The following is a 72,089-nucleotide window of genomic DNA, read 5'->3' as shown; positions in this document are numbered from 1 at the left end:
TGACTCGAATATAATAACAATAAAAAGGGATTCCCATATGAAGGATATAAAAGAGATTAATGTAAAAATACCTCATGTCACTCAGATTCATTATTTGGTAGGTAAATGAATCTTGGCCTCATTTCAGCTATACATCTAGATACTTCATTTATAGCACGGAAACATGATGCTAGTTTGATTGAAATCACCAATTATTTGTTGATGACTTCCTAAAGCGAAAAAGAAAAAAAAAAAAAAAACGTAAGGCAATACACAATTTCTTTTCAGTAGTTACTGTACTGTTTCGTAAAATATTGGTGCTTAATTTCTCCTTCTCAAAGATAAAATGCATTCAGCAGAATTATGGGGAAGTTTGTACTTCGAAATAAAATCATATTCATCTAACAAATCCAAATCAGAAACTCTGTCAGTGTAAATTGTTCATCTTTTATCTGATATCAACTGCAATAGTTTCATAAATCATCCATGTTTGTTTGAAAACTAACGTAACAGTTGTCCTTCTTGAGAACTGTGCATGCGGAAAACCGTTGATCAAATTTGATCATCGGAAGTTCGTGAATCAAAAAATGGGGCAAAACGGGGGGAAACCGACAATAAGTTTGGTCTGGTGAATACCGATTTGACTGCTGATCAGCGTTTAATCATCAGCTGATGTTTAACTACTGTTGGTGAATACGGCCGTTAGAATGTTAAATAAATCCGCCTGCTAACGTATAAGTATATTCTGGTTTCTTTGCAAATGCCACTCCAGTATTTCACTTGAGTTTTTAGCGGTATGATGCGTGAAGGATAGAACCTGAGACCTTGTGGTTTGTAGGTCCAGTAACATAACCAGGATACAAAAGCATATGTTCGTGTAGCGTAGTTGTTAACTGGCTTATATGCTATTCACCACAAGTTTATCAATATTCAGAAATATGTAAACTCAACACTAACAATTTGAGTAATATCAGTTGAGATAAAATAAATATATGTATGTTTGCCAAAAGGAATTTTAGTTAATTAATAAAAAGGAATAATTTCATAAATTATTATTTTAAACGTTACTCATTATTATTATTTTTAAAAAAATATTATATGCCAATCTCTTTTCTCTTAGTGTGGGCCGTGGAATTGGGTTTAGCTTAATTACGTTAACATCCCGTTATTTAAAGCAACACCAGGGCTATTTTGTTGCAGACGTAATTTTAAACAGCAGTCAGATGACGACACCTGATCTGGCACATATACCTTTCCAAACCTCCGCACCATGCCAGCGTTGCATCGGATTTAGTATGAGCCAGACCTGCTTACACGGTCTGCCTCACTGTTAGTGGTTCTTTCGTCGAATAGGGAACATGGAATCATGTATCCGTGAAGCCGCAACCAAACCTCCAGACCACCGTGACCCTGCAGTGGACTGGGTAAAAACCGTTTGATTTGAAGACATCCACTTGATTGCGCAAAAGTAATTCAATTTTATAAAGATATCAGCAATAAAATTATTTTTGTGTTAGTAATTTTGAATTTAGAATAAAAAAATGTGCATATTAAATTATTTTTTTATATGTCTTCTTTCTAAAAAAGTTTTCAATGAACAGATTTTATTTTCAAAGTATAATGCAAATATACTTTTCACAGCTGTACAATGAATATAATACTTTAATTTCTTTCTTGATCTTTTAGATAATTGTTTTGGATTATATATTGTTCAAAATGGTAAAATTATCGGAAAATTCCTGATATAATCTTAATGTGTCAACGAGGTAATTTAAATAACTTTTTGTTTATGTTTGTTTGTTTGTTTTGTAAGATATGTTTTAGAAACATACATTTTTTTTATTGCTCCTATCAATTTTTGTGAATATTACTCTTCCGTTGAAACAAGAACAAACAAAAAAAAAGAGAGAGAGAGAAGGATATTAGAATATTTCACGATAATAAATGCTGGCCAATGAAAGACCATTAAAGCACTGGCATTGAGAAGATAACAGGAATCCAGAATCTAATACAATTTTTTCACCCTCGATAGTTCAGTAAATATAAAGAGAGCTCGGGTTATGGCATTATCTTTTCACCTCTTTATGATATTTCATTTTCATAAATGATATAAATACATTAATGTTTTGCCCCGATGGCGCCCGAGCACCTATGCTCCCTTTCGCTACGTCACTGGATTGTAGCTGTCATGTTTGTGCAGTTGATTTCATTAATTCTGAGTTGGTAATAACGAGAGTAAGCTGAATTATTTTTGAAAAAGGTGATTTTTTTTTAAATCATAAAATTAGTTGTGTTGACATCCCATTTAAGGGCAGCACACAATTTTAGAGCGCTATGAAATCTAATTTGGAATGGACCACGTAATTTTAATCCGTAGTCATGTAACGAAGACGAAATTTGAACTGGCACTCTTTCCTGAAATATCTACTGTACACGAGTGAGAAAATGCTTAATTACTGGTAGTTTTAGTATACATAGCAAAATTTGGTATTCATTTTAGAAAGGTCACTTGTAACAGATTCTAAACAGAGCTTTAATCTAACTCTTATCACCAAAAAATTATTTCAACATCTCGATAACATATAAACATGAACACTTAAAAACTACACGTACAGCAATAAGAATGAAGAAATTGTGAGGTTTGAGATTCGAACTCACAACGTTAGGGTTCATAGCCGAGTAACAAAGCCACTAGACAAAAGTGTACACTCCTTTCCGGCGGTTGTTATCTGGCTTATGAAGCTACCACCACAATAATTCCCCACCAGTTAGTCGGTGGAGTTTATCGCGCCAGTTATGGCGAGCGACGAACGTGATTATCGCGTCAAGCGTTATGGTGGGCGGCGGCGAGCGTGTGTGAGTGGTTGCTGCCGGTAGATGGAGCCACGACAGCTGAACGAAGGATGAGGTTGCTCAGAACCAGGGTCACCAATGTGCAAGTTTGAGGTGCTAACTCGCAACGTTAGAGTTCATAGCCGAGTAACAAAGCCACTAGACAAAAATGTACACTCCTTTCAGGAGGTTGTTATCTGGCTTATGAAGGTACCACCACAAACTGCTTTCATAAAGCATTGGCAAAGTTCTATAAGGAAAGTTTAAGCAAGTAAGATAACTCCTATGAATGCATTTTAAGAAAAAAAAAGTAATAGGATGATTACACAGGGTATATTTAACGAGCCTTTTTCTCAGATCATCTGAAAATGGATGGGATTTGTCCAGTGGCGGAATTAAGTATTTTATGGCCTTAGGCAGTGCATATTATGAGGCATCCTTTTTAATAATATGGTTAATTTAGTTTCATATTACAGCACAATTTTTACATGTTAATGCTTCGATTCAAAATTTTATTATTTTATTAATACTGAATATAAATTTACTTTTATTTATCTATTAGTTTCTACTCGGCATTTACATTTGTTCACAATATTATTGAAGCAGATGTTCATTTTTATAAATATTCTAATTATTAAGTGAATGTAATGAAGCAATAGGAATCTGACCAATTATATTTGATAAACTGTTAATATCACTTTAACATTTTATCATTTATATAATTTGTGTGTCTTTTTTTCAAATATATTTATTTGGTAACTAGGAAAATAAATTTTCTAATCGACCTGCTTGAAATGCTCTCTCAGATTAGACGACCTACAGAGGTGAGACAGAGATTCTCCAACAGGGGGCAACAGCAAGCACATTTTCTTTAATTTGGCTGCAAAATAACTCATAATAATTAATCTTACATTAAATTAAAGAAAATTATTAGTTGGCTTTTTTCATTCAGGTGCTAACCTTTGTTCTCATTGTTAAAAATTTTCAAAAAAAAAAAAAAAATGTTTTGAAAGTTTTTTTTTTTTTCCTCCTTCTTTTTCTTCTTTTTCCCTTCTTATTTTTTGTTGACCATCAAAAGATTATTTGAGTCTATTTTTATAAGATTTTTGAGATTTAATTGCACTGAAACCTAATTCTAGAAAAATTATGGTTATATTCCATACTAGATTGAGTATATAGGTAGAAACACTGGTTTCAATACTAAATTTCTTAAATTTGTTGTAGCATGTCCATGGAAATATTTAACCGAAGTTCAATGAAGAATACGTTTATAATTACTTAGAATTTTGTTTGAATTTTGTACAGTTCTTAATATTCTATATCTTCTTATACAGTTATTAATCTTATACAATTCTTAATCAGACGCGACTACAGTATTTATAAATGCCTAATATTGGATAATGATAACGTAAGCAAAATAATTCTTTAAATAATGAAATAACTAAATCTAAAAATTCATAAAATGTTTTCTTGGTTAGTTAATTTTCTTGAGAGTGAACAATGGTTCTTTAATATATAATTATATGAAATTAATTATGTATTATAGAATTGTACTTAATGTACAAGACACTATCGACGCAAGAGAAAACAAGGAAAAATAATAAATTATATGTTTATTCTCATATACCCCTTCCAATTCAGAAAGAAAGAAAAAAATCATTTATCTTTTATAGCGGTACCGTGAAGAATTTTAGAGCACCCTTCGTTTCAAGATAGAACTTTTGATGAAATAATTTTCCATTTATTCTTCCTTTTCTTCACTCCCATTTCTAAGACGGAAGCTACCTGATTTTTCTGGACTAATTCGGGATGCTTCATACCTGTGTGTCTCTTAACAAAATAAGTGTCAAAGCACTCTTGGGGCAAAAAAGCCACCTTCGATACAATCAATTTTGTATCGATTGCGCCAGAACGATCTGTTATCTAAATGAACAAATACATGCTCTTATAGTGGAGGCTATAAAAAATAAATTTAGAAATATTCAAAAGGTTTTACAAAAGAAACTTTATAGAAATCCAAAAATTTAATTAAAAAATATTCGATGTTTTCGCCAAAAATAGATTTTTTTAGCGTAATCACCTACTAAAAAATATTTTTAAATAAAAATTGCAGTAATGAGCAAGAATTTAGATGTGTTTCGAGTCCGAGGTGAATAAGCTCGCGTGCCCGAGGCGAAATTTACTATAATTTGGACACAAACAATATAAAATGCGGAAGGCTGGTGAAAATATCTTGCTTGCTTAAACTTATGCACAAACTTAGTTTTTATGCATTTTATTCAAAAACAGTTAAATCTTGAACTCCTCTATCTTGACTTTTTGACACATGTTCTTATCGTTAAATACTTTTCCCCCTCGAAAGTATTTAACATTTGCAAGTTAATATTCCTCCCCCCCCCTGTTACTTTTACAATTAAAAAATGATTATCTTCACCTTAGTTGCATGCACTGTTTTTCCTTAACCCTTTCGCATACAATGACGAGTCAGACTCGCACATCGAATTACTAAATTTTTAATTTTAAATCTGGAAATTAAGTGAAAATATTAAATAATTTAAAATATAAAAATCACTTGAAAACGCTACAATATCTCAATTACCCTTATATTATTCAAGGAATTAAAAATATAATGTTCCAAATAGGAAAAGTTACCTAATTAGGAAGTTAAGTAAATTCGTATGTCAAGGAGCTAAGGTTATAAATAAATATTCTATGAATAACTATTTTAATCATCGCTTTGTCAGGCACGTTAATCCAAAGACTGTAAAAAATTTAAAAGCACTTGAAATTATATAGTTTTTGTCGTGAAGAATAATTGAAAAAAGAAATAAGAAATGAAAAAAAAAAATGATAGCTGATTGCATAGTTATAATATTGACGGTAGAATTTGAAAATTTGAGATGCTAATTTATTTAACAAGTTTGATGCATAATTGATAAGCTCATTTAGGGTTACTACAAGGTACCATATCACTCGTATTTATATTTTGTACAATCAGTAATATTGTGCTATTGCAATCAGTAATATTGTGCTATTGCAATCAGTAATATTGTGCTATTGCAATCAGTAATATTTCATTAGTGAAATAATTGTAGCCTAATAAGTAAGATTGCAAAACACAGATATTTTACTGTTAAATAAACTAAATTTTTAATTATACAATTTACTAACTCCTTTGACTTATAGTGAATTCACATAATTTTATTACATCAAAGTAAATCTTCTTAGCATGCATATAACATAAGAGAGTTTTATTAAAATTAGTTTAACCATTAACTAGGTGTTAGTCAGAGAATTCTCATAGTGAAACATGTGAAATGAACTTACAAATTCATCACTAAGAATGTAACAATTGGATGAATAAAATGTCTATTCTTTTCCGAATTTTTCATCGCTCTTTTCATGTATAATATAATAGTTTCAATTTCCCTAATAATTTCACCGAAAAGTGATCAAAATGGTGGATGCAAAAAAAAAAAAAAAAATCCATTCTAAGATGCCATCTTAGCCGAAAAACAAAGAACAGTGGACAAGAATGCGACATCATATTCACTTACCAGTTTATTGATTATTCTGCTAAATATAGTGGAAATTATAAGATGAATGAATGACATTTGACTCAGATGTCTGAACTCTGGGAATTTAACGGTGCCAACATCCATCTCATTGAGTTCTTAGTCGTCAAAATGCGATATCTTATTCACCAGCCACTTTGTCGGTTACATTGCCAAAAGAAGTGCAAATTATAAGCTGGATGAACTATATTTGAATCAGAGGTCTGAAAGTCTGTGGACATAACGTCGTCGACATTTGACCAAAAATTATCGGCAAAATGCAACATTACATCTTATTGACTTGCCATCGATTGTTTTGCCAAATGTAGTCAAACCGCTTAAACCGTTATTTGGATATTTCGATTGTTTACAGTATATTAAATTTCAGATAATTTTTAAATTATCCTATTCTTTAATGGCGATAACCGTCCTGAAGTGGTGAAAACTTTTGCCGACAACACTCTCAACTTCTCGTCGACAGGGGGCAATTGCCCTTCTTACCTCCCCCCCTCTGCTAACGCCGCCTCGTCTCTGAACCGACTGTTCGCTCACTTCCATGAGAGTAACTTAAGAATAAGCCAAATTGTAATCGCTGAACCTTCTGTAAACACTTCATGGAAGGATGCAGGGAATTCAGAAAATGACTTTTATATTCTACAATTAGGCCGACATTATAATTACGTGCAGTATAAATGGTCAGCATATCCAAACGTTTCTTGTTACTGAACATGATATTCTTTTAGAAAGCACACAAGTGCAAGCAAAAACTTTTATTGCTTAGCATTTGAATGATTCTTTGAGATATCATGTAAGTGTTTATACAATTATTTTATCAGTCCATGGACTCCACGAATGCAGAATAGATGGCAGTTATTACGTTGAAATATTCTCTATACTGTCCCTTCTGAAATAATGCTTTCTGAATTGAATGTTTATATACTAGGATGAGGGTAACTTGAAAAATAAGCCGAAATGTTAATTCCTGCATCACTTGGAGAACGTCTGATCCTCTTCGGAAAAATAAAGATCCTACTAGTTTGCAATCGCTAAACCGTTCTTTAAACACACTTTCTACAATTACTCTGAAATTATGATTACAGACAGCTCAAATCTTTAGCATATGCAATCGTTTTCCTTATTAAAATTATTTTCTCACGTTTTACAAAAACATATGCAAGTATATAATTTTATCTCTTATTCGACATTTCAGTACTTCTCGGAAATATATTACTCCAATTTCTTTTCCTTCTTTACTTCTTTATAAAGTCGATGTTGCAACTGTCGATCAATCAAAGTGAGCAGTATTATGCGTGCTTTGCAAATTTTTTATAATCATGATGATTGGATGTTGTACTACTAGACAAATACTTACATAAGATAGCTATTCAGTGTTGAATGAATTACATTTCTGAAATAAATATTTTCATATAAATTTGTGATTAGTCCCTCTAAATTGAAAAATAAGCATATTTCTGCAAATTTTGTAGATAGAAATATGAAACTTTGTGCAGCTAAGATGAATTTATGAGAAACATTTTACTAACTGACATATTTACATTATGGAGAACGTTAAAAAATGTGTTTTTTAAAAAATTATTATTATCAACCTTCGCAGAAGCCAAAGTGTTTGCATTTAACTTCCCACTTATTTCATGAAACATTGCAGTTTCAAGGACATGTCTGGGCACCGCATTTAGGAAAATAAAAGCTTGTTCCACTTTTTTGGGACACCCTGTATATAATATGCTATTACGCACAAGAGTTTTCTTGAAATATTTGAAATTTATTCTTAATCATAAATAAATCAAATAAGATTGTAGAAACCATCATTTGAGTTCATTCCAAAGTACTGAGATTTCACCAGTTTAAAATTTAATAAAAAAATGTTCATACCGACCTTACTTCAAAAGTTTTTAAAACAATTACTAAAAAAGGGGGAGGAAATGCCAATTTGGATTGTTCAGTTGATTTTAGATTTAAAGGCATTATAAAAATTTTGTGCGTTAAGTTAAAAAACACATTTTTTTATATCCTTTTGCACATATCTCATTACAAGCAATAACATTGACATTTGATATTATTTCCTCCTACAACTTTTTTACACTCAAACAAGGATAATAATTTTATATTTTCCATTTTTCTTTTAACTCAGCTTACCAATAATATAGCTGTAGAATAATATATATGCAATTTACGAATGTCACATATTTGCCTTTTATGTAAACTTAACTGGATGAAGTTTTACCTATTGAATAAAAAGTCGGACTTGATACATATCATTTAGGCAAAGCAGGTATATAACAAGTGTTAATGATTAGTTGCATCTAATGAAAGTTAGCATCAAAGAAGCAAATTAAAAAAAAGAATAAAAAATTAAAAGCAATTGATAATGGCAAATCTGAATATCTGCACACTATGATCGAGCAGAAGAAAAAAGTGATTGAAGCTATGATGTACTGGCAGTTAAAAAGTATAAGTAATTACCAGATAAAATATGGATGATTGATAGAAGTAGTAACAGTTTTTAAAGCTAAATATTGAAAAAATTCTTTTTTTCAGGCTTTGAAAGCAGTTCTGTTTTGAGTACGGATATGTCAAGACATTCTATCAGTCAAAAAGAAAACAAAGTAACGAGTTTGCAATAAAATTTGGCTTTGAATAAAAAGGCAAGCGACATTTTCTTGATACATATCTACTATTAAGACGTTTGATATCATTAGTAAACAAGAAAAAAAAATAATGTGTGCAATTAGTTTTCGCTTTAGAATAAAGAAATAACAATAATGGACAATATTAATTTATTATGCATCTATTAGCTTGAATGTATAAACACCTGCTGAGAAAGTATATGTCATTATAAATTCAAGTGAAAGATAAGAGTGACATTTAAAAAGAAGTCAGAATAAAGTGTAATTTTATTTATTGCACAGAGTTGTAATCTCCTCTATAAGTCATTATAAAAAATAGACGAGAGGTTTTAAGACAGGTTTTTTAAGACGTTTTAAGACACAGACGAGACGTTGTATTTTTAATTCTCTTTAATATCCATCTCGGGAAAGCAATTTATTTACAAGCAGACGCAGTGCGGCACAAAAGCAGAAGTAAGAAAAAAGCGCGAAACAAATGATCACTAGTCTTATATAACACAGGATTTCGGGGCCACGCCCCAATTCAATACACGTGGTGACCTTTGATACCTTTTCAAGGGTACCGAAGGGATCATTTTCATTTGAGACGTAGTATTGATGACGCATTAGTGTTACAGAGAATTAATTAAACCGAAAGTGGAATTGGATCACGAAATAAGAGAAGATTTTAGAATGAAGTAACTATGGGCTAAATTAAGAAAAAAATCTTGGAAATGAATTAAATTGAAATTAGAATTAAAATATCACACACACACACACACACACACACACACACACACACACACACACACACACACACACACACACACACACACACACACACATGTATAGTATTTATATATAGCATGTATATTTATTTATATATATAGTATTCCCTTTATTTTTTTAACTTGATATTTTGTAATATTATCTTCACAATTTGGTTTTTAAATAAAGAAAACACTTTCTTATCCTTTGACTTATTTCATTTCCATTTTTAAAAATAAACATTACAATTTTTCTTATGCTTCTGCAGCTACAAATAACTACCTTAAACTTGTTAATTGAAAATTTATGAAATTAGCAGAGTTAAAATTCTATAGTGAAGAATTCCTCTTTTTTAATTTCTTGTATACAAAGAGAAAAATTGTAATGATTAAAAAAAAGTTCATCTTTGAGATTTCATATAAGATAATAAGAACATTCCTAAGTGTGGGAACGCTTCACCCACAAAGGTTTCAAATACGATTTATAAAGAGGCTAGCCCTTCCTCTAATTCTCTAATGAATAATGTTAGCATTTCTGATGAAGGTATTTATCGTGTTAATGATGATCCTGGCTCTAAAGGCGTTCCTTTCATAAAGGAAGCTGAAGTTTTGGAAACAGATGATGGAATGAGTACTTCGAGTGCTCTGGAAGACATTTTGGTATACAACATTAACGAGGAATTAGAGGAGACATCAGATGTTAATATACCTGCTCTCCCTCCTCCTAAAGCAAGAAAACAAAAGCTTAAATATATCATTCCAACAAAGTACAAAAATGTATAATTTTTGCTTGTCTATGCTTGCCACATTTTCCCTTTTATTGTAACAAACTACTTATAATATTCGAAATATAAATTTCTTTGTCTTCTTTGATAATTTTAGTCTTTATATTTTAATTCTGGGGAAAAAATTAACACTGGTTTTAAAATTTTCGTCATATTTGATTGTACAATTTTATTCGCAGAGATTCTGAATTTTACTTTTGTGTAATCAGTTTTTTAAAAACTTTTTAATCCATGTTTTTATATCCATTGCCGAAACTTTAAAATACTTTACATTTAAATTTCAAGTTTTCCATAATACCATATGCTTTGCGCAGAATGGTCAACTTTGGCTTTTGCGCCAAAAAACCTTAACTGCCAACCAACAATCTACGAATTAAAGTGCAGTTCTTCCTTTTGAAACGATTTGTAAGACGAACGCAAAATTTGGACCTTTATATCTATTCTCAAAAGTTAAAGTTGCATAATTTTTTGCTTTCGCGTAAAGTAAATTTCAATGTATTCTTACAATTTTTAACTCTTGTTTATTATTTTTATTATTCCATTTAATATTTTGAGTTGATAAAGCGTTATTTTGTTTCTTTGTCAGTTTAACTGAATTTCTTTTTTGTCTTTAATCAAAAATAAATTTTCGATTATTCTTCTGGTTACTTCTTTCAAACGCCTTGTGAAATATTTATCTTTACATTTACATCTATTATAATTTTTCCTATAGTTTTATGTAACAGTATGCCCACCAAAGTCCCTTGCCACCCTCTTAATTTCGGATCGGCTGCTGCTATATTCATAAAAGTGGTGACCAGGTACAGTAGACAAGAGTTCCTGAATGATCTGTCTGTGGCGCCACTTGGTGGAAAACTGCGGAGATAGCATTCCTGTCTCGAGAACAGAAAGACATAGGGAGGGGGAAAGTGATTTACAAACATGTAGAGCATCATCGATTTATTACGAAGACACCTTGGGGACATTAATGCGAAGAAAAGAACTTTTAAAACGCGCATTTGTATTTTGTGATTTCCTACACTGTGAAGGGACAAAACAATTTATGAAAGAAAAAACATATAGTAATAAAAATATACCTTTGTTTGAGATGTTCAACCTTTTCACCGGCAGCTACAAAGCATATTTGGATCCTCGTTTGAATTTTAGATTGCACCCGTTGGAAAACAGAGCATGACAGGAGACACAAACATCCGTAATGCGTCGTTTAATATCTTACAATGTTTGTGGAGGAGTCGCATATATTTACTATTTTAGGTATCCTCACAGGAAAAAATCCAGTCGAGTCAGATCAAGAATACATGAGGTTAAACTTCGAATTCACCATACCATTCGGCTCCCGAAATCCTTGAAGAGATAGATACTGGTTCACTGGAAAGTGAGAAGGAGCGGCGTCATGCTGAAACCACAGATTCATTGGTGTTGTTTCTTATTGCATTTGCCATGGACAAGCCCGTTGTTACGAAGACAGCGATTTTAAGCCGGAGAGACAGCGACTCTTGTTTTTATAGTAGCGCCAACTAGGGTCAAGATGACGACTTAGCTACACACACGTCACAACCCTTTTTACGGTGCGGACTTCATTCACACATCCACAGATCGTAATTTAGACCTGAATCAGAGAACGAACACCCCTGATCCAGTACCCCCAGTGGTATTACTCTCGACATGGAGGACTTTGTGACCACGACAGATTTATACGCGCGTCAGCCACCAATCTTCGGCCGGCGGGGTTCGACCTCTCAACCTAAGGGACGCGAATCCAACGCTCTACCGACCAGGCTATCCCGGCCTGCTACAGATTCGTAATTTTAAATAACGGTAAGTTTTCCACAAAATCGAGTATTGCTTTCTGTAGCAATTGTAAATATCGTGCACCCGTTAATATTCCATCGTAAAATACTAAACCGATCAGCCTGCTATTCTAAATTGTTAATAGCAACCTACATTTGATGTCAAACGTCGGTAAAGTATCTAGGATTTTCCAGCTCCCAGTAATTGGTGTTCTGCCTATTGTACATACCATTCCGTGAAAAGCATGCCTCATCCGTCCACACTATATCTGCCAAGAATGTTGGCTGTACCTAAATCTGATTAATGACGAAATTGTATCATCCATAGTTTCGCGCGGCATCCCTGTACAGCAGAACTTGTTGAGGCGTTGGTCAGTATAGATAAGCGCCTATTTCGCTTAGGACTTTCCAAACCGGATTTTTTGAGAGGCTACAGTGTTCACTGATCTCCCTTGTGCTGCATTTCGGATATGTGAGGGCGTATGCTAATATCTCATCCGGCTGAATTTGCCGTCTTGCCTTACCTGGTCTGTAAGATCGATCTCGACTAGTCACGCAGCCTATTTCCCTTAAACGTTTTACAGCAGTTAGAGTGGTTTGATGAGAAGAATTCGGGTCTGCTGGGAAACGTTGCCGGTACAACGTTGTTACTGATGCGCCTTAAATTCATATTTACCGTACAGTAAATCTCACAGTACTCAGTTTTGGAAAATCGCTCCATGACCATGACAATCAACTTAAGACAACTCCCAGATGTCTTTTTTATGAGTGTCTCAGGTGAATAGGCGTGACGTTTTTTATGTATTTGCATACTGCAAAAATTTCGAACACCAAGCACAAGTTGCACTCAGTTCAGTAGAAAATATTTTGCACGAACTACATATTGACCATTCTGCTTATAAAGACAATCAGTACAAGAATGCACCTCTCTGAGTGTCGTGTTTTGCCAGAACGATAATCATTTCTCCTTCCATTCAAGTTTCGTGACGTCATCGTATAGGAAATTGCGGAAAAACAAATGCGCGTTTTAATCGTTCTGTTTTTCGCATTAATGTCCACAAGGTGTCTTTTCGTACGAAATAGATGATGTCTACATCTTTGTTAATCTCTTTTTTTTCTCTATTTCTTTCTGTTTCCGAGATAGGAATGCTGTATCCGCAGTATCCCATCGTATCCCATCCGGTGTCGCCCGAGACAGTTCATTCAATAGTTCTTGTCTACTGTACTTTAACTGTACAGTAATTATAACTACTGTGTCGACTTTAATGAATATAGCAACAGCCGTTCCGAAGCTAAGAGGTTGGCAAGGGAGTTTAGTGGGCATTTAGTGGGCATGCAACTGAGACGATAAAATTCCTTTTTTGGGAAAAATATTAGCTTGCAATAGCTTTGAGGGAAAAAAGTATTTAACTACAAGACCATGTGCCTAAAAATGAAGATAGGGGAGTTCATATTCAAGATCTAATTGTTTTTTAATGTATTGATTTTTACTTTCTCGTATACTTAGTACAGAGAAAATACAGTAATCGGTAAAAAATTTGAACTCGAGATTTTGACAAGTCTCCACATTTTAGACTCCTTAAGTTCGAAAAGCACATTTCTGGAAAATGTCCATCTGTCTGTGACAAAGATAACCCAAAAATGAATACATCCGAATTCCTGCCCGTTGTTGCAATTTTTACAAAAATTATTTTAGGTAGTTAACTATTTTGACGTTCAGTAAAAGAAACTGAAAACATTTAAAAAAAATATCTTTGTAAATTTTTAACAATGAAAGAAAGGGTCAGTATCTGAATAAAAAAGAAGCTAAATAATATTTAATTTCCTTTAATTAAATATATAAATTAATTATTATGAATTATTTAGAGGGCAATTAGAGAAATTGTGCTTCTCTCCCCCCCCCCCCGTCGGATTTATCTTGCCCTCTTGTCAGCAAATCTCTGGCTCCGTCCCTATTTGCTGTGAACCCAAATTGGTGGGGGATTGAGATTCTGGCCTGAGGGAAAATTATTTTTTTGCAAAGTCTCGGGAGTAGGTCGGGAGTAGTGAAATCGGTCTATAATTTATTGGGGGAGCCTGATCTTTTCTTGGTTTTAAAATCCGTAAAGTTCGGGCTGGTTTCCAGCATATGGGAAAGTATTTAAGTTCTAGAGTTTTATTTAATATATCCGTAATTTTAAGGGTAATATTAGAAGGCAGATTTGTAATCATTTTATAAGTAATAGAATCTGATGCTGGTGTTTTGTTTATTGTTATATTTTTAATATATTCTACAACTTCAGAGGGCTCGACTTCGAGGAAACTCATGTTGTGGATTTTAGGCCAATATATATTTTTTTATTTTTCTACTATTTTTCAATATTTACATCTGAGAGGTCGCTTCGCTTAAATTGTTCTTCGAAATGGTCTGCAATTAGTGCCGCCTTTTCCGCATCCGTGTGCGCTGGAAGTTTGGTGATTGGATCTCTGAGTTGCGGTATGGGGGTTCTTTTTTGTTTTATTCTTTTTGTGGTTTTCCATAGCGAGTTATCATGAGGATTTAGGAGTTCATTTTGCAGGGAATAGACACTGCGGTTATACTCTAGTACAGCAATTTTGAATCTTTCTTGAGCTTTATTATATTAATTTTTTGAAATAGGGTCTCTGAATCTTTGGCATTGTTTTTTGAGTCTTGTTTCTATTACTTTTAGTTTGCTAACATAAGGGGGCAGATACAGTTCCTCATGAGATTTTAGAGGTCCTGAGCTGCAGAAATATATCCATCATTAATTTAAAAACTTCATTTTCCAGATTATTTTATTCTTAATTTTTGGAATTCATAGGTGAACATTCGAATTTTGAAATTCTTTGTATGTTTGCCAGTCAGTGGTTACTTTTTGTCTTTTGATTACCAGGGGAGAGATAATAAAATCAAATTTTAATTCTACAGAGTTGTTGTCTGAAGAGAGGTCTGGTATGGAAGTAATTTGATGTTTATAAAAGATATTTTTTGTTAAAGCTGGGTCAATTGTTGTAGCCGAGATAAGACCAAATCTGATGGGTATAATATTTCTAAATTTGTATTACTCGCTGATTTTACCAATATCTTTCCAGAGTGGGTGTTTCTTTTGCATTGCCAATTAACATGTGGGGCGTTCTTATCACAATCAATTACACTATCACATTGGCTTAAGACTTTTTCTAAATCATTTGTAAAAAATTTATTTGGATGTATGGAATGCAGATAGATGCTATTACAACAAGAGGCTTATTTTTAAACTTTAATTTGATTACAGTATTTTCTATATATTTTAGATTAGGAATATATATATTTCTTCATCTTTTAAATCCTTTTTGATTAAAAAAATACCAGTGCCACTACAAAGGGAATTTTGAGGACCATCTTGCCTATAAAATAAATAATTAGGTAAACAATTTGTTTTTATTTTTGTTTCCGGTAGTAGAATCGGATCAGGTTTTCTCTCGTCAGCAAAGATGCGGAAGTCGAATGTTTAGGTTTGAACCCTTTGGCATTCAAAAAAAAAAAAAAAAAAAACTTACGTAACTTAAACTTATTATTATTTTATATTATTATTAAACTTTATATTATCATTATTATTAAACTTATTATTATTAACTTAAACGTAAACTTATTTTAACTGAACAAAAGCACTTCCTGCACTTGAAGCTGCTGTTCTGCTGTTATCAAATGTAAGAATGGTTGCTGTTAGCGCCATCTAATCACTAGAAAAATCGTCAAAAAGCTGCATTCATAGTGAAATGTATTTCCAGATTAAACTACTGCAAAATTTATGATTTTTTCCCCTTATCAGAAGAATTAATTGCTTTTAAAAAGAAAGAATGCAATAAAAATTTTTAAATAACATTTACTTGTTTTTTTTAAGCCTAAATTCGTGCCCTATTCTACCATTGCTCTTTTTCAATAATGTAAATACATAATCGAGCCATTCGCATATGTGTGAGTTTGTTTTAATATCTGTGATTTCATAATAGATTTCAGTATATAATATTTCTTGACATTAACGTCAGTACGTAATAAGATTTATTTCTCTTTACTTGCAGCATTTTCTGATTCGAAACCTTTTGATTTCATTAACTCCAGTGCATTAAGCCTGAGGTTATATCTGCTTATAGCCTGACGTTATTCGGATACCATGGATACCGTAGAGAGAGAAGCATTTGCGAGGTCTGCTCTCTCTAAAATTAAATCCCTCCTACTTCTTGTGGACAGATGAAGCTCAATTCTCGCCCCATGTTGACATTAGTACACATAATAAATCCACGAGTGTACACAGAGAAACCACTGCATTTCCTCAGAATCACAGTATGGTGTGGGTTCACAGGTTCCTTCATAATAGGACCCCTCTTCTTTGAAACACAGTTTCCAGTAAATGGGTGGAAAATGGTGACAGTAAATGCTTAGAGTTATTTAACGCTACTGCGCGAAAAGGTTGTTCCATGTTTGAGTGAAAAAGATGCGCTTTCTACTGTTACGTTTGTGCAAGATAAAGCAACAAGTCACACTGCTTTTCCAGTCAAAGAATTCTTGATACAGACATTCGGGGAAGAGAGAATCATTAGCAGATGTTGCAAGCTTCCATGGCTTCCAGATCTGACACCAGCAGACTTTTGGCTATAGGCAAATTTAAAATAACGGATGTATCGATCCCACCCATCTAATTTGTCGGAATTGAAAGGTGCAATTCGCTGAGAGCTGTTATGTATATGCAAGCTGCCCTCTGCCGTTGCTAGATTTGAGACAGGCCTGCAATGTGTTTATCACCTGTGGTGATGAACATGTGGAACACATATTGCTATAATAAATGATTTGGAAACATTATTTTTGTTATTTGCGCGTCTTTTTTCCACTTATGCACGAAACGCCACCTATCGGCAGTTTTTTTAAAATTATTTTCTCTTTCTTTTCTTAAAAAAATCCCATGACTCATTGATGCTAAATGTGAAACCCGTTTTTATTTTGTTTAATTTTCCGGGTTTTATTAATTTTTAAAGTTTTTACAGACTTTTTGTCCACCTTGTATATGAATAAAAGATCACATAATTTTCGCTGCTCAATATCATAAGCACATAACTATATCTTAAATTTCTCGAGGGGAGAATAGAGAAGATAATATTATTACAAGCGGAAATATAAGGGGGTAATATAATCACAAATGTGCATCCACACAAATATATTTCAGAATATATAATCTTTTTTTAGTGTTTGTGTTATTCATCTGTCTGAGGAATAATTTTTTCTTTAAGTTTAAAATATTTCCTCTATTGAAACTCAAAAAGTAAAACGTCGAAGAAAAATTGTTTTAATATTTGAAATAAGTGTACCAAATAGAGTCATAATCAGATAAATAATTTCTGACTTAAAAAAAAGAAGCTTATTCTTAATTATCTGATTTCAAACTGTGTTAATTGAAGAAAAAAACGTAACACGTTTCTTATTCTACTGCATTCAGATCAACACCATGCTGTTGTTAAAATTTTGCCAATTCGCTAGTTTTAAAAGAATCAAACGATTTTTTTATGCTATAATAAGTAGAAATGTATATATTTGATACAACAGTTTTCGTCTTGAAAACAAAAATTTATGAATTATGGAATATCAATTGTAGATAGAGAGAGATAGAGAGACTAAAAACAGCATAGTCGGCGGCACTCGAGGGAATATCAATCTATACGAGATATATATCTTTAGTAGTTGCTTTACAATGATTAAGAAATTATTTCACTGAATCACGTCCCAACATGTAAAAATAAATAAATAAATAAATAATAATAAGTCATCATTTTAACATAATTATTTAATAACCAGGGTTGGATTATTAAATAGGCAGTTGACTAAGGGAATCACTACTTTAGTCTTCGGGGCTTTTTTGTGGCATTTTGAAACATTTAATTTCGTGCTTTCATTTAATTTTAAAGGCCTAGCAAAAGAAATTATTCCAATAAAAATCAAGCATTGTTTAAATTAATTTTGGAACATTAATCTAGTAACATTTAATTACCATTTGCAAACTTTATGTTAGTTTATAATTAAAACATACACAAAAACAAAAAACATCCGACAATATTATTAAATACCACTTAAACTGTGTTAAGAAATGTTGCCATGTTATGCATGATATACAGAGATGAACTTTTTAGAAACTGATCTGTAATCGTTTTGCCATTTCATTTTATGAAAATTTGCTATTTTGAACTACTTATATAAATATTAAATTAAAATCCATAAAAAAAATGGTTTTGAATGTTTGTAGAGGAAAATGGTTTCCGATATTTATATAACGGAAACGCCCTGTAAATCTTAATCCAGCCTTGTTAATAACTGTAATGATTGTGGGTACAAGGGCTTGGAATGATACCTTGTGAGTAATAATAATAATAATAATAATAGTAAGATTAATACTTCCATTCAAATTCAGCTCCAATCTAAAATAGCTTTGAGTTACTGTATTACATTAGTAATTAAAATCATACGAAAAATTAAGGAACCTGACTTTATACATTGGCTAAACTAGATAAAAATGCTATTAACAGATTTTAAATTACATTGCTGCTTTATAACTCTCTTTGAAATATCACATGCTATCCGACCCTTTTTACCCAGGAAGGAAAAATTACGCCTATCCTTTCTGAAAGAACAAAACAGCTAAATAAATAAATTTAAAAAAATTATAACAAGATTTCTAATCAGGAAGTCATCGCACTACAGGCAAATGTGATACATTCATTCTAGTATTTAAATGAAGATCAAGCTTATTAAATGAATGTCGAAATTGTTCTTTAAACAGTTGATCAATAAAATCTGGTAATAAAGGCGCCTTAAATCATATTTAAAATCTCCTTTTTTTTTATTAAAGTAGCTAACACAATAAACATCAATCATGAAATGATTGATTTATAAAATAAAACTAGTGTCAATTTTATTAAAGTCAGGACTTCTGAATGAATTACAAACAAATAGCAGAAAGGAATTTCATAGTCTTGAAAACATTCACAAAACAACCCACATTGTTGAATAATATACCTTTTTTTAAAGCATAGCAAGTGCATTTTTTTTTTTTTTTTGCAATTGAAAAGTATTTTAAAGAAAAAGCTTTTCTAGAAAATTATACATGATTAGATACTAATTTCAATTGTATAAAAGAAGAAAAGTCATCTTGTTCCTTTTCAAAGGTTAAATTAAGAAGGTGATTTTAAAAATGTTCACAAAATAACCAGACACCAAAAATAATTAAAAAAAAAAATAATAAAATAAAAACTTTAAAAATATTTGCTATAATCTGTCTTTTCAATTCAGACTAGCAGAATAGGATTGAATTTGCTGGTTCCTCTAGCAACTAGACTGATATAACATTCGTTATTCTGATATATTTGTTACAACACTGCTCTATGTTTAGTAAATTGTTATAAAGCCAATAATAGAACAAAATAAAATTTGAAATTATCATAAAATAAACAGTCTATAACCAATTTGATAAAAACTTTTATATTATAAAATAAATCTTATTAAACAAATATGTACAAAATTTCAAATACTCCAGAAAAATAAAAAGCTGTTCTGCATATTATATAAGGCAAATCAATACCATCAACTAGAGGAGAAACCAGATATTCTTTCAGCAGAAGTTACCAAGTCTTTTAACTCCTTGAAACTTTTTAAATCTGACACTTGCAAGCCTAATTTAAGAATCTGCAAAGAAAAGTGAATTTTAAAATATCATGTTTCCCTTCTCTGAATATTCTGGTAAATAAAATACAATTAACATTTCAACAGAATTTTCATCTTTAATAAATTAATCTTGAAATATATCCAGCAGTTTCATACTTTGTTAGAATATACAGAGCAAGTTTGATCAATTCTGACAAAGAAAAGATGATAGAAGAGTCCAGGAGAATCATAAAACACTACAGCAACCCTGTATTGCTCCCTACCCTGTATTAAAATTTCAGAAGTTTTTTCTGTTCGGCCACGCAATTGTTAAAATATGTTTACATAGATGTAATGATATTTCTCATTCTAATTTAAATCCTTAGTTTCCTTTTCTCCATTTTGTTAGCCCATGTTATTTTACAATTTTTTCTTACTTTCTGATCCAAATCCCAATTTTATTTAATTATTTCTTACATGCGCTCTTAAAATTTGATGGCCATGCAGTTCTCATGCTGCAAGCGACTGGACAAAAATCCCTAACACCCACGGCATTCCTTCCAAAGATACCTAAGACACACTGCAAATTGATTCTGAATTGACACACTGCAAAGAAATCCCTCTAGGGGAAAAGGCTTTAACACTTTTTCGCCTGTGTTCATGTGTGGAAAGATGTGTTCCAACTGGTCCTCTTGTATAAATCATGGCCTCTCATGTAAAAATAAACTGAAGTTAAATTCCAAATTTGTGTTCTTGTCAGTCCCTGACATATGCAAAAATATGTTACACACAGAGGGGGGAATAGAACACTGCTATACAATAAAACTCAAGGATAAGGAATAGGATCAAAGTAGTATTGTTGGAATGAGATCTATTAATAGATTCTCAGACAGAAAGAGGCAGACTTAATTTAAAACTTTCACGAATTATATAATGCATAAATCGACAAATCTCACCCAGCTATTTTCTTAAGGAAATATTTGGTTAATAAAATATATAATTAGCAGACTTCAGTATGTTGTCTCTCTCTATATAAACAAAATACGGAAAACTTAATACGTCATAAAAATGGCAATATAAGAAATGAAACAAGAAATTGAAGTTTTAATAAGCTCTATAACGAACTAGAAGCATAGTTTAGCCAACTGATAGAAAATAATAGTAATTCATCCGAATGGCGATATAGTAACAATTTGCAGCTTAAAATACTGATTCAGAATTTTGGTTTTAAGAATTTAATAGATAAACTATTTCTCCTTTCACTTCAGAGGTGTGACAGCTGTAGTCTTGAAGTGGTGTCCAATATCAATAAAATGACTACAGTGGTATACAACATACCATTTACAATCGTATCTAGCAATAAAGTCTCAAATTAGCATTTTTTTTTATCTCGATGCAAAAAGATACAGAAAAAAAAAGCCAATATCAAAGTTACAGAATGTAATTGGTTTCATAAGAAACACATCCTATGAACATCATCTAGATTAAAACATATAAAAAGTGCATTTATTTGGCAGCAGTTTTAAAAACAGTAATGTCACGAAACACTTAAAAGATGAGAACTCACTTATTTACATGCCCATTTATACTTTTTACTGAAAGTGTTTTCTCGTCAATCTCAATATTATCATAAACTTTCTAAGAATGCAGAAATGGCCGGATATATTTCTTAAGAGCTCTATAAAATCAGATATTCTATCATGCAGAAATTCCCAGTAATATGTTCCTATTAACGGGAATTGTGATATATAGCCTGTTATAGTAAACTCTATTATTTACTTAAATCGACCATCCTACTTGATATCAAACTTCATATCCAGAATTTCCAAGCACCCAGTTATGTATTCTGCCAGTCGTACATGCAATTAGATGAAAAACATATACCTCATGTCAATTTTAGGACTACAAGGAACATCTGCTAGTCTTCTAAAGAGTTTTAAATTAAATTTATGCATGAGATAATGTTCCTCCGCATCCCTTGCTAGTAAAGCCTGCAAAGGTATTGGTGAATGCATATTTCAAAGATTTGAATATCATGACACAACAAATAGACATTTTATGCATTTTCTTCAAAGCATTTATGCCTGTAAGGTATACCTTTGCACTAAATTGATGATGCTCAATAACTTTGTAAATTGCATCATTCCTACATATGACATTGCTTTCGATGTCAGACTACGAATTCTGCATTTTAAATGATGACCTTGATAGCTTAGCCATTTTACTTAGACACTATACTTAGCCATTTACTTAGACACCATATTACTTGTGATAATTATATCTGTAAATGTTCTGTTCTGAATCGGGGTCGGTGATGTAAGGTGGGACAGCTAAAGGGAGCTTTCTGCCAGTGAATTAAAAAGAAAAGGATATATTTGATTAAATATACAAGGCAGATTTACTGGTATACAAATTAACAACAGCACAACAATTCAATTGCAAGAATAAATAAAGGTGTAGGGAGTATTGTTTACAATGGAAAATCTTTTGATCATTTACAATAAGGATTCCAAGGATTTGCTGTAGTTTGCTGTTCCTATGTCCTACTTACCATTATTGCAACTGTCAATCTACACATGACTTGTAATGTTATTCATACAACTGGGTTGTTGTACTATAGTTTATTTGTTTGCCATTAAATCTTTTTGCCATATCCTTTTCTTTTACTTAATCCCTTAACAAAGATTTCATGTTCTATCGGGGGGGGGGGATGGAATAGAAGCCAGACCTATTCTTAAAGTTTGTAAATAAAAAACATTGTATGATAAAATTTGATATAAAGTTCAAATACTAACCAGCTCTTCAAAATATGTTACATCTATTGCAAGCTGACGGCGAATCTTGTCATCATCAGTCACAGCTCCAGAAGAAATCTGTCCAGTGTTATGTGCTGGTTTATCTCTAGCTCTTTTTAATATTTTTAAACTATCCTCCATTTTTTTGATGGAAGTAAGGACATCTTGCATTAAGATAACACACTGCTTCATAATTTCATCTGTAACCTGGAGTTCACAATATTTACACCACTTGGTAGGTAATACTGATTTTGTTCCCACAGAAAATTCGGTTAAGGGAGTCAGCACTAATGAGACATATGGCGATGGTTTTGATGGAATCTAAGAAAATTGATGAAACAATAATTTTAAAAATTACACATTATTTTACTATAAGGAAAATTTTGCAAAGATATAATACCTAAGCTTGATTTTTTAATGGGATTTACATTAGTTTAATAACATTTAAACCACTTTTTTCTTTGCATACTAAGAATTAAAACTTCATACATTCATCATAAAAACATAATATATGTTATATAAGAAAGTAAAAGAAAGATTCATAAAATCAGATGTCATCAAAATAATTACAATGAAATAAAATCTACATTCTTTAGCTTGGATTTTAGAAACCTCAAATAAAACTAGAGAAATTATTTGAGAACATTGGGACATCATGTAACATTTTCTTTCTTCACGATGGAAATTAATAGTTTAAAATTTAAAATGCCACTAAAGTTTAATTTTAAAATAAATTCTTCAATTTAAAAATTTCTCCAGTCATACTTCGATAATTTACGAATATGGTAACAAAATATAGATATTTTTATAAATGTGAATTAAAGTAGTATTTGATTCAAAATCATGCTTGTTATATCACAGCCATAAAAGCAAAATTAGAACACATGAAATTTTAAAAATCACACATACAAATGATGAAAAACATATCCACGTTTACAAATGTATTCAAAATATAGCTAAAAAAAGAAAAAAAAAATCCCGAAATAGTTATCAATTAATGAATCTAACCAGAAATTATATTAATATGACATTAGAGTATTACTTCTTAACTATCTTATCCTAAATAACATTTTCTGAAATTTACACTAAAAATAATAACTATACATTGTAAACATACTTCACGGTTAGTTTTCCTAAAGCGTTGTGGAATGCTGGTGATTAATTTTAGATGAGATGTACATTTCTCAACTAATATTCTGACAATAACTTTTGAAGCAGCAGTAGGGATTTCATTTAATAATACCATTATTTCTTCCACGGCAGCTGAAATAATACAAGTAAGCCTTATATAATCATTGAAGTAAAGGACCTAGGCTATAATGTAATAATAAATGTGACTATATTTAAATACTATGAGTCACATTCGTAATGTATTTTCAATCAAAAAATTACCTTTAACAATATCATTAAGAGATTCACAATCCAACTTCTTCTGGATAATTTCATAGAAAAACTTTTTCAACTGCATAACATAGGAGAAAGGAAAGAAAAAAAAAGTAAATCATTTTCAGAAACACCTAAAAAAAGTATGCTTGTGAAAAAAAAAAAAAATACTTACTGCAGGAACAAGTGATTCAACATCTTTAATTAAAAGAGCCAGTTCAAACGTTTCTTCCTTCTGAAAGTTAAGGTTCTATTAGAGTAAATGAAAATATAATGAATTTGAAAAAAAAAAAAAAAATGAAATTTTAAAAGAATTAATTACAAGCATATTACAAAGAAATACATAGTTTCTTTGGATACTCACAATATTTTTAAGACAACAATGAATATATTTGTTATAACGAAAAAGCAGCTGAATAGTTAGTCTCCAAAAATCTCTTTTCAAGAAAGGAAGGTATATAGAATCAGACCAACAAAGATTGATACAGGACCAAAGAGATACCGTGGCTTTCAAATTGTATGTCAAATTTGTATCTAAAATAAATTTATCAATAAATAAATAAATAAATTTATGCTTCTTAAATACTGAATGAAAATTTAAATCAAATTAGAAAAATCAACAAAATTTATACTATTTGCTTCTTTTATGAGCCTTTCCTCAAATAAATTACGTTCAAAACTTCCAGCAATTTCTTGAAATCTGAAAAAAAAAATAAAAATATTTTGATGAAAATGGGAACAAAATTTTCAAAATGTAATATTTCAATTGAAATTTTATTAAGTTTTTCTCAATATGGAAAAACAAGTATCTTTTAAAATAAGAAAAAGACGTAATTGGAAAATACTGTTTTCTTTTCATCAGATGTATAACAATGGGGTGGTACAGAAACCTTGGGCGTCTGTCTAGAGGGATGCCATAAAAACAAGTTGCGTTATTTCAAGTTTTTAGAGGAATAAACAACAGTTCCAGGCACCATTTAACTGTGAAGTTTTAAAGGCATAAACATCAATTTCAGGCACCATTTACTGTCATTATGCCACTATTTTTAAATTAGTATAGAGGATTTCATTTCTTACACAAACCTAATAATTAAGAATTTATTCTAAAAATAATTTGGAATGGATTTACTTAATTAATACTTCAGTGCTGAATCCATTTTTTTTATTATTAAAGAAAAGCAGATGTTAAATAGAATTAAAATGATGTGTAAATTTTCATGATAATTATATTTCGAATATAGTTATTTCACTGATGCAACATGCCTAACTTAAAAATCTGCAAGGAAATAAATAAAAAAAAATAATAAAAATAGTACTACTTTACCTTATTTGAAAATAAACATCAAGGTTAAATTTTTGAATAAATTCTTTGTAAGTCGCTTGCCCTCGTAATTTTACAACACTACTCTGCACCCCACAAATATGTTCAAATTCATCAAGAAACTTCATGAATGCACAGTAATTCTGATGGAACTGTTGAGGATCACCAAGTGAATAGAGGTATACTGGAGCTATATACTGAAAAGCTTCAATGATTTCGGGCCAAACTGCATTTACTAAAAAGTCATACCCGGGTACAATTTCTGAATCCCTATAAAGGAACAAAATTCAATTTCACACTCTTGAATAAAAATATTAAAAAAATCAGTGAAATGTTTGAACACTTTTCAGTAATATATATATACTTTTGGAAATGAAATAAATGTCCTCCATTTTTTCATTTTGCAGCCTTTTGAAATTCTACAATAAAGTAAGGCATTGTCTATAAAAATCTGATTTGGATATAAAACTAACACATCTGTGTTCCAAGTGTAACTATACATCTCATTTTACGTAGGTGACAATAAATTAATCATCATTATCAATTGAAAGGTTTATGGATATAGAAAAGAGAATATTTTCAGTTCATCCCCTACTTCGAGATAATGTATATTTCTTATATATTGTAGAACTACTAGTAGATATATCACAATATTAAAATAATATTATAAAATAACTGAAAAAAAAACTATTAATTTGGTTCATAATAATATAGTTCAACCACTCATTTATCACGTATTAGTCAAACTTTAAATAAGTAAATGATCTTTTATGATATTTAAGAAATTTTTTTCAGTGGATGTCATTTTATTTAAAAGATAGTATTTGTTTGAACAGATAATGAAAGATGGCAGAATAAATCCAAATGGTTTGTTTTCTCCTTTTGCAACTGCACATATCTAGCTTTAATTAAACATCCAGCAGTTACAAAGATAAAAATCCATATGTAAAAATTCTCTTAATTTTGAATATTAGTCTATTAATGTACATACAATTTATTCATAATTAAAGTTCTCTATGTAGAGCTGTCTACATTTGTTACCATTCTTAGAATAAATATGGTTGCTCTATATCTGTAATCGTTCTTTGAAAAAAAAAAAAAAGTGGCGTTCTACATCCATAACCATTCTTTAAAAAATAAATAAATAAAGTGGAGATGCTTATGGATGACCTAATAAAATTGTGAAAAAAAAAATTAAGCTAATAAATTAAAAGAAAAAAAAAGTATCACATATGACTTCAGAGAACCCGTAACTATTAAAACCCACAGTGCACCCACATATTCTCTTTGACATGGTGCAATAGCTATTATAAAACTAATGAAAATTCACAAAGAACTTGTTGAAAACACTGTTGCTAACATAAAAGTTTCAGGTTTCATCTTCCTCTACTTGAACAGTTACTTCTCTATTACATCTAGAGTAACATGTTTTCTTTCTCTTCTAGATGGAAAAACAATGATCTTGTTACTCAAACTTCACTAACATTTTTCGATGTAATTTCCCCGAGACAAGACCTAAATGAATCCCTCCCAAGCCTAAAATTTTCACTGAGCAATTAATAAGGAATCTGCATTTGGATAAAAACAATTTAGCTAACAAAGCGTTACCTCATGAACTGAAAATTATTGTGAATGGTAAGCACACTGTAAGACTAGTTCTCGGCAAATATGAGAAACATGCATACATGGCTAAGATTACAGGTAACTCTGAGCAGGGGAACTCTTATTATAAATACTTTGTATTAACTGACCTAAAACTATTCACTGAAGCTATCAGCTAAAAAAATATATTTAACAATAAATTATTGTAAAAGTTACAAGCAGGTTTTGTCTTTTATACTATTATAATATTTAAGAAACAGAAAGGAATTCTTTTAATTTTAAAACAATAAATGTAAGGATAAAAGAAAAATATACTTGTTTGTCCTCCTGGTCATTTTCAAAACATCATTACAGGTGTTTGGTATAAAATTTAAGATGTCATTTAATACTTTTTCCAAACCCAATTTTGTAATGTTATTCTGAGTGATAAGCTGAAAAGAAAAGAAATACTAGCTTTAATACATCAATTTATTAAATTTGCATTAAAAATTTCTTAAGGAGTTTACAATCAAAAACAATAAAATGCAACTAACATACAGTTATATTTTACAACTTTATTTAAAAAAATGAAGACGAAAATTTTCAAACAAACTTTTAATAAGTCACCAATTAAAATAAAATTGGTGCCAGAACTTAAAAAAAAAAGAAAGAAAGAAAAGTTATATAAATTTTATTGATATTTATTAAAATACAGCAAATTATTTAAAAATTATTAACTAGGAAATACTTACATTTTTCATGACAGGTCTAACAACTGATGCTCGAAAAATACTCTCAACTTTATTTTCTTCACTAATATAAGAATAGATACGGAGTATTTTATGTAAATCTTGTTTGTGCATATCATCTGAAAGACTTTGAAGGAATACAGCCTGAAGTTGTTGTTCTAAATTTTTTGCGACATTAGCTATAACCTAAATAAGTAAAAAAAAATTTTTATTTTAAAAAAGAAGAAATTAATAGAAAAGAAAAAATACATATGGATAAAATTATAAATACAAAGGACCCATAGCTAATGAGTCTTTTTAAAAAGTGATGTTATGTTATCAGTCTCCATTTACACAGGATTATCATTTCTTTCAAGTGCCTTTAATAACATTACAAGCTATTTTATAAAATCTATTTTTTTACAGAGAATATTAACTTCCTTAAGCAATTCATTTACAAATTTAGGTGTTTTCTTATAAATGAAAAGACTGTGAAAGGATAGTAATTTTATTAATTTTACAAACATGCATAACTTTAAATGGATTGTTTTATATAATTTTCTTATAACCAAGAATGCACAATGCCAGCTTGATTTTCTTTAAAAAATGGCCGAGGAAAATTTAAAAAACGATCTCCGATCACACTTAACAGGTTTGTGCCAAAAGGTGAAAGTTGGTGTACTTAGCTTCCTATTCCCAACAGGATAATTCTCTCAAATAGTTAATTAAATTTTTTAAGCAGCAATACAGTTCACATGTTCCCAAATATATATACTACATATATATACATGTACTAAAAAATTATATATACAAAAAAATATGTTTACTTCTTCCTTGACAGAATAATTCTTGCAGTCAATAATTTTATGCAAGTGGAACTGAACATTGTTGAAAGCAATTGCTATTCTTTCTAATATTTCGATATCTTGAAAGCTAAAAAACAAGAATTATTCTTAAAAACATCCTGCTGTAGTTTTATGAATAAAAACAAGGCACATAAATGAAATAAAAGCATTGTATGTACTTATGATTATCTTCTGCATTCAAGAGATGTATTTTTTCCAGACCTTCTTCAATAATTAGAAGATGATATATCAAAATCTAAAAAAAGATTAAGGCTACTAATTATGAAACCAACAAATTGCACTCTTAAGATATAATTTGAAAAAGCAAAGAAAAATAAATTTTATACTGAAAAAAGAAATAATATTAATTTTCCCATTCAAGCATTTTGTATTCTATTTGCAGAACTTTAAAACCAGTTTCAAAAATATTTATCAATAAACCCTCTTACATCCAGATTATTTACTTCATCCCTATTTACTTTAATTTTGTGTGTTTTTCAAAAATTATTATTAAAATTTTTCTTAGAAGTAAGGTTGAGAAATGGCACATATTTTGCATATTATGAAATATTTTCCCATCTCAACAAGTAATACTATTACTATCTTCATGACATTTTGGCAGGACTGGATTAAGGTCTACAGTAGCCCTTAGGAAACAGAAGAATCAGGAGCCCATTTCCCCACTCAAGCTTTCAAAACCATGTTTTTTTTTTTTATTATTGATTTTAAATTAGTTTTTATGCAAGAAGAGTTTATGTAATACAATGTCAAACTGAAATAACAAAGCATTTAATTGAGGGTGCCTTTCTTAGTATTTTGCATAGAAAGAAATTTTTTTAAAAAATAAATTTTTTAAAGGCAAATTGGAACAATTTTGAAACTTTTTTAGCCAACAGATCATTTTTTTGAGAATTTATCATTTCAAAAATTAAAGAGCCAGAATGCAGATTTTAGCTTCCTCTTTTTATGTTCAACAATTACCATTGATTTGTATAATTTGGAGCTCAATTTGTCAATGATCATAATTAAGAGGAATCATCCAAAGATTTTAAAAATGACTTGAAGACTTTAATAAAAGGAGTTTTGTTATTTCACCATGATTGCAAGTCCTTTAAGATGCCAACATTCTAATAACTGAGTCTTCAAATTAACACAAATTCATAAAAATATAGGCAAGCCATTCCTTACAATCGAAAATGAGTCCGTTTACTATCATTAAACTTTGCTGTAAAAATTATTACAAATTAAACATTTTAAATTCTAAGAAAACCTGTACTTCTGATTTTCTTGCACTTTTAGGATGCATGCTTTAGCTTACAAAAAGTTGAACTTTGAAACTCACCAAAAGATTTAATTTATCTTCCTTTATTGCTATTTTCTTTTAAGCCCACTTTAAAAACAAAACTAATCTATCCAAGAAATAACACAAACATATCATCTGATTCAGGTGCCATAAAAATCTATTTGCTACAAACATTTTTCGTGGAACACTATTTGTTTATGGCAGAATGAAAAATAATTCTGCCATAAACAAATTCTGATAATAAGTTAATTCAAGTCACCTACCAAAACTTTTAAATGGTATAAAAATAAACATTTACTTTTGAGCAGTGAATTGAAGCTCTTTCAGAGAACATTTTCGTAACAGACAGGAGGGTTTTATCTAAATTTGTCTTTGTTTCCTAAAATATGCAAAAATATTTTTATTTTAACAATAATAACAAACTATTTACTCAATAAACAGTTAAAATGAATATAAAACAAATTTAGTTTTTGAAAATCAACAAAATTTCTTACATTTATTTCATTTTTTAAGCTCTGTAATGGCAAACTGAGGCTTTTAATTGATTTGTCCAAACCAGCCTAAAATCATAATTAATCATTTAAAGAATTTATAATTACATTAATTTATTTTAATACAGTGTTTTTACAATAATATTAAATAAATAATTACCAAATTGCTTGACAGATTCACAAAATCAGCATAATCTTTATTCAGCAACTCAATCATGGCAGTACATAATATTTTATGAAAAATATTGAGGTCATCACGCATTGTATCCAAAGATGCATACTTCCTACACTCACTGACAAATTTATCCACACTGAATTCATTCTGAAAAAGAATAAGAACTAACCTCCATTAAGATATAATTGCAAGATATTTTTAACATATTTCTTACCAGATGTCATAAATTGCATCTACGCTTCAACTACATGCCAATTAGCATAATTAAATTTGAATAAACCATCATAAAATTAAATTTTCAATCTTAATTAAAGTAATTATAAATAAATCATTTCTTCAAAGTGCAGTTAATGTTAATTTATGTGCTATGAATGGATTTTTTTAAAAAGCAGATTTAGTTTGAGTTTCACATATATGCCCTATGATTCTATTTATAATATTTCAATATATGTGAAATTCTATGAAGAAGAAATCTAGAATTTCAATAAACTTTCTATTGTTATTTTGCAAAAAAAAAAAAAAAAAAAAGTTGATAAATTTAAACATTATAATGTTTTTACATTTAAACCTACATCCATGACCTTACATTAAATCAGTAGTAGTCATATTCCCTTCATGACACAACAAGAAATAAAAACCACCAAGAATCATCCTTCACTATAAAAGATATGTGGAAATCTCACACATAACAATGCTATAAAAGCAGGTCTGAATCAGCAAGATCAGTTGTAACTGTTCGAAAAATACTGATTTGAATGTAGTTGAACTATCTATAACGGCATTTTGCAAAAGTATTTATTACAAATTCATATGCACATAAAAAATCATTAGTATTGGAATAAATAATGGTGATATTAAAAATCAAAACAGTCTGATAAAGGTATCATATTTATCTAAAACCTGAGTATTTCTTTGATGATGTTTATAAAAAATTGTTTTAAAAGTAATAAAACAAAAACTATATATCTGCAAAAAAATCAATAAAAATAATAAATTATGTCAAAGAATAATGGATAATAAAACTGATGAGATACATTACAGAGATCAGTTATTAATAGAATCATCTGTTGAGAGATAATTTTGGAGTAAGCTGCAGTAAGGAAGAATGTAACAGATTTAGTTTTGAAGAATAAACTATCTAATATGCATTTAGAAGAAACTGACACATAATAATATATTATAATGAAGAAATAGTTAAATTGGAAATAAACGATTGCAATTTTTATAAATGCTACAACAGTACTTTATTATCAGTTTAACTATAATTAATATTTTACTAAATTCTAGTGGGTAAGACTTAAAATAATGATGAGGACTTTCTCTAAAAATCTTCTATCTCAGATGGACATAGGAAATCAAAATAATCATGTTTAATAAGAAATTACAAAAAACGAAAAAAAAAAAAAAACCTTTAGTGAAACTGCACAATAATCTTCAATTTAACCAGTCTCATGTCCCAACAATTTTGTTCATAGATAGAACTGGAAATTATTCCATTAGGGAGAAAAATTATTTCATTTAGGGAATTACTAATATTTATTTAATTAGAATAAAAACCAGCTAAAACTGAGAAATTTTATATTCTTTCTTTTTTTTTTTTTTTTTTTTTTTCTGATTTAAAAGACTTTCAACGGCATATTACATTTCAAGTAAGATGGTTCTCTGCTGGCAGTGGATGAATAGATCTGAAAATATTGGTTGCTCAGAGACAATAGAGCTTACTCATACTTCAAATGATATAATTTAATTTTTTTTAAAATAAAGAATAGATAAAATTTTGAAAGGTACATGAATTGAAATTATCTTGTATATCAGTATTATTCACATAAAAATATTATAAATGCATCTAAAAAATACATTTATTTTGAATTAGTATTTTATGAAGTGCTATTACTTCATATATTTTTACATTCTCTCAAATGATGCTTACATCACATACCCAATAACAGATGGTTTAATGTGATAACTGTAGATTTTTTCATGCTATAAGTTCTTAAACTTTTACTTACTGTATAGAATAAGAAAAACATATTATGATAATTACATAGTTAATATTTTATTAATAAAAAGCATACAAATAGTTTCACTCCAAATAAAATAAACTGCATCAACTGGTAAGTAATAAAAAATAAGCATCATTAAATTAAAGTTCTATTCCTAATATAAAAACATTTTATGTGCATTACTAATTACATTATACACCTATAATATATATATTATCAGAAATATAATATAAAGTATAAGCATGTTGACAACTGAAGTTACAAATTTTTTGGTAATCGTACTGCATATTATGGTTTTGAGAATTTTTAATCAAACTCTATATGAATTTCTTTAATACCTTTACAGAATATTTCTTAACAAATATTAACAATACAAAAATATAGAAGTGTATTTTATGCAGTTCACTACATAAAGGATTTCAAACAACAATCAACTTTACAATGTTCTATTATAACATAACATACAAACCAAAAGCTAATTGCATAATAAAGACAAAATAACAGAATATGAAGAATGAGAATCAGATATACAACTGACAGTACATCATAAATTTAAAAAAAGTTTTTTTATACACTTGTAATATTTTTTATTTAAAAAAAAATTTCATGACAAAGTTTTTATTTTAATATTTTCAAATGATCCAGGTTTTTAAAAAATTCATGGAAACAGAAAATTCTGAGTGGAAGAACAAAAGCAAGCACAGTTGTTGGTGTCAAAGAGAAAATTCTCAAATATAATTAGAACTATTAACTAAATCAAATCCAAATAAATATGAAGAAACTCTTTTACCACATATAAGAATCATTAAATGTTTATTAGTTATTTATTGGTTATTATAATCATTGAGCATACAATCCTCTAAACAAATGGGAAGAATATATCTAAAATTCATTATATTTCCGATGAATATGATGTTTAGAAATCTTTTAGACATGAGAAGAAAAGGTTGGAATTTATGATTCTTGACCATATTTGGGGACAGTCTCATCAAAATGATCTATCAGTTTATTCCTTAAGTTTTCAAAATTTATTTCAATATAATTGAGACTCAGAAGACTTGATTGAAAACTTTATATATGATGCCTACATTTAACACAAATTTGGATTTTATAGTAACACGTTTTAATATTTGTGTAGAAGTCAAACTATCTGTGAAGATTTTTGTTTTGTCATCGTTCACCGAAATTCATTCTGTTGCAGTACTAATTTCATATGGTACTGCAAAACTTTTGTGTCAATTACTGGAAACTACTACTTTACATAACTACTGGAAAACTTTTGAGCCAATTTACACATCATGGGAAGGACAAATAGTACTACAAGTACAAGTAGGACTACAAGTTGGCCAGTCCATTCCTGCCTGCTTCCATGGTGTTGTTAAGTATATGCATTCAAAAGTTAATAGTGCAATAAATGTATGTACAAAATTTTCAAAATGAATGGGTAGTCCATAGAACCCTCACTGCATCTTGAATTGGAAACTTTTAGATAAAAAAAATGACTTTCAAATTCATTCTACTATCAAATGAAGCACTTTAAATTAGCAATAAATATTACTGAAGATTTGAATTACAAAACGGAAACTTTTATTTACAATAGAGAATGCAGAAAGTATGTACAAACCGAAACGAAATCATCTTTATTAAAACAGAGAGATGGAATACATTTCACTTTCAGGTGTCTGTCGATACTATTCACGGACATATTTGATGATTGAAAAATGAAGGGCATATACCATAAATTGAAAATAGTTTCAGAAGATAAACATCTCTGTTATAATAAAAAAAATTAGAATTATAGGAATCCTCCTAGCCAACTAGGCAAGAATGTAAACAAACAGACAGCAGGAACCGGAAAATGACGTTGCTTCTAGAATGGTAATAAATAATTTATAAGTCTTGAAGAATTTTTAATCCTGCATAGATGTTTTAGTTTTTAAAATTATGTGGGAAGCTTCTTTGCTAATTTGAACCTGATCATACTCCTTGATCTTGTGTGAAGAAATCATATTGGAGCTCTAGTGTGACATTTTCCCAATATTATGGGAAATGCTTTTAGATATTTTGCGAATTCTTAAATTCATAAGAAGCTAAGAATAATAATAAAATATGAATATTTATATTTTTTAATTAAACCTCCTACCAAATGCTTACTGTGAAGCTATAGTATGACTTCATTCAATGACCGTGGTGTTCTTCCAATTAATTTCTTTAGTATGTTGTACATTGTGGAAACGGCGGCAATTTAATTCTGCTTTCTGTTTGTTGTGTTGTCTGCAGAATCGAAGGTAAACATTTGACAAAATCTTTTCTTGGCCTTTTGGCTAAGTAAGATCACAGTGTTGTGCAGTTGATGATATTTTTGATTTTCGTGAATATGTAAGTTACCTTTGCATTATCTATAGCTTTTGTTTCGTAATATGCTTTATTTATTATTAAATTCATGGACATTTAAAATAAATTTTTTTATTTTGCACATTTCAGAAATCTTATGTAAAAGTTATAAATAAAAAAAGTTGATATGTAAATGCTTAAGATGAGAGCTTTGGTGAAACAATATTAATCCTAAAAGGCCAAATGAATTATTTTATTCAAATTAATTTCCTTACAAAAATTTACAATCGTAAATATGTATGAGCAGTTAGATTAGATGGAATATAGACTATGCGATAGAATTGTTAGTAATCATCCTTGAACTAATTTCATTCGAACTTTCACCCCCCCCCCCACACACACACCTATCATATGTTTAAGTATTAAGCAAGCAATGGTGGTATAGTCTAATGTTCACCTATACAAAATTGGGACCTAATGCAAAGTTGATTTGAGGGATCTTGAAACAATTTTTGTTCAGCAAAATAGTAATTAACTATGCTTTGCTGTTTCTACATTGCACAAATTTGTGTAGTAAGGATTTTAGGAATGAATGAAATTAACAAATTATAAAATTCCTTTTTTTTAAAATTAATATTTCAGCTACTCAGAAAAATTGTTAATAAATCAAATAAAACATAAATTTATAAAATACAATTTAATATGTGAATCACTTGAATACATTTACATTATCCAATTTTCATTTAATTTTTTCTGTTTTAAAGTAAATTTTTTGATTGATTTATTGGATCAGATAAATAAAATTTTTTAGAAGGTAAATCTTTCTGATTAGTACTGAATCTTGGGTAATTTTCTGTTATTTTTAATCTTGAGAAAGATTTTTTGCAGATCCGACAGTAATTGCTAAGGCTGATGTAATTTCCAGAATAGTAACAAAACTTGAAGAAATTTTTAAAAATAAATATCTTAATATTTGTAATGTTTTGATAAAACTCAATTGTGTATCTTGATCTCATTAAATAATTATATGCAGTCAGTACAATTTTACAAATTTGGATGTAAGTCTTTACAATATTTGTGAAGATCATCTTCAATCACTTTCATTCTGTGAATATTATCTAAATTATGTATATATGAAAAGTCAATTTGATGCCTCATGTTCATGATAAATTTGAAATGCTTTCAGGAAAGAAATAATGTACACTTTTGATTATGATGAGAACTGTGTCATCAGTATCTATTGTCCCATGTGTCATCATCTCAATCCATTGTAATGAGACTCAAAACATTTAACTTTACCTTGGATTGGTAGATATAAAATACGTACAAATCTTATAACAAAATATAAAATTAGTAATCTGAGCTAAATTTTCAGAAATGAGGGGCTTGTACATCTTCATTTTTTGCACCCCTTCCTATAGGTGAGCCCTAGTATTGTTTCCCTTTTTGTGACAGAGGTTTGCTTTGTTTTGCTTATGCATGATCCAAATTTCATCAAGGTATTTCAGACATACATTTCTTTAGTCTTGTATCAAGAGCTTGCAATCCTATTCTATTGAATAGCTCCTCTGTATGTGGGCCAGTGTAAATTGAATTTGTCATTCTGGTTATGTTGATATTGGCATTTGCAAGCAAATGAAAACTACTTTTGATTGGAAAAATCTAAAATATACTTAAACTAAATCGCATATATTAATAGTTATAGCATAGTAGTAAATTTTATAAAGTGAATTTAGCTGACTCCAGGACATTAAATGCTAATAATTTTTTTTTAGCTTTTGTAATTAGGAGTAAGTGGAGGTTAAAGCTTATTTTTATTTACTGAAAATACATTTTCCATTGCTATGGAAAAGCCTATATTAATGCATATTATTCTTAATTAGAATTTTAATATATATATACATACATATATTATAATAAAATGTATGTCATATAGAAATCTTATGTATTCTAATACAATTACTTGCTCCTGCAATGTTAGAAAATGTTAAATGACTTATCCCCAGCATTTGAGCAGCAAAGAAGTTGCATTTCCTGGGTGAGAGTTTGGGGACATCACTAAGACCATAATAATATTACATTTATTTTATTTTCAAATACGATACTATGCTGAATAAAAGATTATCCTTGCAAAATTGTAGATTTTCCCCCCCTTCTTCTTCTTTTAGTTTGATGGAATCAAAAGTCAATGTTTGAGAAATAATAATGGTGGTGTTTTGTATTCTTGTGAACATATGTTACTATTTTATTTTCTACGAATTTGCTAAATGATGTATTTCATGTATAAATAAATTTTTGAACATTAGAAAAATATTTTTATACTGTTTACAAATATTTAGAAATCATTAAAGAAATTGAAAAGTAAATGTTTAAATATGATATGTGTGAGATTTTATGAAATTGCTGTTCTAAAATGTTTTAAAATAATTTATTTGATGAAAGTGAATTTTTATAAAAAATCTAGATTGTATATGCGCTTGTAAATATATGTTTTTTAAACTGTTGATCAGAAATGGAATAATATAAAGATTATGAAAATTCAGATTAGGTGAATTCCTTTTAAATTCTTGGAAAAAATATTAAGAAAATAATTTTGTCTAAAGAAATTCATTAAATTTTATTAAATAACTTGTTTAAACTTTATTTCCTCTCATTTATTATGTAGTATTGCTTTTTCAGATAGCTCTGTACAGTATCTTCATAATATTGTACAACATTTGGATTATCAAACAACATTGAAAAAAATTTACATTTTTGTGGTAAAAGGGCAGTGTTTGTATTTAGTTAAATTCGAAAAAAAAAGTATAAGTTTTTCTTTTAGAAGATGCATTTTAACTTTTATTATTTCAAATATCTTTTATTATATTCAGTATTAAATTTTCTGATTTTAGAAGAAATGAATGTTTTGAGGATCTAGCTTAATTTAATGAGCTATATTTAAGTTACCATTAACCATTAATATTTTATTTCTATTTTAACTGAGACAGTAAAAGTTCTCACAAAGATATGTTTATTTTAGTCTGAAAATAATAACTTATCTGCATTTGTTTATTTTAAAACAAATAAATAAAATAATGGGCATTAATCTAAAAATGCCTGCAATTTGCTAATATTAAAGTAGCATGATTTTTTAAAAGCTCAGAAAAACAGCTTGGGGGTGGAATGCAGAAAGAGTCTATAAACTGTCAGTTTTTAATCCACTTTCTTCTTTTTATAATGCAGTCTATAGAGTTAAAAATATGACTTTCTTCTGGTCATTTTAAAATGTAATGTTACAGCTGAATTTGCTTGTATTTGAAAAATGCATTGAGCTGATGTTCATGCATAGTTTATTTTTATGTCCCTTTCGTTCTTGAGTTTAGATGGGATCATATTGAATTTTGACTTTGATAAATGAGTTATTTATTCAGCATTTGCATTAAATTGTTTAACACTCTGAAAATTGGGAAATGGTGTCAAAAATTACTTTATGAAATGATAACTAAATGTTCTGTAGATCTGCATCTCTTAGCATTAACTACCCCTGGTTATTTAGCCATTGGTTTATTTCACATAAGCACATTATATTTATATTGTGGCCTTGAAAAAGTTTGCAAATGATACTTTGCATCTTATTTGATATTTGTAACCTTTAAGCTAGAGTTATTGTAAACTGCATTTATGTGCCAACATGATGCTAGCTTTAGAATCTGAGACTTTTGGGTTCAAGATCCAATTAAACAGGAAATCAGTCTTATAATCAAGTCTAGTTCATATTTACTAGCTTTGCAATTAAAGGAGAAATGACTTTAATTTCTATATGAGAATGGGATATTTTCCTAATTGATTGACCATAGCTGAAAACTAAAAGATTTTTCTTCAGTACCTCTGATATAATTTCAGAATCTTAGCTGTTAATCCACTGAATCACGTTACAATCGCAACTACTGCATTTTGCTTTCTATTTGTTTCACTTTTCCTTTTGCAAGATGTTAAGTAGATTTAAATAATTAAGTCAGCTTGGGCCATTTGACATATATCATAAGTAAGCATTGATTTGTTTCTGGATAAGAATATTATTATGGTCTTCAAGATACCTTCTACCAGAAAAAAAGGTTTTATGAATATATATATATATATATATATATATGGGAATCAAATGCTACCAGGGGCTGTTTGCAAGTTATTTAGCAAAACAAAAGGATTAATTGAATAAAGTGTACAAGACAGATTTAATGGAATATGAATTCATAATAACATAATGCCATAGTTGCATGAATAACAATATTACAAGTCATCAGCAGCATGGTGTGTACAGTGGCAAATAGGATACAGTATTAGCAACAAAATTTTGGAGTACTTAAATTAAGTATTCGAAAGACTTGCTGTCCAAAGCTATATGTACGTTGCATGCAATTTTGTTATTATATGTTTACGAATTTCTATTTCATTAAACATGTGTTGCTCATTTATAGTATTCCTCTTTTTTATTTGATTGAAAAGTTGATTTTTTCAGTTGATTTTTATTTTTGCAATGCCATGTATTGTAAAAATGACTTGTATGCCTTCTTTAAACTTTCTCTATGAATTTTTGAAATACCATTACATTTATATTAAATACATGCTTACATAAATATATATGATAAGCCATTTTTTGCCAGGCATATATAACATATTCTTTTCTACTTAATTTGATGTCTGCTATTACATTTGTATTTTATAAAATTTAATCAGGTTTCACTTTCATAAGAATCAACATCTTTTTGAATTCGTTTGCATAAACCAAGCACCATATATCGATCTGCTTTTAAGAAGAAATCTTTCAATTATTATAATTCAAAAACTATAATTGGCATATTTTTAAGGGGCCTACAGAGAAAGAGAGACTCAACATTTTGATTACAGATTTGAAATTTGATTCCACAGGAGGAATTTTTGTATGTAAGAGCTTTGCACACATTTAATTTGCTGAGTCTCAAACATCTGCCTGCTGGTGTACTGCAGAAGTTTTAACAGGAGATACTGATTTGGGTACCATGCTAGCCATCTGACCATCTTATCTTAAATTTTCTAAATCCACAAAATTTTAAAGTACTCCCTTATCTTAGGAGTCCCTAACTATAGCTTCCTTGTGATATCCAAATCCATGGCAGTAGATGATTCTATAAGAATTATGTTTTGCAATATATAATGTACTAAGCAATAATTGACTCAAAAGTTTTTCATGTTCACTCATGAAAATAACTTTATTTATATTTTTTATTTTTAAAAAAAAATCATAACATAACATTATTAGGCTGGTGTTTATTTTTCCTGATATTTTATGGTTGTTGTTTGGGTTATTATTGTATCTTAATGATTCATTTATTAATGATTCTTTTGTGTAAATATTGTTTCAAAAATTTCATTTTTACTTAATTCTGTAATCAATTATTTTGACATGCATTTTCCATTTACTTTGAATATTTGCCATATTGTGTCCAAATCTGGTTCTTGTGCCTTCATATTGAACTAAGATAAACCGAACATTAAAGATATTTTCATTATTTATATTCATATCACATTTTAAAAAAAGTTTTGAATTTTTTTGCAATATAAAAAAGTAAATGAAGGGGACAATTGCTAGGGTTTCTATAGTTATAGGTGCAGGGCAATGTCTCTAAATTTTTCAGGGGAATTTATGAGGGTCGTACTTAAACCTATTCAAATAAAATCAAATATCTTTTAAATTCTAAAAAATTATTCTAATAACTTTCCTATATGTATATACAGTTCTGAAACTGTCTGATCACATAATTAAATAAATTCAGATTATGTAAAAAAAAAAAAGAAGTTATCTTTTTTTCTTTTACTGTTTTGTTTAAAATTACTTCTTAATTTAAATTTTGAATTTTTTTGCAGATGAGATACGTAAACCATCTTTCTCGAAAATAACCCAGGATTAAATATTTTCTTATTTTAGTCTATTAAAATTTACTATATAGAACTGTGTATGTATAGGTTGAAATTAAAATCAATAAAAGTTATCTGGTTTTGGAAGTTGAAGAGGGGAAGAAGGGATCCTATAACTTGTACTGCCTAAGGACCCCAAGAATGTTTAATTCCACTCTGGGTCATTGTATCTTAAAAATGCAAAGATGAGAAATTCTTACTTTGATACTATTTAGAGCTCATGATTGTGGAATGCTAATTTAAGTGTTGAATTTTGAATTATTGTTAAATTGTACTAAAACGCAGAAAATTGTAATGAACTATTATCTAATTTCAAACTAAGACTTTGATTTAATATAATTAACATTTATTGTCATATTATGAAAAATTTAAAATAAAAATTGTATGAAGCTAAATTTTATTTATATTTTGATGTTTTTAAGTGTGTTTCTCATTTATTTTATTGTAAGTCACTAATGAAATGAATAATTAATAGTGTCATGTAGGAGAAGTGGAAACATTTATTGTCATTCATCACTCTAAACCTAAAACATATGCAGTTGATGGTTGCAATTTTTTAAAACATGATTATTTAAAAATATAGCTAGATAAATTTTTGATGGATTTCATATTTGCAAGTTTGATTTGTATAGTTTTATACCAATGCATTTGCATTTATGTATATACATATTGCTTTGAATTTTCATGTTAGTATTGTTGCATACAACATCAGTTATGTGCTCTAATTATAATAATTCTTGAAGTATGTACTTATCATATACATATTGGATAGTGATTTCTAAGAGGTTGCCTTATAAAACATAAAATGTAGGGAATAGATTATTCTTTTATGTAATTTGTTGCGCAAAATATAAATTAATATTTGACTTTTCTTTGAAGAGCATGGAGTTGAGCTTATTACTGCTAGCAGTTACAGGATTGCTTATAACTGATAAAGCAAAAAACTCAGAAGGTCAGCTGATTCCAATACACCCTGTTGAAGGTAATTTAATTTTTATTTAATTTGCTCAATTTTTTCTGAACATTTGATATTATGTCATAATCATTAATCAAGATAGTTCATATAATGTTTTAGTAAGCTTGAAAAGGTTTTCTAATAAATTGTCTGTTTAACCAATAATTATTTTAAAAACTGTATAGTAGTTTGAATAATAGGATTTCAAGATCTTATATTATAAATTTATCTATGGATACCACATTTCAGCTTTAAGTCATATTAATATGTTTAAAGAAAGCTCAGAATTTTTTTTCTGGCTATTTATTATTTAAATAAAAATCTTTATATTGATAATGATACACACTATTCATTAAAAGTATGATTTGTAGTAGAATTTAATTATCATTTTATTCATTTATCTATAAAGGTAGTTTGAGACATTTTTCTGAATAACTAGGTATTTCCTGCAAAATAACTTGTTACATTAACTTATTGAAATAAAAGTCATCTTAGTAAGTGCTGGATCATGCTTAGTCCTCATTAGCTGACGGAATTACTACAACATCAGGCTTCCATCAAATAAACTTAGTCTGGCTTCAAACAGAACAGTAATTTAATCAGCACATTAGACAATAAACTCTAGATTTCAAGATATATAAATATATAATAAATTGTCTTAATTGTGTAAGAAATTGTTTCACATATAATATATACTATTACCAAATAAAAAATATTTCAAACAAATTTTATTTGAAAAGACTTAAAATGAAGTACGGTCATGCTTATTGAAATTGTGTGTATTTCCTCTTCATAGCTTAATGAGGAGTATCAGTAACAGAGAAGAATATTTAATTTCTTCAATGTAAAACATTCAATTAATTTATTTATTCTATTTATTATTCAATTTATTTATTCAATTATTATTATTTATTCTAATTCTTTCTATCTTTTGATATCATAAAAGGTGTAAGTCGAGACTTTAAATTCCAACACACTTATAGTATTTTAAATTCCTTTTTTTTAAAAAGAAAACAGCTGAAATCTGCTTAATGGAAGGGAATTATTGAATAGTATTTTATAATATTTGATGCTAAAGCTCAAAACTATATTGAAATATTTCGTAAGTTAAAAAATTCTTTTGAAATTAGAAGTCAAAGGCCCCAATCATTTATAAGAATGTATTGACCTTTAGTAGAGAAGGATTTGATCATCGATACTGAAGAACTTTCAAACTAGTTTTATCAAAATATAGGACTTACCAAACGCTGATTATTATATAAACTTGACTGAAAATACACGAAGCTCATAAATTTATTACAACAAATGAATAAGCAATTTGAAATTTTTAAGAATTTCCCTAGAAATATTATATTTTCTATTCTATTTTGCATTTAACTGTATAATGTAAACTATAGGCGTCATGCAAAATCTATTTAGTCAAAAGCTATAATTAAATGTTGGAAAGGCTATTATGACAGGATTGCCACGCCGCCGTGGAAACATAGGGTATTTAAAATTCGTCTAAAAAAACGGAGAAAATGCAGGGGAATTTGAAAATTTTCATAAAAACCGGGAAAATACAGGAAATCAAGTTCTTTAGTTATTTTTTTCCCTTCTAAAAAATGTCGATTTTTAAAGATAGGAAGAATAAAAGATCGTAATCATAGCTTCTAAAAATGAAACAATACTATTCTCGTTTTTATAATCCGAAAACTCGCTACTTCTCTACTCTCTCCCCCCCCCTTTTTTTTTCTGTATAGATCAGCCCAGTTTCGATTTGCAAGACAGTTGTTCTTTTTCCATGAGATTGCCGCTGATGAGCATGGGCGAGACTTCTGTAACTGCGTGAAAGAATCGAATGCAATTCTCTGGCGGGAATCGCAACATTCAATCTATATTCAATCAACCATACTTGAATTTATTGAATGGTTTGTTTATTATTTGAGAAACTGTGAGCTTTTTCAAAGTAGATTAGAAATTTTTTTAAACAATGAGATGCTCAAAATCTATATTTAATACGAATTGATGGATTTAAAAAAAATCAATCCAGATTTTGCTGAATAGTGCAAGAAGTTCCGCAAAATCTGTTTGTTGCGTACTACTTTCTTTGTGAAAAATAATAAGATTAAGTAATATGGAAAACAGGCACTTACTAATCATGCCAAAATAGAAAATCATATAAGACTACGTGCCAGTTCAAACGAGTCATCATGGATATTAGATTTAGTATCTAAAAGGAATATAGGAAAAAATGACACATCAAATCCGAAAACGTCAAATTTAATGTCCCGAAATAAACCGAATTCTGACTTTTTAGTTCAAGAACAATCATTTTAAGTTGAGTTTTTGTGGGAATAAAACTTGGTGCGTCACATTCGTCCTATAATTCCTTTAATGATAGATCGCAAATGTTTTCGCATGTTCATTGAAAGTGAAATAGCTAAAAAATGTATACATTAGGCCGTACTAAAATGTCGTACCTTATTTGTTACGGATTAGCCCCGTTACCTCCATGAAATTGATGGCTGAAAAAATCTGCAGAAATTGATGCTCAAATTTATGAATTGTCAAAAATGAGTAAATGAAAAAAAGTAATCTTGCTTTGTAACATTTTTTGTTAAGTAATCATTAAATGATTTATATCATGATAGCAAAAATGTTTATTGTTTTATCTCACCCAAGTCTTTAATTTTGTGAGAATTATAATTAAAGAGCATGATAGGTAATATACCCCCCCCCCCCTTTAATATATAAATTTTGTCTTGCTAATTCTATATAATAAATATAGAGAAATTGTTTTTTTTTTTTCATCTTCTTCTTTATAAATCTTTTTTTTAATATGCTATTATTTCAAATAGTAATAAATTGTTGCTACTTTTCCTTGCTTTTCCCACTCCTTAAAACCGTATTGCATTATAATTAGCACATGAGTGCTGTTCGCGCATTTTCTCGTATCTTGAATATATGTATAAAGAACACACAGGGATTTTTTTTCCAGATTTGAGTGAAAATTCTTTTCTGGTGAATTTTAATTAAATTATTCTCAATGGGGAGATGAAGTAACTTGAGATTTTTATAAACTGGTCATATTTCCCTGTATTTACAAAGATTATATCCATTCTTTAGATTATTTTTAAGGTACTAGAGCTATTATTTTGCATGTTCATGCATGTATTGCCACTATATCGGCATTAATTACTATTTATGAACATTTCAAAAAACATTAGATTATGTTTATTTTTTACCATGATTTTCATTTAACAAGGATGGGTAACTATTAAGCAAAATTATATTAACACAGTTAGTGGCAAGGTGTAGTTATATTATTCACAGATATTATTGCGAAAACATATTCAAAGTCTATGTTTCTATTTTTTTATATGCTAAATGTTATCTTATCTAATTTTTTATATGATGTGTACATATAAGTAAGTAAGTAAGTAATAAGTAAATACTAAATATGATATGTACAAATAAATAAATGTCATGCAAAAAATTTTATTCTAGTGTAATAGAATGAAATAGAGCGTTATTTACAAAGGCAAAAATGCATGATTATATTGATGCATATAGAGCCTGCTCTTTCATTATATTTATATATTCTTGTTAAAAGTACATTTGCCAACAGAGTTTTGAAAATGTGTGATTCAGAATTGCTTTTTGTTGATTAAATCTCTTATAACGATTTAATTATAACCTCTATAAGATATGTGATTGTAAAATGCCAAACATAGAGACAGACACTAGACAATCATAGTATCTGTTATTCATAATTTAGCTAATGTTTTTTTAAGATATTTATTTTTATTTAGCTAATAATTTTCATTTCTTTTCTTATAGATGAGCCAGATTTGGTTAATGATGAGACCGTTGATAAAAAACATACATCATTTACATCTCAAGAACTTAAGGATATTCATGATCTTGCAAAAAATATTTCTCATTCGAAAGGACATATAACTCAGGTTTGGAATTATTTTATAAGCATGTTTCTGTAAGTCATTGAAAGATTTTTACATTAGTCCTGTATATCTGAATCTGAAACAGCGGTTTTGGGCGCTTCTTCCCCCACAAATTATTGAAATTCCGAAATATTTGTCTCGGTTCCAATAATGGAGAGCCAGGGGCTGGTTGTAATAATTTTTGGAAAAAAGTTTATATTTTTAGACATAATTACGATTTTTTGTTCACGATTGCTTTATTTTTCATTGTTTAAGTGGTCATTCATAATATACATTAAAAAAAATGTTGATTTTAGCACCAGAAGTATTTTTTTTTCACTACTTCTTAGCTATTAAAGCATGGGGCAAGCTGTAACAATAAAAACAATATTTAAAATTATCGCAATTTTGAACCGCTGTTATATGACGAGGGCGACACTTGAGCTGATACTTTTCTCTCCAGACTACCGTACCACACCAGTGGAAGGACATTTGGCCTCGACGGATTTATTGTGCACCAGACCCGCGTACACGGGTGTTCTTCGGTGGAATCGGGTCTTGAACCTGGAAACCTCCTGTGCCGAAGTCAAGACCTTACCCCCAGGCCATTGCGGCTCTTCATGGCTTGGAATTAAAATATCTTCTCCATTGATACTAATAACAAGTGAAGATTTCAAATAATTGGAATTAAATGATTGCAACCTTTTTAAGCTCGAAAACCTCTGGTTTGCAAACTAAAGATTTAAAAACGGCTGCCTTCACAGTCAAATGCTCTAGTTTGTACAAAATATTTTATGCTAATACGATGTCGGATTGTGCTGTTATTGGATGTTCGATGCATTCAGGAAATTCTAAAGGCAAAAACATTTCTTTTCATTCATTTCGGTTAGATCTTGATGGTAAAAAATGTAAGTTTTAAAATGCAGAAGAAAAATTTTTGCATTTCAAATATAGAAGGAGCCTTTAACGTTGTAAATGCTCAAATTTGCTGTCAACATTTTCACTGAGAGCGTTTATTTTTGCAAACTAAAAGTTGGATCACTTGGCATTTCCGCAAAAAAAAAAAAGATGTGGCAGTTTTAAATTTGCTGTCAAATGAGATATATCATCATCTGAAAGGAATAAACAAATGATGTCTGGTAATATTCGAAAACTTGCTTCGGAAATTTTGATTAAGTTATCATCATCGAAACTGAAATTTCAGAGTGCTCTCTTATGATAACAAGAGTGCTCTCTTGTTTTCTTTAAAAAAATAAAGTATCCATTTTTGAAATCATTTATGTGTGTGCAAATACTAATCATCACATTGCTTGAAAATTTTGAAATTCTATATTCTATTCTATAAATATATGTGTACGAAAATATAATATTTATGAATTATATATATGATATATATTTATATAATTCACTTGTGAATTATGAGAGGAAAACTATGCGAAAAATGAATTATTTTGTTGTCCAGGTTTATTAAAAATTATAAGTTAGTTTAAAAACATTTCTCAAATATTCATTTCATTTTTAATTAGATAAAGTATGCGAAACTCTAAAATTAAACAAATGTGTATTTTAATAATCTCAAGTAAACAGTTTTTACATTTGTTCCTTCATAATTTCCTGTGTTTAAATTAGAGGTAGTTTTTACACCTTAAATATTGTAGAATGAATTATTTCATCATTTTTTTATATGAAGATCATATCAGAAAGATAGATTACTGAGTTTTATTAGAATTTTCTATTTAATATTCCAAATTTGTGTTATTTCATATTGTGTGACTCTTTAATAACATTTCAATGACAAAACATATGGCTTTTTGATATTACTAAGAGTTTTCAGACAGTTAATTTATTTCGTGATGTAAATTTAAGACAATTTAATCTGACATCAACAATGCATCCACTTCCTGTGAGCTTATTACTTTCAAGTAAGCTTGATATATAGTAAACTATATATTTTCTTTTTTAGTCTGAAGAAGGTGATCCTGAATATAGACGTTCTTATATGCGAAAAGTTATCAGAGAGACAAAATTCGAAAGCTTAAAATTTTGGTTTACTAAACACAGTAATTCTTCTGGAGAATATTCAGTTTCTGATTTACAAGATTTGGAACATCTGGTTCATCAGGTAGGAAATGTGTGATTTTCGGTTAAAATTTGTAATTCTATATATTGACTATTTTGTAGTTATATTACAATATTTATGTTGATGGATATGAATATTTCAAAGTTGAAATGAATAACATTGTTGAAAACTATATTTCTTAAAACTATAATTAATTAAAAAAAGCTCAGTTTAATTTAATTAATGTTCCGTTTTGAAGCTGTTGAGCTATCCAAATTTCTGTATTATACCAGTAGGAGGGTGTTTGTCCCTCTATAGATTTAATGTGCATTAGAGCCATACACATAGCAAATTTTCAATTTATCTTACCCCATAACCCTCCAGGCCCAAAGTCAAGATTCTGCCACTAGACGACCATTGCCATAAAAAATTATTTGAATTTTTTACATATGGGATGAAGACATGTAATTTTTCACTTTTATTGCTAAGCTAACTTCATTCAAATGAAACTAAGATTTATCATTTTAGTATGATTCAGTTATGTTGATTTATTATTTTGCGTGTATGGATTTTGTTTTCATGACTTCTGTTATATAATTGTTTTGGCATTTGAATTAATCAGTCTTTATTATTTTAAACTGTTTTTATGTTTTCCCAAAAATTAATTCTGGAATTTTTCATCAGTTTTTGAAACAAGCATTATTAATTGCAAATTTATTATATTGTATAAAATATGAAATATTTTAATTGTAGATGAATATATTTGTAGATTTCAATTAGGTGCGGTATTTTAAGCTAATAAAGCATTGGAAATGCTCCTGTTAGATCTGTTGCATTTGACTGAATTATACTAAATGCATTTTACAATAAATAATGATAATATCTTGTAATTTGAGTTTAAAATTTTAACTTTTTTTATATTTTTGTCGCATCTACAAAACTGATTAAAATGAGCACGGAACTTTTTTTAATTTTCAACTTCAGACGGAGAATCCCCTTTCTTTAAGTCTGACAAGAAATGTTTATCAGAATGTTTGATATTATAAGATTCCTTGAGAGATATAATTTAACCTTATGTGGCCACAGAGAAAGCGATACCGGTGCTAGTAATAGAGGTAAATTTTTAGAATTAGTAAATTTAATCGCGAAATACGATCCTGTACTTTATAAACATCTTGTATGATCAAAATTTCAAGCACTTATATATTACCAGAAATTCAAAACGAACATATTGCAATTTTGGGGCATGAAGTTCGTCCATATAACATCAAACAAGAAGGCAAAATAATATGCAGTTATATTTGACAGAGCTTCGGATTTTTCTCAGAAAGATAAAACGTCAAGTATTAAGTTATGTAGTGATTAAAAATACAAGCAGTAAAATGCTTTTATAGATTTCATTGAGACAAAAAATAAAAAGGCATTTAGGAGGAAGGTGGCTAGGTGGAAGGCATTTAGGAGTTTTTCACCAAAGAATAAATGAAATAAATCCCAAAGTTGAAATCTTACTTCGTTAAACCCGGTTTGTTTACATGCTGCTTCAATCGAGACCAGTTCAATAATTTTTTTCGGTACATTTAAAAATCTGCTACTATGTTTTTTTTTTTTTTTTTTTTCATGTCTGCAAATCGTTGAGAAATTCTGACATCAGCTATAGGCAAAAGTTTCTAAATGGTTCAATATTCGCGGTGAAGGGCAAGGAACGATGCCATAAATGTGACACGCCATCTTTACAAATACATTTTGTTCACTCTGGAAAAACTAATTGTGACAGATGACAAATTTTACTAAATACGATGCAGTCATTTTCCTTTCTTTGTTTCTTTGGCCACCTATACTACATGAAGTGAATGATGCACAAAATTATTTATGAACAAGAGACTCGACATGAAACCGTACGCTCTGAAAGTAAGTGCTTTGCAGATGGTACTGATGGAAAAACGAGAGGAATCGACAGATGACGATATAAGTTAAATAAACAATGTGTATGAAGACCTATTCATTTTCATGAAATCCCAGAGACTCAAAATGAGAAGGCACGTTTTTAACGACGGAAGTAGAGATGTCAACTTGACTCATGAAAATGAGTTAAGACGGAAGCTGTTTTCTTCGTTAGATAGAATAATTGCTGAAATTCGTGTAAGGTTTCAGCAATTTCGAAATTTGGCTGGAAAACCTGCCAATTTAAAGCCGGCTACACTGTTAAATTTGGGCAGCAGAATGTAATTTAATCTATGCATCTGACGAACATGACATTCAAACTCGAACGAGTTCGACTATGTACTTTCATAGCTGTCACAAGCAATGAAAATAGATAAATTAATGTGGACCCACTCGTATTATTGTAATCTATTGTGAAATCCAAGCTGGCAGATACTCTACTCAATATTATAATAATGCTCCGATATATTAATCACAATCGTCATGTACAATGCCAGCTGTGAGTGAAGATTTTCAATATTGATGCTAATCAAAAAATTATTTAAGACAAAAAATAAGTACTTTAAAGCGAACCAATCTGGCTATCTTGTCTATTGAGCAAGAAGTAGGTGATAATATAGAAAATTGATGGCGCAATAAAAGATTTTGCTCTTAGAAAAATGAGATGTATAAAGTTTTAGTCAAAAACTTGTTTTATTTTTAATTCTATTAATTTTTTAAATTAAAATGTGCATATTTTAACTATCATTATAGCTTTAATTGGAAGTTGATTTATATTTTATATTCTTGTAGTTGTTATTCGTTATGTATTCTGAATTTTATTTAATAACTTAGTCTTATCGTTGCATGACGTAAATGTTGTGTGTATATGAATAATTGGTGTAAGAACTTTTGGGTGCAATGTGTTTGTTATATTATAAAACATGCATACAAGACTTCTTTATTTGTACCCTGTTCTATCACAATAATAAATTTATTCTTGCCGAAAAGTTCCTTCAACTTTCCGTAAATGTTGGGCTTCTTGGATTTAAATACCTAAATTAGAGGCGGAGAATTTGGTTTACGCCCCGGGCTACTGAAAAACCACGCTAAGCCACTGATGCATATCACACAGTTTGTGTAGAGGACATTTTGTTGAGAACAATTATGAATATATTTATGTGCAACAAATCTTATATATATATATATATATATATATTTATGTGCAACAAATCTTATATATATATATATATATATATATATATATATATATATATATATATATATATATATATATGTTTTTTTTATCTATGTTAATATTTGCTTTTCATTTTGAAACAATTCTTTAGTATGATACTGCAATCGATTTCATAAAACTCGGTGGATTGGAATTCCTTTTGCCATTAATTAGTCATACGGACCCCGAAATTTCTTCTGCAACATTTTCTGTGCTTACAGCTGCTATGCAAGGGTAATACTTTTGTTATTCATATTTTAATTTTTCTTAAATATTTCTTTTATTACTTAGAAATCTTATGATTTACTGAAGATTAATTTTTGAAAGTTTCTTTGTAACGCTTGTAAGTGCCTTGTGTGTGTGTGTGTGTGTGTGTGTGTGTGTGTGTGTGTGTGTGTGTGTGTGTGTGTGTGTGTGTGTGTGTGTGTGTGTGTGTGTGTGTGTGTGTGTGTGTGTGTGTGTGTGTGTGTGTGTGTGTGTGTGTGTGTGTGTGTGTGTGTGTGTGTGTGTGTGTGTGTGTGTGTGTGTGGACATTTTCCGAAAAACAGGCCTCTACTAATCGGATTATATATCAAATCAAATATCTCTCACGGGCCCTAGGGGAAAGTCCTGTTGAGATTAATGCTTAGATATGGCTCATATTACAAGAATCACTCACTAATTTTACATAAACGAATTTAATGAACTGGGCGAACGGCTGGGTCGCTTTACATCGATGAACGCTATTACAGTTTTAATGGCGGGAATCAGATAGCTTTTTATTGGCTGCCAGGATGACGCTTCGTACACCCAATCGACCGTCCTGATGAACTTGACGTCCTCGTCAATCTGAGAAGAATCTGACAAACTCAAAAAAGAAAATTTTAGATTTTTGCAAAACAGGAAAAAAAAGTAGGTGCTTTATGCAGTTGTAAACCAAGGCTTCATATAATCTGCTTTCGTGGATTCCCACTTTCTCCACTAGGTATCTCGCCTGTGGCTTCTTCGCTGTGATGCGATAGGGACCATGGGACTTCGGGCGAAGCTTCAAACCACTGCCGAATTGGGTCCTCTGTATGGCCACTAAGTCACCTGGATTATATTGAGTAGCTTTTTTCCTGTACGTGTTGTAAGCTCTTTTATTTTCTTCTTGAAGGCTCAAGATGTTCTGTCGCGCTTTTTCACGAATGTCCTCGCGGCTGTCGATGACGAATTGCTCATATTCTTCCTGTAGGATATCGAGAATTTTCTAGTCAGTTTTATGCCGCGTTTGCACACCTATCATGAGTTTGAAAGGAGTAAATTTTGTTCTTCGTGGAGCAGTAGAATTAAATACACGTTGCTTGAACATGAGTGTACCACTTCGTGGGATCATTGATGGAAAGTTTGGCAAGCAGGGAGATAAGTATTCCATGAACCCTTTCCACCTGTCCATTTTCTCGAGGTATTCCTGTGGTAATTTGAAATTGATTTGTATTTTGATTCGCGCAATAGTTTGTGAATTCCTTGGAGGTAAATGCGGAACCTTTATCCGTGATGATACGCATGGGATTTCCGAACACTGCTTCCTAGATTTGCAATTTCGTAATTGCATCATTTGCAGTGACACCTTTAACAGGATATAACCAAACAAACTTTGAGAACGCATTTATTACGCTGAGAATATGATTGTAATTTTTATTGGTTGACACTAAGGGTCGAATAAAGTCAACATGGTAAGTACTTAGAGGAAAGTTTTCCTCCGGAATCGGATGTAAGAACCCTTCAGGATTACCACGCTTTCGGTTGACTAGGATGCATTCGACACACTTCTGTATTACCGATTCAATACTTTTTTACATATTCGGGAAAAAATAGTCACGTTCGATAATGTTTTTAGTTTTCTCCACGGTGAAGTGCCCTTTTTAATGCGCGTTCTTAATTGTTTCGTGTTTCATTAGCTCAGGTATTACAAGCAAACGACGGTTGTCCTGACATTTATACAAAACGTTATTTTGTACCACGAAATCTACTTGGTTATTATCTTTACATAGTTCTTTCAATTTTTTTTTATGTATTAATCTAACATCTGTGCCACTTGCACTCGCGCTGTTAAATTATCACAAAGTGCAGTCATGACTGTTGGGTATCTACTAAGTGAATCAACATGACGCATTTGACTGCCTGAGCGATGTACTATCTCATAATCAAAATCTTCGAGGAATAAAACCCAACGCGCTATTTTAGGAATTAATTCTTTTTTAGTAATAGTCTGTTTGAACGCAGAGCAGTCAGTGACAATTTTAATTTTAGTTCCTAAAATGTAAGTACGGAATTTTGTTAATGCTTTAATAACAGCTAAAACTTCTAGTTCATAGCTGGATAAATTTTCTTCCTGAGGTGTTTGTTTACTCATATAAGCTATGGGATGTAAATTATCATCGTCGTCAGCGTGAAGAAGGATTCCAACGTAACCTAATTTGAAAGCATCTGTATGGAGTTCCAGTTTGGAACCTGGTTGGTACAGATGTAAAACTGGATCTTGTGATAAAGCTCTTTTAAGGGTCTCAAATGCTTTTATTTGAGGGGGGGGGTCGAATTCAAATGTTATATCATTTCTAAGTAAATCGCTTATAGGTCTAGCTATTAAAGCATAATTTTTAATGTACTTCCGAAAATATCCCGTTAAACCCAAGAAACTTAGGATTTGTTTTTCATTACGTGGTTGAGGAAAATTTAGTACTGCTGAAGTTTTTTCAGTTGATGGCCTAATTTGTCCATTTTCGATGTCTTGACCAAGAAAGTTAATTTTTTCTTTCAGAAACTGACATTTTTTAGATTTAACTGTAGGCCAAATTCAGAGGCTATGTGTAAGACGCGTTCTAATTTTTGAATACCTTCAGAAATGGTTTGAGAAGGGATGATAATATCATCAAAGTAAATAATTAAAGTTCCGTCATGTATTAATTCTTGAAAAATTACTTGAATGTAACGTTGAAACATAGCAGGTGCATTCGTAAGTCCGAAACAACATTTTTTAAACTGAAATAATCCTTCATGGCTAATAAAAGCCGTGTACTTTCTGCTGCATGGAGTCAAATCAATATGAAAGTAAGCATTTTTGAGATCTAATGTGGAGAAAATTTTGCCTGAGTGTAACTTATCAAAAATATCTTCTATATTTGGTAGAGGAAATTTATCTTTGATTTCTTTTTTTTTTTTTTTTACACGGTCTGTTTAATCAATACACAGTCTAGGTACGCGAGTTTTACGTTTCACTAAGACAATTGGCGACGCATAATCAGAATAGCTTTTTTCGATGATACGCTGGGCAAGCCATTCCTCGATTTGTTTTGTACCTTATTGTTTTTCTATGGGAGCAAGTCTACGAACCGGTGAGGTTACAGGGATGTCATCAGTTAAAATAATAGGCATGTGCAAATCTGTAGTACGGATTGTATTTGGAGAGTAATTTGAAATTAAATTAATTACATGATCTTTCATATTTTTATCAGATAAATACCCTATATCAAATCAAATACCCTTTATCAAATGTTTATATAAATACCCTATATAAACATTTAAAACATTTGTGCGTACTTCCTTCACTAACCATTCAGAATTCACATCAGAAAAACTCTTTTCAAAACAAATATCAGTTATTAAATTAACATCAACAAACTTATCTTTATCCAAAGATATATCATCACTCTGTGAATAAAATTCAGAGTCAGCATTCCTTTTCGAACAAGTAGTAATACTTTTATTTTCATTTAGAAGAGAAGTTAATGATATGTTTGACTGAGCGCCTAGCCCCTAGGGTTGGGGCTTAATCTCCGGTAGATGATAAACTTTTTAAAGACCTGGCTTTCAGTAGTTGACGTGATCATCTTCGCAAAAAAGTCCGATGAACTGGGTTACAAAGTACAAGCAGGAGATGAGGTGTGACGTGCTTGACGAAGCTAAGGTTTCTAATGACTGTCAGGATGTGATAAGAGGTGCAACATGGATTGGGAAAACGCTGCCGAGCAATTATCATTTAGAAGAGAAGTTGAATTATTATCATTTTTTATACAACATGCAGAATGAGGAGAAATATGTTTTCTTTCTTGTTTATTCTCACGGATTAATTTATTCGATTTGTTTCCGGTATCAACAGAAGGAATTGTGCAACGTTGGTATTCTTTTTCACTTGATGACTTACGCTCGGATTTATTTTCAGAAATGCATTCAGTTGTAGGATTTTTATTGGAAAAAGTATTTTTAAGATCTAAATAGCTATTAGATGGTATAATACATTCAAAAGAAATATTTATCTACAGCTGCTAAAACTCTTTTCTCTTCTGATTTTTTATCAACATGACTAATATCTATCGCCACTAACGGAAGACTGACAATTGAACTGTTCGCTAATTTAATTTTTGTACTACGGCCTACATAATTTAATTTCTTTACATAATTAGGATTAATAATCATTAATACGCTTCCGCTATCAACCAAAGCTTTAATGGGAATGTCGTTTACAATAATATATACGTATTCCAACTCGGCGATTATTAACTCTTGTGCAATTTCATTTGATTTAAACATGGAGTTTACAGGATTGGAGTTATGGGATCTTCCTTGATTGTTATGTTGTCTAGCATAAACATTTTTGGGACAGAATTTTATTAAATGCGATGTAGAATTACATTTAAAACAAGTTTTCCTATCAATATTTCCATCGTATCAATATTTCCATTTCCAATGTATGACCGTTATTTTAGCGGGAATTATTGACGCCCGATCTTGAGATGTAATCATGTGTATTTCTCCTCTCTTCCGAAAACAAACTTTTGTTTCTTGCGCGGAAGTATATGTCTATTTCTTTTGCTAACGTCAGCGGTTTTAACCAGTCTGAGCCTTGTTTGATCAAAATGTGCTCGGATATGTCAAACAAATGTTAAGAGTGCTGGTTAATTTATCGGTTATAATTAGGACACAAAGGGCCGCAAAATCTTTCACTTTTCTTAGTTCTAAATAATATTCTAAATTCGCTTTTAATCTTGCGACGAATCGCACATGATTTTCTCTTTTAAATCTTTTGGTGGCTTGAAAGTTATCCCAACATTCTTTAGCAGATGGTTGGAATTCTCTTAACACTATTCTTTTGATTTCGTCATAATCTTTTATTTCGCTTTCGTTCACGTATAACAAAACATGTCGGCATTTCTCGCCTAACAAATTTAGAAGGACTTCGGCCTTGTATTCAGTTTTAACCTGTTTTGTTTCGAAAGCACGTTCCAAAATAGTGAATAACAAATTGAAATTTTCTGATTTAGTTGGTATTGGCATTGTCAATGTGCGGATGCTTTTGATTATTTGCTCGATGGACTCCGCATGCCTATCTGGAGGAGGTCCGTCAGGGCTACTTATTCCGGTCGCTTGAACGTTTCACATACTTTCTTCATGAGCTAAAGTTAATTTTAATTTTTCTAACTGTCTTTCCTTTTCACGCGCTTGTTCTGCCTTTTCTCGCGCTCGTTCGGCTTCTATTTTTTCGTGTTCCTTTGCTCGTATTTTTTCACGTTCCTCCACAGTTGAGATGATAATGTCTTTAACAAATTCCAAATCATTTTTAGCCGCTTGGCTATTTTCTATAATTTGTTTAAGCTGCATAATATTTGTTTTTTCCGAAACTACCTCACCTATTGCTTCAGCGACAATAATTAAATCTTTCTTTTTTGTATTTTTAAACATTTTGAATATGCCTTTATTTTTCCTAATAACAAATGCTAATATAATAATGATAATAATAACAATGCTAATATTTCTTCAAAACAGAAATTTCTAAAATAAACACATTCAAACAGTTTCTTTTTCTTGAAAAAGTCATTCTCAAATATACAAATCTTAAAATAAATGCTTGCAAGATTCTTTATTTAAAATGATATAGAAAATTCTCCTACCTGTTCTTCTTCAATTATATCCGTTGAGATAATATTCTGCAGGAACTTCACAATTTGCCGGGCACTGCCGAACCGAAGATTTACTTGAACAATTTTGCCGGCCACTGCCGAACTGAAGATTTTCTTGAAAAATTTGTCGACCACTGCCGAACCGAAGATTTTCTTGAAAAATTTTGTCGGCCACTGTTGATCCGAAGATAATTTGACGAAAACTAATGGTGAATAAATATAACAATGCGACAAGAATTTCAAGATTATTTAAAGCGAATCCTGAAAAGAAATTATTTAAATTAATCGATGAAAATTATATAGACTATTTTAAAACACTGTATAACTTTATTTACATATGAAGCTTTTTCATAGAAAGTTTTAAATTTAGAAATTATATTATTTATCAGTTCTTATTTTGGAGAATGACCCGAGTATCTTAGGCTGGTTACACACACAGCGTTTTTTCCGCTGTGAATTAACCGCGTTGGAAAAATCCACTGTGTGTGTAACCAGCCTTATAGGTACATTTCGTTTTTTCCTTAATTTTTTAAATTTCATAATAATAAATGTTCTAAGAAATTCTCTATACATAATTAAGTCATTATTTATCCAAAAAGGAGGAAAAATTGAAACTGTGCAAAATGAAATATTTCCTTTTGAATGGTTCTTGTAGATACAATTGGATCCGTTTAAGTTATATAATGTTTTGGCAATTGATATTTTTAGGATCTCTAGACGATGCAAGTTTATGTAAATTAGTGTTGTATATCCACATTACTGCCCATGTTTGAAATTGATAAAATGATCATTATATTGAATCTTATGAATCTATTATTTATTTTTCAAGCAAATGGGCTCTAAAATTTCTTAGTTGTAAAATAATTATTTTTATTGCTGAGGCGAAAGATATATTGAACTTTTGAGTTATTTTATGCAGTTTATTTGGACCTCATTAATAATGTTTGAACATGTTGACTGCCATGATCCTATTGAACCTATATAAATTAAGCTAATCTGTAAGTTTTGACAGAATAGTTTTCTGTTGGAGCCTCAGGTATCTTTGTTATGAAATAAAGAGATAGAATTTTGTGAAGTGATATAAAAGAGATGTATATTTTTCACATCATAATTAGTTTTGATTCATAATCTTTTAATGTTACTTCTTCTTTTAATTGCTTGGGAAAAAACTTCAAATTGACCCTAAATTATATAAAATTAAAAGAAAAACCATTTTATGTAAAAAAGTGCTTTCCGTTAGTATGAAATTTCCTTAATGGAGAAAAACAATAAATTAAAAGAGTATAATTTCCTTGTCTTTGTATGATATTTTGCATTAGGTATAGGCATGCGGGCCCTAATATTCAACATTTCAGTTAAAATTATTTAAATCTGGTGATATATGCCTCATAATCATAAACTTAAATTTGAAGAATTGGAAAAAAAGACTGACTATTTAAAAAAAAAATATTTAGATTAATTAGCTTGGGATAAACTCAGAAATGGGACTTGGTAACTAATATGTTAATACAGCAGTGATCACTGATTAAAAATTTTTCTAGGCAGAGTCAATGAAGTTTTTGTCTTAATTTTTATTTTGTCTTATACTTTATAGCAATCCTACTGTCCAGAAATATGCTGAAGATGCTCAAATTCTCAATTATATATTAAAAGTTCTAAGAAACGCTCATCGCCGTTCTACTTCTTCACTCTATACTTTATCAAGCTATATTCGGAACAACCCAGTTTCTCAGCTGAACTTTTTTCGTCATAAGGGACTTAATATATTAGCTGGAATATTGAAAAGTCAAGTGGACAACCTAAAGTCAAAGTTGAAAGTACTTGAACTGCTATCAGATTTAGCCTCTGAAATTGTAAGCAAATTTTTGACTCTTTGAAATGCACTGTTTAATAAAAGTATATACCTTTTTCGACGAACATTCGTAGGCTAATGACAGTTTTCTCTTTTTATATTTGTTAGCATCATTTAATGGCAGATTCACTATTTAACAATTAGTTGTTAAATTTTGTCTTGACTTTATAAATTTTGATTTTATGAAATTGATAATACATAAATATTTCATTTTCATGATTTTTTTTGTTGTTTTACAAAGGTTTTTGTATAACCTCTGTTTTTTTTCTAGAAGAAAAATTTAAAAGTAGCAAAATAAATTTGCTAGCCACACTTTATTATACTAAGTAATTTATTTAAATGTCTCAGTCCAAACTTTACGGAATTTTATCTTTTTAATAGTTTGAGTTCTCTTATATCTCTGCACATTAAAAAAAAAAAAAAAAAAAAAAAAAAAACTGTAGTTATTCTACTTGGAATCGAGCATTTTTTGCTGAAATCAGCATTGCAATTATATTTAATGAAAGTGAAATAATGTATAAAGTTCAAATCTCTATTATCCCTTAAATACCTTATTGTTATGAAGATAACAATTTATTATTCTTGGGTAGGTTTCTCTAAATATAATGAATTAAATGCATTTCTATGATAAAACTAAATTACAGCTTTTTTTAAAAAAAAATCTATGAAATATTTTTAAAATTTTTAGTGATAGAAATTTTATGTTTCAGTATATGGGCCCAGTAACAGCATATGAAAATCAAAATCAGCTTGCAAAATTAAAAAGGTAAACAAATTATATATATATAGTTTTATCATGTTTGCATGCCTTTAGATTAATTATTTTTTTTTAAGTTTACATTTGATGCTATGTAACAATATCACTTGTTGTATGAAAATAATCTCTGAATAATGTGATAACTTTGTTTTTTTATTTTTTACTTTTGTTTCACTTTGTATGGAATGCTTGTTTGTTCCATCTTCCCAGTTGAGGATTAAGTCCTATAGGGATCATTATTCATTACATGTTTCATGAGATGGGTCCTTTCCCTCTACCATCTCCCCATAACTTAAAACTTATAGTTTAGTAAATTAAAAGATATTTTTACTTGATTTTAATTTACTAAACCATAAATTTTAAATACCAAATATTTTGACAAACTGAAATAACTGAATAAACATTTAATTGTGAGTCACCTTTAAGACAGAGAACAGTATTCTATGGTAATCAAACGCTGTCACTTTTTAGTAAATTTGCTATATCAACTTTATTTGTAGTTATAAACAGAAAAAAGAAATATGCAAACTTTGCTGCAACACAGAGTCATCTCCTTCGTAATGATTGAGAGGTCAATGGTACTCCTTTTTTCTCTTTATGTAAAAGTGCCAAACCTGAATTAGTCATTTCTTTTTACCCTACTCTTATTGCGATTTTCCCATTATTTTATGACGGTAAGGAAAACATCCTTGTGCTATTGATTTATGGATCATCACTAAACTATGATCATTCATTGAGTCTAGTGAGAATTTAAATTGTACTTGATTCTAACTTGATTAAGTACAAGGCTTTTTAAAATTAAATAATAGCTCAAAATTAAATTGCTATGAAAATACCATGAAACAACTATGGGGGTCCAAGAAGTTGCCTTCTTCGCCTATCTGAGAATATGATTTTGTCTTCAAACCTTTCATTTCCCATAGTTAATATATTTAAGAAGTAGTGGACGATATTTCAGTGGGTTAAAAAAGTAGCGTTTCTGATAGCTGCTTTCTTTATTAAAAAATCATTGAATTTTAAATTAGAATAAAATTTCTGTAATTATAAAATGCTATATTTGAAAATAGGTAAATGCGCGTAAAATATCCAAAATTAATTGAAGTAAAGGGAAAACTTAAAAATCTTTAGGTTCTTCATTAAAATTTAAAGTGGAAAATTGGAAATTAATCATTAGAAATGAAATCGAAAATTAATAAAAGGGTGAGAACATAGAATTAAGATTACTTGTGATCGCTTCGTTTGTGTGCTGTAATAACTGTAACATTTACATAAAATTATTTTTAATTTTGTTCTTCTATGCATATAATTATCAAGAACTTCCGTGTCTTTCTGACAAGTGATAATGGAAGTGGTGTCCCCCCCCCTTTTTTTTAGCTGTAAAAGTACAAAAACATCGAAGTACGGTCGAAGTCCTTAATGAGCTGTTCCTTGCACTTTCTTGAATCACAATACTTTTTAGAATGTGTGAATTTTTTGATGATATGATACCAACATTTTCTGTGAAACAAAAGACAAAATGATAGTATCTATCTCTAACTATAATGTTTTATATAATAATATTTTTTATATGAGAGATACTGTATTAATAGAAGATGTAGTAAAATAACACTATATGAAATCAAACCTTGCTTAACGGGCACCTCGCATAACGAACAAAATAAAATCTAAAAAAGTAACATTCTTAACGAGTGAAGTTTCGTAGAATGAGTGACGAGGAGACATCGTCACGTTACATGCTGGATTGGCCTGTGTCAGTATGTGTTTAACGCACTTATATCTACATGGAAGGAGCTTAAGTCGAATGGCATCATCGAACGAGACTGAGGGACCTCAGCAAATATCTGAATCCTTAATCGATATTGCCTCTGGCCGAGATAATGGGCTTAGAGGTGGCTAGCAACTACATCAATGAGATTGTGGGAGAGCGCAATCAGAATTACTGAAATGCTTATGGAGCTACATTCTGTGTTGCAACAAAATGTTTTCGATGGGCTTTGGTCAAAAGTGTGAGAAATAGTTGACGCAACAGCGCTAAACCCTTCCAATGAAATAAGGGATATGCTGAAAGCTTGAAAAATTATTGCATCAAATATTGAGCAGCATTACCCTGATATATCAATATCTATGCACCGCTGCAAATTGATTTAACGGTGATACTGTATCATTTTCGCTAGATTTTGAACCATAGCAAACACAAATGTCTTTAGATACTTTCTTGTTATCTAAACAAGTTACAAATATGCATTATAGATAATAAATTATATGAATATAGTTTTGCTTCAATGTTTTTTTGTTTTCCCGGAATGGAACGAATTGTTCTACTTTTCGTGGATTCCTATTGAATTTTGTTTTTCTTAACAAATATTACGAGTAAGATTCAGGAATGAATTATGCTTGTTAAGCAAGATTGCACTGTATTTCCTTATTTTATTACCCTTCTTATTATAGTAAATTAAACAGTATATACTCTGTTATAAATATGTATTATTAAAATTTGAATATTTCAGTAGCATGTGTTCTATGCTGCTGTTTTGATTTAATATCTAGCAAAGTTGATAAAGACGAGCAGTTTTATAGCCTCCCCCCCCCGTAACTAATGCAGAAAAGCCTTGAAACATACATTTGGAATTCAAACAATATCTGTCGCACAGAACTCTGAAATTTGCTGAAACTCATTGTTTAAGAAGGCATTTCAGTGTGATTTACAGCAATTTGAAATGACATTTAATGAAAGCAATTTTTTTCTCTAAATATTTTTATTTATTAAAATAACGTGTTGATACCACAATACAAAAGAAAACTTGAAATGATATAAATAATAATAGCAACTGAAAGTAATTAACTTCAGTACAGATGTGAAAAAGTTTTGATTTCAATATAGCATATTTTTTATGACTATTCTTAAATTTTTTTCCTTCTACAACAGAAGTTAGTTTCACAGTGAGCTTATATTTTCAGTTCAATCTGGAATTTTTTTTTCTGGTTAAAGTAATACTTGTCAGTGTAAGTTTGGCAATAGAGAGGTGATATAAATTTTGTAGTTGTATTTTTAATTAATTTCATCATCCATTGCAAAAACAGAATTCAAAATTTGATTTCACTTTTAAGGTTTAAAGGAAAGCTCAAACATACTCATACTGTGTATATTTTGGCAAAGTAAGTGCTTTCCCTTCTTTTCAAGTAATTTGGAAATACTACCTGTCTTTCCCCCTTGACCATTTGCATTACTATTTATCTTTATTGGCAGTCAAAGTACTCATCACTCAGGAGGTGGTGACAGTATAAGACAAGATAGTAAAATGGTCAGCCAAATGATTAAAGAGAGACAGATTAGACAAGGGAGGATGTAAAATCATTTGCTGGTAAAGTAACAGTCATCTATAAAGAAAAGTTTAAACATAAATACTATGACAAACCAGTAATTCAAAAATAATAAAATATACACATTTTTTTTAAAAAAAAAAAGGTCAACACTAATGACCGTTTTGAATATTACTTCAGAATTTATTTCAAATATTAAAATTTCATGTTCTTCAAATTCTATTTTTTTATGTGACTAATATTTGTAAGATTATTATTATAGTTAAAATGGGATTGTAGGAAATTTTGTTATTCTATATTTAAAAATTAAATTCAAGCACCATTTTAATCCGGCATAAAAGTAATCCTGTTTCTATGCTGAATAATTAAAATAATTATGATTTTATTTTAAATGTGCACTACTTCTAGGCAAAAGGAAAATACAATGCAGCGGCCATAGATTATTAAGACATTAAAAAGCATTTTCATCTTAAGCCTTAACACTTTATATGAAAAAAAAAATTATGAATAATTTGGTAGCAGAAGGACAAATGCTATATTCCGCCCACCCCCACGCAAATTAATGATAATACCAGATGCATAAAAATTGACTGATCATAGACAAAAATAAAAAAATAACTTTTTAGAGAATTTTTCTACATAATATATGGAAAATGCTATTTCTGCTAATTTATTGGGTCAATGAAAATTATTTTAAAAGAATGAGTTCTAATTGTAAATTATTAAAATTTAGTATGACATTTAACTATTAATACATGATGATGCATTAAATTATAATTCAAACCAATTTTCTGACAAACGATTCCTGAAGAAATGCAATATATTTTAAAGCAGGAAAGATATATCAGTATCAAGTAGAATACATAAATTTATATTTTGAAAGTTAAAATTTCAAAATATACATTTACTGTCTATAGTCATGAAATACTTTTTCTTTTATGAATTTATAAAGAATTGTTTAAATTCTAAATTCAAAACTGCAAAAAGTGATCATTTAGCATTGAGTAATGAAAATTAGATTTGAAGAATTAAACAGAATATTAATTTTACATTCCTTGATTTCCCCGTTATATACTAGTTGCCCATTTTAACTAATTTCTAATTATTCTTATTAAGAATACTATAAATCATGCAAAAATTTATATTGTTTGAGTCAATGAATGCACTTCTGAAAAAATAACAGATTTGAAATTTTATGCATCCTCCCAATCCATTAATCACATTTACTAAAACATGCTTGGCATAATAGCATTTTAAACAACAGAAGAAAAAAAATCCACTCTCTTGAGACCAAAATTGATCAAATTACGAATTTCTCAATTACGAATTTTCTTGATTCGGCCACTGAAATGTCTAAACTCTTCTTAAATAGTAATATTCAAAGTTCATTACTTGGTCACTGAAGTTTAAATTTTAAAAAATGAGAAGTCAAAAATATATTATTATATATATCTAATAGGACTAACGGATTGTACAAAAATTTATCCTCAGCAATAAAGTGCAATTCTTTGACATTTAAAGCATTTTCTTCAATTGAAAATATATTTGTATCTTTAATGGCTTGAAAATTATCTGTTGGGCCACAATTAAAGTGAACACCTTGTATATACAATCTTATCGTTTACATTTATTCAACTTCTTAATAGGAGAAGTGATGTAAAACAGCATATTTTTTTTAATCGAATTAAAATGTATCATTAATTTTTTGGGCTAGATTTAATTTCATTTAAAGGCTGTGGCAACCCATTCTCATCAAAAATTTAAAATAGTGTTGTACTTTTCTCCCTTGTTTTGTACTTTGGGATTATAATTGCATTGTTCTGTGTATCACTGTTATATCACCATGGAATATTCCAAATCCATTGTAGTCATGATAAGGTAAATTAAATTAATAAATATTTTTAGCACATTGCAGTTACACTGTTAAGCACTCTTAACAAATATATTTCTTTCTGAAACGAAATTCTGAATTCTTTTAGGCAAAAATGAAATAAAATGGATATGCCTGTGAATATTATTATTCTGGAAATATGAATGCTAATGAATTATCATTATTGTATATGTGGTACTAAAGATCTGTCACGATGAGAATATTTTCTTTTGGTATTACTATGTACCGCATAAAAAAAAGTTTGAGTTTTATAATTACTTTCTTGTTTATTTAACAGTTATAAAGTAATTTATTCATATTTGTTTTATTTTTAGAGCATTTGCATCTGGATTCTCGAATTTGAACTTATGTGAAATAATTCCTAAGTATTTAGATTACGACGACTTTGTAATCCTTGAAAAAACTATTTTTGCAATGAATTCTGTGGCACCAAATGTTTGTTCGAAAGATTTTAAGAAGCCTCATGTTATTAAAGTTGTCGGACAGCTATTACTTAAATATGAACCCAAGAAGAAATTCTGGTTGACAAAACATGAAAGTGAACTAAGATGGATTATATGGACAGAATTGCAAGCTTTATACGATGTTATTAAAATGTAAAAAAAAGCACCGATGGTAATTCTTTGAGATGGGAATATGAAGAATTTAAAATGCTTTGTAACCCAGTACATTGTGCTAATGGAAGGTATTGATTACTTTATCATGTGATATATTTTTTCTTACTTGTTCTTGTGGACAGATGCAATAAAATTTTACATTTTAATGTCTTTTTAAGGATGGTGTTTTCATAATGTCCGTAGTATTGTATACTTAATTTTCTTTTATGTTAATTATAACAGGCTTTCTCTTTAGGCTTCATATTGAATAACAAAACATTGTTTTACAATCAATACTTCGCTCTTGAAATTCTAATTGAATGTACTGGTTATTGCGTTAATGCAAGACAAGTTGAAAGTCATCTTTTTTTATCATAGTAATTGGAGTCAAAAATATTGTAAATTGGAGATATAAAAAATATTGTATAAAACTGGGTTGCCACGCTCTGGGACCACAGGAAATTTAAAAATCCTCTAAAACCACGGAAAACACAGGGCATTTAAAAATCGTCTAAAAAACTTGGAAAATACAGGGAATTTTAAGTTTCTTAATTATTTTTTTTCCCTGTCTACAAAATGCCGATCTCTAAAGATTGTAAGAATAAAAGATCGTAGTCATAGCTTCCAAAAAAGAAATTTCGCGATTTTATAATACGGAAACTCTGCCCTTCTCTATTCTTTTTCCTTTTTTTCTGTATAGATCAGTCCATTTCGATTTGCTTGACTTTTTCTATGAGATTCCCGAATTGCAGCTAATGAACATACGTGGGACTTCTGTCACTGCTTGAAAAAATCGAATATATTTCTGTGGCGGAAACATTTCAATCTACGTAGGCAGCGCGGTGGTGTTTAGTCTGCCATACTTGAGTAATTGATTGGTTTGTTTATTATTTGAGAAACTTTCAATTTATTCTAGATAGATATGGAATTTTTTTAAAGCAATGAGCTGCTCAAAATCCGTATTTAATACAAATTGGATAAAAAAAATCAATCCTTATTTTGCTAAACTTATTCAAGGAGTTCCGCAAAATCCGTTAGTTGCATACTGCTCACTTTGTAAGAAGGTAATAAGCCTAAGTAATGTGGGAAAAGAGCCACTTACTAGTCATGCCAGAAAAGGAAAACATACAAGACTTGCCTGCTATTTCCAAAGAGTCATCACTGATGTTGGATAAAAAGGAATACAGGAAAAGACGACATGCTAAATTTGAAAACGTCAAATTGAATGTTCGACTGTTTTCGAACTTTTTAGTCTCCAGAATAATTTTAAATTTTGTTTTGCTAAATTCTAGATAATAAATAAAGATAATTTTTTTTGTATGTAAGTATAAACCTTCTTTTAATATACTATTGTTTGGAATAATGTTAAAGTGTTGCTTCCTTTCTTTGCTTTTTCCACTCCTTGAAAACATATTGCATTGCAACTAGCACATGAGTGGTATTCAAGCAATTCTTCGTATCTTGAATATACGTACAGGGGAAAAACAGAGAAAACACAGGGGATTTTTTTTCCAGATTCGAGTGGCAACCCTGATAAAAACATGAGATGCTAAAAACAATTTAACAAAGAAAATATTAGAAGGAAAATTCTGAAATATTCACAAAAAATTAGTATAATAAATGTGATTAAAATTCCAATTCACTTAGAATATTTATTGGCATATCAAACTTTTGTGATTTTGTTTCGATACTCATATTTTCGAACAAATATTCAATTTTCTTATAATAAAATTGTGTTATTTAAAATTTTATTGTCCTGGTAGCTTTGATTGCTATAATTTTTGATGCAACACGAAAAAATTAAAGAAATTGTCTTTGATTATGTTATCTTTCCATTCATGTATAATTTTTTGGCATTTCTTCAAAAATAAGTGTTTATATAAAGTATCAATCCACAGAATTATATTTTCTCGAAAGAATGTGCACAGTTGTGACTATTAATGTAAATTATGTTTTAAATGTTAATATACATTTTAAACATGTTATTAATAAAACAAAATTCGAAATTCTATTTAATTCTTTCCCAACAGTATGCTGCATAATTGCTATTCAAACGAATTTAAGAACTATGCATTTGGCAGACTTTTTGGAATGCAGTATAAAATATTTACCCGTTTATGTTCATTTTGATTAAAAACACATTACATTTAATAGAGCAGAATTCAAATTAAACATCCAGTCGAAGCGCGTACAGGGTTGTTATGGCACCGGGAGAACCAGGAAAATGCAGGGAATTTAAAAATCATCGAAACAGGGAAAATGCAGGAAAATACAAAAATTTCCATTATTATCTTAAATTATTATTATTATTAAAATCTTATTGTAATATATTGGTGTGAATCAACCAATAGAGTCTCCAGAAGATATTGAAATTCAACATTTTTAAGGCATACAACTGCTCAAGAATTGTTTGAGAACTTTAAAGAAGTTACGTCGAGTTTGGACATACAGTCACTTCTACAAATTAGTAAATATGGACCAAATGTAAATTAATTTCTTTTAATACATAAAGAAAGCTTGCGAAAATGACTATAAAATTTTATATTTAGCTACTTGTGGATTACACAAATTCCATTGAACGTTTCAGTATGAACATAAATCTACTGGATGGAAAGTAAATGTCATTTTAAGAGCAATGTATAGAATATTTAAAGATAGCCCAGCTGTATGTGCTGATTTTCTAGAAGCTATTGGTTCTTCTGAATTTTCATTGAAGTTTTGTTCTTTTCATTGGGTAGAAAATATCAGTATTTGTGAAAGTATTTTAAATGTTTTTGACAACATAAAGAAATACATATATTTCAATAATAAAAACTTTTCCTGGATCTGTCAGAGTGATAATATTATAAATGTTTTTCAGGATAAATTGGTTCTAAAATTAGCTTTTCTTATATTGCTAATATTTTTCGGCCATTTCTTTAAAAGAATTCAGATATCTGAACCAATAATGTCTTTATTTTATAAAAATCTTTAAAAAAAAATTTTTTTAAACAGTTAATGTAAAACATTGTCAAAAGAAACATAATCGAAGAAGCAAAAACATTAAACACTTATTTTTGATAGAGCTTGGTGATAGTGAAAATCTAATGCTGAGAAAAAAATACCGATATTGAAATAATGACTACAAGTTATTTAATTACTATTTGAGCTACTGAAACTGAAAAAGAGAGAGACTTTTTAGCTGAGGATTTCATGTTCGTGAAGAATACCATAAAAAATATTTGGACTCATGTCCAAAAATTTTACTGTTAAAAGCTACATCTTCTTTAAATCCACATTTATTGAAGAACCTTGCTTTTTCCACTAATTATGAAATATTGTTTTTCCATTATAAAAGGCATATGAGCGCTGTTCGCGCATTTCCTCGTATACGTGCAGGGAAAACACAGGGAATTATAAAAGAAGTATTGTAATCGTCAAAAAATTTGAACTCGAGATTTTGACGAATCTCCATTTTGTAGACCTCCCTCATTCGAAAAACACCATTTTAGTATACGTCTGTTTGTCTGTCTTGTCTGAATAACGCTAAATGAAATAACTGATAAACGGTTTGAGCTACACGGATGAAATTTTCTATACTGTCTTTACACCAAATTTGTAAATTTCTATCAAATGTTGAGCAAATTCTATTCAGAGGAAGTCTGTCTGTCAGACTGTTCGAATATAAGTTAACGCGATAACTACACAACGGAGAGAGCTAGATGGATGAAATTCGACTCACATATTTAACATCTATATTGTAGAAATCTATCGAATTTGGATTTTCGGATACTGTTAGCCGCATACTATGGATTAATCTCTAAAAAATTCGTCAGGGATCACAATAGGTTCAGTAAAAATGCTAAATTCGCGCTAAATATTAATATTTTGTAACTCATACGCAAGTGCCATGCAAGGTTATTAGATTATTATTCTCCAAGTTTATTAGAGAGTGCCAGAATGTTTTAAGAAGACTACTTTTGGTATCAAAATGCGAGCATTTTTGTTTCATTCCTTTAGCATTTAGAAGTAACAATAAAGGTTCGAAAAATCCATAATACTGAGGATAATTCGAGCTGTTAGAGGCATGAACGTATTGAATGAATTCAATTAGAATTTTAACCGTAAAATTGTAGATTACGCGTTAACATTACAAGCACAAGCAAGATAAAAGAATATTTTGCTATTTTATTTATAAATTTTACAATATTTTTATTGTAAGAAAATACGGAAAGGGTTTTTTTTTTCTCATAGATTGGCTGCCACCTTATCTTTTACTGATATTGCTTTTGTTACATCAAAAATATTTATTAGGAAGCATAACCTCTTAAATTCATTGTTTACTGGTATATAAAGCATTGATTGGAAAAATACTCCTTGACATTTTTTATAATTCTGTCAGTCTATAAATGGGACAACTCAAATACGCATTACAAATGAAATGAGGACGTGGTCTTTATAACAATATTGCAGATTTCTATCAAACAAACACACACAAAAAAAAGCCTGTCTATCTTTCTATGCGCATATAAACACCATATGCAACTAGTAAGAGGATGAAAGTTGATTTGTGATTTAATCACCAGATGTGCAGCAAATTTTAGAGAATGCGATTCATGTGTTAGCGAATGAGATTAATGTGAAAACACACCGAGCTGGATGAATGAATTTCATGATGCAATCTTTACACCAAATTTGTGGATAAAATCTATTATAAAGTAGACTGTCTGTCCATGCATATGTGAACACTATAATGCAGTAAACTAGAGAAATGCTATTTTATCTCTGGTCTTGACTCCAAAACTATAGCTTTATAATGAACTTTGGAATGAATTGGTCAGAGAGAACAGGCACCGTTGCAAAATGCATATTCGGCTTTCCTCTATACGACGAAGCTAAGGACAAGCGTATTTTAGTTTAAAGCAATTCCATGGCTATTTTGGGACGGACCTCGGTATTTTGAACCACGGTCAGATGACGAAGACGAAACTTGAGCTTGAACCCGCCTTTCCGATTTTTCGCAGCACACCAGTGGGAGGATATTTGACCCAGACGGATTAAACGTGTACCAGACTAGCTTACACAGCTATTCTTCGGTGGAACCGGGTTTTGAACTTGAAACCCTCTTTTCCTGAAGTAAAGACTTTACCACCTGGCAACCACGGCCTGAACTATGCTAGAAAGTTAGGCAGAAGTATGAAAGAACACTTCTGTTGGTTCCACACGTCACTTTCTTAGAAGGAGAAAAAGATTCACTTCTTCAAGTATATATGTAATTAGGAAACTTATTCCAACTAATGAAACATCATAAGAGATAATTGCACTAAAATTTATCTTTGATTATTTTTTTAAAAGTTTTTAAAAAATAGGTATATTAAAAAAAAAATTAAGACTAACGATTTTCTTGTTACCAAAAAATTTTCTACTCTTCCCCAATTTCGGACTTTAATTCATGAAGCTTTCATCTAACTTAATTTTTGCAAACGGAAAATATTAAAATAATAATAATCAATAAGTAAATAAAACTGGAATCTTCTCGAAAATACTTTTTTTTTAAAGCCTGGTAAGTTTGAAAAAGTTTGCACACATTTACTTAATTTGACTTGCTTTATGTTTGTAGAAATGAAATTTTGTTATCGATTTCCTTCCGGAGAAATTTTCCTGATTGAAACTTCGCACACTTGTGTGTTCCCGATAATGGCATATTATTTTAATACTTTCAGATGCTATTTATAAATTAGTCGATTAATTTAATTATTAACTTAACAAATTTCTTAAATATTTTTTTATTCGAAGTGACGCCATCTGGTAATGAATATGAAAAAAAAATTGATATCAAGATTCTATAGTTTTTATAAATATAAATCAAAGACTAATATGAAAAAAAAAAAATAACGAAAATAAAAATTTAAAAATCTACTTTTTAATCCTCTAATAAAAACGATTAATTTAAAAAAATTACTATGCTTGTCACTGTAAATATATTCTTTCTTTCTGGCGCTAGGAATAAATAAACAGATTGATGGATATAGTATAATAATATTAAGTTGGGAACGTAGTATTATTATACCACTTTATCACTTTCCCGAACCACTTTATCAGTACCATATTCCCACGTTCAGAGCGAGTGTTTACGGGGTTATTTATTATATTTCCCACGCTGTGAGGCAGGCAAGTCTAAATATCATTTACCTCATTACCATTTCACTTTTTCACTTCACCCTTCCTTCATTCCTGCCGTGACCGAATTTCTGCATTCAGATAGACAAACAACCAGCAGCAAGCAACCTTTGCGTGCTTCACTACATTTTGTGAAATCTGTTCCCTTATATCGAATTCAGGAGATGAAAGTCTATATAATACCATTGATCCGACCTCATCAATTACACGAACACGCAAACTGCCATACCATTTAACGTATGTTCCCACGGGTGCCGTACAATAGGGTCGCGTGGCTGACCGCTGTTGCTTTACGCGGGGAATGACGGCCTGCCCTCCCACTTGGGTTAAGTCGCGGAACACCAAGTTGCACGTCATTTTCATTGTAAAGAGAAACCATCTGTTTCGTTTCGGGGTTGCCTAATATGAACAGATCGGGTCTTTAGCTTCTGATGTATGTGGAAAGGATTAAACTTAGTGTATTTTTTTAATGCAAACAGAATATATCAATATTGTATCTGCCGTGTTTCCCAGTTGCTGCTGACAGTTGTTTTCGGTATTAAAAACTTTTAATTTATTTACGTGGCATTTATGAGATGTTTCAACTGGTCTCTATTGCACACATCGTTTGGAAC

The 72,089-nt window shown here is 29.8% G+C and overlaps 2 protein-coding genes across 2 annotated transcripts; one reads left to right on the top strand and one right to left on the bottom strand.

The window, feature by feature from the left end:
- Nucleotides 1–19,820: 19,820 nt before the first annotated feature.
- LOC129959130 (conserved oligomeric Golgi complex subunit 2-like) lies at nucleotides 19,821–34,472 on the bottom strand. The gene is made up of 16 exons (XM_056071954.1): nucleotides 34,250–34,472; nucleotides 30,608–30,769; nucleotides 30,451–30,516; nucleotides 30,255–30,335; nucleotides 28,833–28,909; nucleotides 28,636–28,741; nucleotides 27,833–28,015; nucleotides 27,417–27,532; nucleotides 25,503–25,769; nucleotides 24,811–24,878; nucleotides 24,543–24,712; nucleotides 24,354–24,413; nucleotides 24,188–24,257; nucleotides 23,913–24,058; nucleotides 22,796–23,116; nucleotides 19,821–20,042 (listed from the first exon to the last, which is right to left on the bottom strand). Exons 1-16 carry the CDS (start codon nucleotides 34,355–34,357, stop codon nucleotides 19,941–19,943), a joined length of 2,103 nt encoding a protein of 700 aa, XP_055927929.1. The 5' UTR covers nucleotides 34,358–34,472; the 3' UTR covers nucleotides 19,821–19,940.
- Nucleotides 34,473–34,859: 387 nt separating this feature from the next.
- LOC129959557 (nucleotide exchange factor SIL1-like) lies at nucleotides 34,860–65,487 on the top strand. Its single transcript, XM_056072467.1, has 8 exons — nucleotides 34,860–35,004; nucleotides 41,770–41,872; nucleotides 45,668–45,792; nucleotides 47,732–47,890; nucleotides 51,097–51,218; nucleotides 58,494–58,752; nucleotides 59,462–59,517; nucleotides 65,035–65,487. The coding sequence occupies exons 2-8, from the start codon at nucleotides 41,773–41,775 to the stop codon at nucleotides 65,318–65,320; spliced, it is 1,107 nt and encodes a 368-aa protein (XP_055928442.1). The 5' UTR covers nucleotides 34,860–35,004; nucleotides 41,770–41,772; the 3' UTR covers nucleotides 65,321–65,487.
- The last annotated feature ends 6,602 nt before the right edge of the window (nucleotides 65,488–72,089 follow it).

The sequence above is a fragment of the Argiope bruennichi genome, chromosome X1 (assembly GCF_947563725.1).
Source record: "Argiope bruennichi chromosome X1, qqArgBrue1.1, whole genome shotgun sequence".
Lineage (NCBI taxonomy): Eukaryota > Metazoa > Arthropoda > Arachnida > Araneae > Araneidae > Argiope > Argiope bruennichi.
Note: the sequence above shows the minus strand (reverse complement) of the source record. Positions and strands in the feature narration are given on the sequence as shown.

What these genes read in the sequence shown, in the direction of transcription:
- LOC129959557 (XM_056072467.1), top strand. Translation starts at nt 41,773, where the DNA reads ATGGAGTTGAGCTTATTACTGCTAGCAGTTACAGGATTGCTTATAACT. An exon ending in CGAAAGGACATATAACTCAG is followed by an intron (nt 45,793 to 47,731) that starts GTTTGGAATTAT and finishes TTTCTTTTTTAG; the next exon opens with TCTGAAGAAGGTGATCCTGA. An exon ending in TGGAACATCTGGTTCATCAG is followed by an intron (nt 47,891 to 51,096) that starts GTAGGAAATGTG and finishes ACAATTCTTTAG; the next exon opens with TATGATACTGCAATCGATTT.
- LOC129959130 (XM_056071954.1), bottom strand. Translation starts at nt 34,357, where the DNA reads ATGCCCTTCATTTTTCAATCATCAAATATGTCCGTGAATAGTATCGAC. An exon ending in TGAATCTGTCAAGCAATTTG is followed by an intron (nt 30,517 to 30,607) that starts GTAATTATTTAT and finishes TTATGATTTTAG; the next exon opens with GCTGGTTTGGACAAATCAAT. An exon ending in TCTTAATGATATTGTTAAAG is followed by an intron (nt 24,059 to 24,187) that starts GTAATTTTTTGA and finishes GTATTATTTCAG; the next exon opens with CTGCCGTGGAAGAAATAATG.